The 72089-nt window shown below is 35.5% G+C and overlaps 1 protein-coding gene across 4 annotated transcripts; it reads right to left on the bottom strand.

The window, feature by feature from the left end:
* Positions 1-31925: 31925 nt before the first annotated feature.
* LOC131150668 (homeobox protein knotted-1-like 3) lies at positions 31926-61167 on the bottom strand. 4 transcript variants are annotated; one of them, XM_058101525.1, is made up of 6 exons: positions 59930-61096; positions 55582-55702; positions 39455-39648; positions 39250-39381; positions 38400-38536; positions 31926-32457 (listed from the first exon to the last, which is right to left on the bottom strand). In XM_058101525.1, exons 1-6 carry the CDS (start codon positions 60752-60754, stop codon positions 32370-32372), a joined length of 1497 nt encoding a protein of 498 aa, XP_057957508.1. In that variant the 5' UTR covers positions 60755-61096; the 3' UTR covers positions 31926-32369. The 4 variants fall into 4 exon arrangements, with proteins under 4 accessions (XP_057957508.1, XP_057957510.1, XP_057957509.1 ...); XM_058101527.1 differs by lacking the exon at positions 31926-32457 and adding an exon at positions 37938-38093 and having other exon boundaries at positions 59930-61167; XM_058101526.1 differs by lacking the exon at positions 31926-32457 and adding an exon at positions 37938-38096 and having other exon boundaries at positions 59930-61093.
* Positions 61168-72089: the final 10922 nt, after the last annotated feature.

Here is a 72089-nt window from a genome sequence, read left to right as displayed (position 1 = left end):
TTTGGCTTGGGTCATCATACCCGCTGTGGTTTGAATTATCACATCTGCAACAAGCCATCCTAAAGAAGTTTTTGCTTGGGTCAGTGAACCAGTTGTTGCACAGATCATCATATTCGTTGTGGCTTAGATTATCACATTCGTAGCACGACATCAAAGGAAAGTTTGGCTTGGGTCATTGAACCTGCTGTGGCTCAGATTATCACATTCGCAGTATGTACAGACCCAGAAAAATTTAATTAACGAAAGTAATAAAAGCAAAGAAATGAAAGAGAAGGAAAAAGGAAAAATGGGGAATCAGTAGGCGTTCATCGACGAACCCAGGGTCTTCATCGATGAATGTCCCTATAGGTCTCGTCAATGAGAAAATACTGAGAGTTAAGAAAATTAAGAAAATTTTAGGTTCGTCGACGAACCAGCCTCCTCGTCGACGAAGTGCCTTCATGGGCTGGTTGACGAATCACTTGAACTTGTCGACGAACGCTAACTTATAAATAGGCAAACCCTTATTTTTCTGTGTGAATTTCTCTCTCCTCTCGCTCTCTCTCTCCCTAACCTACAGTTTTCCCTCTCTCTTCAATTTCAGCTTCGTTATAGCCTAGAACAATGATTGGGAACAGCCACATGATTTGTGGGGAGGTTCTCTACAACTTAGCCGAAGCTAATTTTCAATTTGGAGTTTTGGGGCACTATCCCAAAATCAGGTTAAGTAAGTTAATTTAGAGTTTTATGGGCTATTTAAAGTATTTGAAACCTAGGAAGTGTTAAATAGGAATTATTCTGGGAGATGAGTTGATTAATCTGGGAAAAATGTGATTTTTAGGGTTTTGAGTTTTGGATGCCGCGGGCATCAGATTTTGGGTGTTTACGAGCTGCTTAGTAAGCCAGGTAAGGGGAATAAATTATAGTAGTATTTTAGAAATTATGGGTTGAATAAATATGTGAAAATGGTGATATGATATTTTAACTATATATATTATGATATGAATAATAGAAGAAATTGTGTGGCATATGAGTTATACTGAGAAATGTTAAAATGCGTGAAATGAGAACCTATTGTGAATATTGAATTGTGATGTTTTGGAATATGAAATATGATTATAGAAATGTTTTCTATGATAAATGGGGAAATGTGAGAATATGATATGTTTTATCGAGAAATATTGAAATTTGTGAAATGAGATATGTATATAGTATTATAAGAATGAAATGTGTATTGAAAAATGGGAAAGAAACAAAAAATGAGGAGAATATTGAAATGTGATATATACCAATATTAAATGAGATATGAACACTGAAAATATGAATATGGCAATATGAACGTTGAATTGTGAATACTGAAAAGTGAATATGAAAATGTGAATATTGCAATGTTAATATTGCAATGTGAATGCGAAATGTGAATAATGAAATGTGAAAATGAGAACCCTAATGGATGGTTATTGATATAGAGCACGGTACCGTTACTAGTGAGGTGTTAGTGCAACCACACGGTCTCATGGTGAGTGTGGTGTTGACAGTCAATTGAACAAGTGAGAAGGGTAGTGTTGCCCCTTGGGTATGAACCAGGGTTACAGTAGTCCAATCCTACTATAGACACATGAATGGATTTCCTATTTTGATCTAACCGGGTAGGCTAGCTGCGGATTAGATCCAGCCTTCGTGCCGCACAACCTCAACCATGAGGGGAAGCATGGTGTGGAGAGAATATCCTTAGGGCAACCATGAGTTATAAATGTGGATGTATTGGTAATCGAGGACACTCATGTGCTAGATGATGAAATGGAAATGAAAGAGAAAAGAAAGAGTGTGAGTATGATAATATAAATAAATAAGGTGAAGTAAAACTCTCCACCTCAGGGCTTACTGAGTAAGGTGAGTGCCCTAATAAGTATCAGTTGTAGCCGTCCCCGAGTGATTCAGGCAAGGTTACAAACGATATTAGAGTAGAGGGGAGCCACATGTATGGGCGTGTAACCTCCCCTATCCTTGGGAGCTTCCACTGATAAACATGGGTTGCATGTAAATGAGTTTGAAAAATGGAAATAAAGCTTTTAAAAGCTTGTGTTTTATATCTATATGATTATGAATACAAATTTGTATATTTTCTCAAATGGCATTTTCACTGAAATGAGTATATTATGATATAACAAAACTCATAAAGCCAAACATTGTAAATAATTTATTCTATCTTACTGAGATGTGTCTCACCCAAATATCTAATATTTCAGGAAACCGTGAGGGACCAGGCGATAGAGCTCTGTGATAGAAGGGAGCTAGTACCCTAATAGATAGGGTGAGTGTTTTGAGCTAGGGATGTATGTTTCCCTTAGAGTTTTGGTTGATTTTTTGGGATGTGTTAGATATGTATATAAACGTTTATGGTTGTTTAGTACTCTGGGTATTTGTATTTTGAATGGTTATAAATATTGACTTCCGCTATTAGGATTATTGTATGACTATTTACCCAATATCCCACTTTGGGTCGAATTATATTTAAATGGTATCAGAGTTTTGACGTGGCCAATGTTTGAGTATGTTTGATTATAAAAAAAAATATGGTGTGAAAATCGAGGTGTCATAGTTTGGTATCAGAGCCTAGGTTGCTAGGTTTTGCAGACTTTAGTGAACAGCTGAATACAATACCAGAGTATAGGAATGGATTGTAAGGAGAATAGGAGATTGGTAGATTGAGATATGAATTAGTTGTTGTTAGAGGATGAGATTGAGAATTTAGGGTTCTATTTTGCGACTTGGAGGCAAGAGTTCCGTGATTGTTTCTGTGATTTTCCTGGGGTGACGATTTCAAGAAAACTATTGATACTATTTTCAGTTCTTTTTTCTGAGTGGTAGGACTGAATCTTGAATTGGGATTGAGGATATTGGAGATGGATGATTATAGAGGAATATTTTATGAGTTTATTTTGTTGAGTATATTAGTGATGTTGAGATGATAGAGTTCTAAGAATGTTTTAATATCATTTTCAAGATGGAGCTAGGGAGTAGTAGTGCACATGCTGGAGGTGATGATGTAGGGCCTTCTAGTATGGGTGGCAAAGAATCTGATGCAGTATTACGTAGTGTCACCTAGTAGGTGATGGCGGAAATGGCTAGAGGTTCAGGGGAGCAGAGTTACACGATTGAGTAGTTCACGTGTATGAGACCCCGTCTTTCTCTGGAGGAGCTAACCCCCTCATACCTGAGAATTGAGTCCAAGATATTGAGGATATGTTGGCAGTTTTTTCATGTACAGATGAGCAAAAGGTGTTGTTTGCAAAATTTAAGTTGACGGGGAAGCTAAATGCTGGTGGAGATTAGCACAACTGTTAGAGGAGCATTGACCTGACCCTGTAGCAATGACGTGGAGCCGCTTCAGGGAGATCTTTTTTGAGAGATACTTCCCTGCTACTATTAGAAGTACGAAGGCAGCAGATTTCTTACACTTGACACAAGGGCAAATGACGATACAACAGTATGCAGCTAGATTTGTCGAACTGTTCCAATTTGCTCTGTGCTTGGTACTTGATGACAAAAAGAAGGTGAAAAAGTTCAAGGAGAGCCTGAGACAGACTTTGTTTAAGCAGGTTAAAGGCTTCTAAACCTAGAATTTTTCTGAGATAGTGGATAGAGCTGCAGTGATTAAAAGTGGCCTACAGAGGGGCACTGCGGCACAGAGTCAAGGAAAGAGATCCACACCTCCTGATTTTTAGGCAGGGTCCAATAGCAGAGGAGGTCAAAGACACAGAGAGTGAGAGATCAAGCAATAAAGTGTAGACAGATGCCCCCTCTTTGTTCCATATGCTATAGGAAAAACCTAGGAGAGTGTCGGGTCAGGAAGACTATTTGTTATCGATGCCATCAGTCTGGGCATATAGCGAGAGATTGCCTAGCACAACCAGCTATTGCACCTTCTCCTAGACCATACAGAGGAGGTCATCAGACATCTCAAGGCGGACAACAGAGGAATACGGGGCGACATGAGTATATGTGCCGACACCAAGGGATGTAGAGGCGGTAGGAGATGTCGTGATAGGTACTATTTTAATACTATCATATAAAGTTACTCCTTTGTTTGATTCAGGGGTGAATCATTCTTTTATCGTCCAAGAATTTGTTAAGTTGTGAAGATTAGAAACTCAGCAGTTGGATGTTAGTTTGTCAGTGGCTACAATGACAGGGGCTATAGGGATATGTAAGAAGGTACTTAGGAACTGTCCAGTCTGTATTCAGGGGAGGTCCTTGTCAGCTAACCTGGTGGTATTGATATGCATGGGTTTGAGGTGATTTTAGGGATGGATTGGCCAGCAACCCTCTATGCCAGTATTGGCTATTATCGGAGAGAGGTAGTGTTCAGACCTCCACGAAAACAGAAGTACAGATTCGTGGGGTCATGTGTGCGCACCCCACCATAGTTGTTATCCATCGTTCAGATGAGGAGATTGTTGCTAGAAGGCTGTCAAGGATATTTGGCTTGTGTGAAGGAGATATCAGAAAAAGAGTTGAGGGTAAAGGATATCCCGGTAGTGAGGTATTTTCCTAATGTTTTTATCGAGGATTTGCCGAGACTACCTCTTGATCGAGAGGTAAAGTTTGTTATTGATCTAGTTTTGGGGACATCGCTGATTTTGAAAGCGCAATCCAAAATGGCACTGGTGGAATTGGAAGAATCGAAGGAACAATTGTAGGAACTGTTAGATAAGGGGTTTATTCAGCCCAACGTGTCACCCTGGGGAGTTCCAATTTTGTTTGTGAGGAAGAAGGATAGGAAGATGAGAATGTGCATTGACTACAGGGAAATAAATAAAGTGACTATTAAGAATAAGTATCCGCTTCCCCGCATCGATGATTTATTCAATCAGTTACAAGGGACAGATTTTCTCGAAGATAGATCTATGATCTGGGTACCATCAGGTGAAGGTCAGGGCAAAGGATGTTCTAAAGACAACATTCAGAACTCAGTATGGCCATTATGAATTCTTGGTTATGCCATTTGGACTGACAAATGCTTCTACAGTATTCATGGATTTGATGAACTAGGTCTTCCACCAGTATTTAGAACAGTTCATGGTAGTATTCATTGATGACATACTAGTGCATTCAAAGAGCCCAGAGGAGCATAAGGAACACCTGAGGATAGTGCTTCAGGTGCTGAGAGAAAGAAAGTTGTATGCAAAATTCAAGAAGTGCAAATTCTGGCTAGAGCAAGTTACCTTCCTTGGACAAGTGGTATCCAGGGGTAGTAGTTCAGTAGATCCGAGTAAGATTGAGTTGGTAGTTGATTGGGTAAAACTGAAGAATATTCAAAAGATCATAAGTTTCCTGGGATTGGCTAGGTACTACCGTAGATTTGTTGAGGGCTTTTCTAAATTGTCGGGTCCATTAACTAAATTGACCAGGAAAGGGGTGAAGTTTGAGTGAACCAACGAATGTGAACGGAGTTTTTAGGAGTTGAAGCAGCAGCTCATCACTACACCGATTTTGACAATTCCTTTAGGAGAAGAGGGTTTCATGATTTATAGTGATGCATCACACAAAAGGTTCGGATGTGTTCTGATGCAGTAGGGGAGAGTGGTAGTATATGCCTCTCGACAATTGAAAGAATATGAGAAGAATTACCCTACCCATGATTTGGAGTTAGCAGCAGTGGTTTACGTGCTAAAGATTTGGAGACACTATATTTATGGGGGTAGGTGTGAGATTTTCACTGATCATAAGAGCTTGAAGTACTTCTTCACACAGAAAGAACTAAACATGAGGCAGAGGAGATGGTTGGAGCTGATAAAAGATTATAACTACATTATCAATAACCACTCGGGAAAGGCTAAGTGCTAGCTAATGCTTTGAGCCGAAAATCTGTAGGTTCATCAGTATCTGTAGTGGTGATGCAACATCCGATATAGATGGATTTAGAAAGGCTCGGTGTGGAACTCGTAGAGAGCGATTATTAGGCATTTATTGCCAATCTTGTGCTATAGCTGACCCTACAGGAAAGAATTAAAGTGGCTCATAGGGTTGATCCAAAGTTAGTAGAGCTTATGGGAAAAGTACAGGATGGTCTGGAGGTAGATTTTAGTATCTCATATGATGGAGCCTTGAGCTTTCGTACCAGGTTTTGTGTACCTGCTAACCCTAAAATTAAGAAAGTTATTCTGGAGGAAGCACACCAATCCCTGTATACGGTACACCCTGGTAGCACCAAAATGTATAGGGATCATTGGGAGTCTTTTTGGTGGAGCAATATGAAAAGAGAGATCATCCAGTTTGTAACGTAGTGTTTGAAATACCAGTAGGTAAAAGCTGAGCATCAAAAACTGACGAGATCATTGCAACCACTCTATATCCCTGAGTGGAAATGGGAATATATAACGATGGATTTTGTCACAGGATTACCGCTGACATTACATTTATAGGTCACCATTTGTGTAGTTGTAGATCAACTTATGAAGACTGCCCATTTTTTGCCTATCAGAATTAACTACTCTATAACCAAATTGGCAGAGTTGTATATACAGGTGATAGTTAGATTGCATGGCGTGCTAGTGTTCATTGTATTGGACCGAGACCCACAGTTTACGTCTCAGCTCTGGAGGAGTTTGTAGAAAGCCATAGGTTCTCAGTTGATGTTCAACACAACATTTTATCCTCAAACAGATGGACAGAAGGAAAGGACAATAAAGATACTAGAGGATATGCTACAAGCTTGTGTGGTGGACTTCAGAGGCAGTTAGATACAGTTTATGCCACTGGTCGAGTTTTCTTACGATAATAGCTATCAGGACAGCATTGGGATGGCACCATGTGAGGCATTATATGGCAGGAGGTGCTGATCCCCATTATATTGGGATGATACTGGTGAAAGACAGATTTTGGGGCTAAAGCTGATACAACAGACTCATGATAAAGTCAGAGACATCAAAGACAAGATCTGAGCAGCACAGAGTCGGCAGAAAAGCTATGTAGATACTCACCGATGAGAGTTAGAGTTTGGCACAGGGAATCATGTGTTTCTGAAGGTGGCACCACTAAAAGTAGTTATGAGATTTGGGAGGAAGGGTAAACTGAGCCCTAGGTATATTGGACCATTCGATATTTTTGAAAGAGTGAGTCTAGATGCCTATAGGTTGGCGTTACCACTAGCCATATCAAGAATCCATGACGTATTTCACATTTCTATGTTGAGGAAATATGTCCCAGATCCCTCCCATGTGACTTGTTGACTCTATGAGTCCAATCCTGTTTTGATAATGACAAATCACTTGGTATTTGATCTGTGCATTGAGATTGTGAATAGGAACAATATTTAGCATGCACGGAAAGATAACAAGTCATGGAAGCCATGAAGATTAAAGCATACACAACTTGGCACAATCCATGGAATTAAAAGAGTTGAAGAATGAAGATGCAAGCGGCAAGTTCAAGATCGTCATAGGAATGGGTATTTAGAACTAATTTATTCACATATTTCATATGATTTAATTTGAGGCTCAAAACACACCTTAGACTGACCTTAGGACTCATGCATCCCATAAACATCATTAGGGAATATTCATGGACTTAGAGATATTTTTAAAATCCCGAAAAAGGTTTTATAAAAGAGTTAAGAAAGAGAGCAAAACAGATTTTTTGAAACTAAAAAGGAAAATCCGGAAATTGGTCAGTTCAGAAGACCAAACTCAACGTTCAGTCATCTGAAGATGTAACCTCAAAAAACTAAAGTTAAGTTCAATCATCTAAAGAATTTCTTCAGAAGTCCAAAGATTAAGTTCATTTGCCTAAAGAATTAATGGTGAAACACAGAACCTAGCAGAAGCACATCAGAAGACTAAACTCAGACTTCAGTTGTCTGAACCTGACACTTTAGAAGACTGAACCCTAACTTCAGTCGTCTGACCCTGTGTCTAGGCTAATTTTTCAAAGCTCTAAGGAACTTCAGTCATCTAGGCTCTAACCCTCAGTCATCTAAACCTGCAGGAAAGATTAAAAATTTAATTTTTTATGAGAGAACACCTGAGTTAATTTTTGATCCAACGGTTAAGATTCATTCTAAGGGCAAGGCACCTATATAATGAACATCTAAACCCTAGTGCCAAAAAAACAAAGATAAAAGAGAACAAGAAGAACAATAAGAAACAACCACAAGAAGAAGATGTTAGAATTGGTGTATTCCTAAGAGGGGGGGTGAATTGGAATTTAAAACTTTTTCACCTAGGTTAATTTATCCAACAACAGTAAATACACAACCTAGGGTCAGTTTAAACAATTTCCAAATGTGTAGATAAGTATAATGTGAAAATTAAGTCATACACATCATTCACCCATAACATATATGTGCGGTAAGTATAAACTTCAGAAATATAAACAAACACACGATATGTTATCGGGGTTCGGCTAACTATGCCTATGTTCCCGCCTCTAACTCGCAAGACAGAGGATTTCACTAATAGCTCACTTAAGGGTGGAGCGGCACCATTTACAACCAGGTCAAATTAACACAGGGCTGACCTCAACCTTAACCAGGTCAATTAGCGGGGCTGACCTCAACCTACACGCCTTAACAGGTTGACGCACCTAGCTTTCCTAATCGGGTCTAAGCCAATCCGAGACTATTCCAGGGCTAGTCTCCCTCTTCAGGTCCGTGCCTGGATATACAAAAAATGTGTATATAATTAGATGGTACAGTGATTGTACTTTCGTGTAAAGCAAATATGTACCCAAATGCTCGCAATAACATACACCACAATATGATTCAATATGTAAGCTCAATGTGGTCTAAATGGTTCAACTCTCAAAGGTATTTTCTATCAGTGTAATGCATACGTGAGAGTTTCAAACAAGCAATCTTTGTATCACAAGATATTAAACAAATAAGTTCACACAAAGATGTCAAGTCTTAAGTATTACAATCAGTAGGATCTCTCAAGCATGTAAGTATTAAATGATGTATATGTTTGGTTTGCAAAAGATGTGTAATCTTTGTATTCAGCAAATAATGTATGAGTGAAAGAATATTGCAACAAAAATCACTATCACACAAACAAATATCTATTCAAATATTTTACGGGATAAAAGCATAATAGATATTTGGAAGTGTTTGAAAAGTTTTGGTAACCAAAAACAAATACAATCTTCTCAAGATCTTGCAATAAAAGTGCAAGCTTAGAAGATCAAATAAAGTCTTCTTAGGATAGGCTTATTAGCAAAACCCCCCTAAGAATCCTTAGGTTTGGCTCTCAAGAAAATCGTATCAAACAACTAGCACAAGGAGAGCAAACCTATTTAAGAAAAACACTCAATCAACTTACAAATGATGTAGGCAACAATAGAAGGCAAGTATGAGTGATTTGAGTAAGAAAATGAGTAGTAGAGGGTTTTTATTTTTCAGAGAATTCTCCCCTAATCAAGGTGGCTAATCACACCTAATTTTCTCAAATGAACTTATATATGTAGACATGAGAGAAAATATGACCATTGGGGACCTATTGGGTATTATTAGGAAAGTTTAATGATGTTTAGAGCATTTTAACCCTGTTTAAAAATTATTAACTGCAGTAAAAAAATCAGGGCAACCCAAGAGGTCCGGTCGACCATAATAGTTTCGGTCGACCAAGTCTCATATGGTTCGGTCGACCAAAGGACTTTTGAACTAAGGTCTCGGTCGACCAGGAGAGGGCGATTTCTCAATTTTCTAAGGTTCGGTCGACCAGACCATTTTGAACTGCCTAGTTTGGTCGACCAGACCGCTGGGAATTCTCCCGAGGACCCTCCGGTAGACCAAGTCGTTGGAGAACAAAAGCTCTCGGTCGACCAGGTGGTCAAATGTTGACCAAGGAGGGTTTCGGTCGACCAGGTATCTTTGAACTACCTGGTTCGGTCGACCAAATGGTCAAACTTTGACCCAGGGAGGTTTCGGTCGACTAGGGCTCTTTGAACAAACTAGTTCGGTCGACCAGATGGTCAAACTTTTGACCCAGGGAGGTTTCGATCGTCCAGGGCCTTTTAAACTAACTTGACTGGTTGACCGAAAGTGCACCATGTGTGCATTTCGGTCCCATTTCGAAACATATAAGCCATATTGAAGTGCCTAACAAATATATGTGAAAGTGTGTGTGTCCTAGGGGCACTTGAGGTCCAATTTGAAGACACCCAAAAAGTTCGGTGTCGGTCGACTAAAGGGAAAAACCTAAGGTCACACTAAGGTCATTTTGCATTCATGGTTTGTTTGAGCTTACGTATTATCATGCATGTGATGTGTGTGAATTTATTACAAACCAGATAGCCTTAATTAATATTACAGACCAATTGCACAAATGAATTACATATTTCAACGCAACGTAATTGGGTCTTCATTCTTTGCTTGCTTTGTGCACATCTTGATCTTAACAGTCTTGGTTCCTACACAAAACCTCAAACACGCATTAGATACAATGAGTATCTGTCATAATCAAAACCGGGCATGACCAATAAGGTCAACAGAAGAAAATCAAACCTTTGGCATACAATTAAGCATATTAGCACAACTTGGGAGATCACACTACTGAGGTTGTGATTGGGATTCCAAATCTTATACTACACATCTAAGCTAAAGCTGCTTTAATCCTCAAAAGGTTTTCTTGTGATTATTGTATAAGCATTTTGATATCGAGGTTTGGTAAATCACACTACTTGTTAATATTTAGTCTCATAGAGTTCTTCATATAAACTGATCTACTTGTTGATATTTAGTTTTCAAAGCACTTTTCATCTCAAAATCTATTATTGAATATAAGCTGAATGATTGATCTTGACTGTACTTACTTATAGATTATTTTGATAAGATCAATACTTAAGAAAAGCTTTTGTCATTGGTTAAACGGTTTTGATTCAAGTGTGTATTCAGTTAAAGGCTCTATATCTTTGATATCTTAAAACCACTTGATTAAATATCCTTAGTGTTCATCATTATATATTTTATTGAAGGATATTTTATGGAAAACATTATATTAGGTTTTGATCTTTGGAAATCATATCATATATATCCGCGTACTACAAAGATCATATTGCGGTTGAATATTTGGAAGAAAGATTTTTTATTTAGATCGATATAATATTCAAGACAAAGCTTTTGATAAGTTCACATTTGATATTCGTGCATTTTTCACAAAGCGAACTAGAACCCTAATTTTCTCTAAAGCTTTTACTTATATCATTATTTTGGGAGATTTGATAAAAAGGGAAATTGTGTGTTGAAGCATATCATTCATCTAATGATTATATCATTACATACATACTAAGCTTCAAGTTTTATCATATGGATATGTGTTAGGATTTCAATTGTACTCACTAGCTTTGTTAGAAGCAAATCTTGAGTTGTTTTGCAGATTGGAAATTATATTATAATCACGGTTCGGGTTGTGAACCGAGTGAAGAGGAAGCTGTGCCTCTTGTAAGTAGCGAATGTAAGGGAAGCTCCATCTGGTTAAAGGAGCAGGGATATAATGGAATCCTTGAGTGGGTTGCTCAAGGCAAGGACATAGGCTGGGTTGGTTGAACCTCGTAAAATTGTGTTTGTCTTCTCTCTTCTCTTTTCTTTTTATTTTCTGCAACGAATTTCAATATCTATCTTACATGTGTATGTTGAATAACCCCGTACACACTTAACAATTAATTGGGTGAAAAGGATTTATTGATATAACAATTTAAATCAGTTTTAAATCCCTACAATTGATTTGTTAAATATAGAAATAGGGATTAAGTGGTAAATAATCTAAAAGATTTTTAAAATACCCAATTCACCCCCTCTCTTGGGATTACACCTAAATTAACATGATTAGTTATAAGACACTAGAGCTTGATGATGCTTTACCTTATGAAAAGATTCTAGTGCAGATTTTAGACTGGAAGGAACAAGAACTAGGTACAAAAAGAATTCCACTAGTAAAAGTGCTATGGCGCAATCATGCAGTTGAGGAAGTTTCATGGGAATTAAAGGAACAGATGTACCAGAAATATCCACATCTCTTCAGTGGAGTTTAGAGCTGAGCTAGTCAGAGTAAAAGTAAAGGTATGCATGTGGGTTTGAATAGTGTAATGTAGGATAGATAGTATTTTTGGTTTTAGGATAAGAATGGTTTTAGGAGAGTTTATTTAGGTTATTTTAATCTCCCAGGACCATAAATGTAACCACGGTATTCCTTCGCCATAAGTGAGGGTAATTAATAAAATTGGGATGTTTTTTGTAACGATGAAAATGTGATGAATAGCAATTTTGAGGACGAAATTTTATAAGGAGGGGAGAATGTAGAGACCTGGAAAAATTTAATTAATGAAAGTAATAAAAAAAAAGAAATTAAAGAGAAGGAAAAATGAAAAATGAGCAATCAGCAAGGGTTCATCGATGAACCCAAGGTCTTCGTCAACGAATGTCCCTATAGGTCTTGTCGATGAAGTACACGTGTCTCTTCGACGAGAAGATACGAAGAGTCGAGAAAATTAAGAGAATTTTAGGTTTATCCATGAACTAGCCTCCTCGTCAATGAAGTGCCTTCATGGGCTCGTTGACGAATCACTTGAACTCGTCGACGAATGCCGGCCTATAAATAGGCAAACCCTCATTTTTTATTCGAGTTGAATCCGGGCCGAAATATTAGAGAGAAGGCAAAGAAAGCTTTTTACAGAGAGAAAATGAAGAAAAATATGATTTCTTCACAGAGAAGTTTCCTCAATTTTTTTTTATACACACTATTGCCACGTGGATTCGTCAACGAGAAGACAAGATTCATCAACGAACCACCAAAGGGAATTCATCAATGAGAGGATAAATTCGTTGACGAAGCTTAAAATATGAAATTCACTCACTCGGGATCTCTTCATCGACGAGGGACTGAACTTCATCGATGATCCTATGAAGAACACTCGTCGACAAAGACAAGGGATTCGTCAATGAGGTCTGCTGTTCTTTCTTTCAAAATTTTTCCTCTTCCCCTTATTATTTATTTATCTACTCTATTTATTATCTTTCCTAACTATTTTAATGGTTATAATTTTTAGGGTCTCTACATTCTCCCCCCCCCCCCCCTTAGGAAAATTTCATCTGCGAAATTTTGCTAATCATTCATTTTCACATTTCTACAATTCACTAACTCACTATATCTCATACAATTCAATATATACCATCTTATGAAATTCTACATTAATTACAATCAAATGAAATCTTCACTATTTTAAACATAAACTCATACCCGCCCCCTTGGTTTTATCTACCTCGTTTAGGACCATCGTATACACTTGTGTTGGATTGCCTCTACCTTAGGGTACTTGCTGATTTCCCTGGATCTAGTTTGGTGCAGGTACAACAAGCAGTAGTTTTTGACAATACCTCCTAATATGCCCTGGTTTACAACACCTATAACAGTTAGGACCCCCACTTCGGCATTCACCCCTATGCCTCTTATTACATTTTTGACATAAAGGGTAAGATTGATTATCCTGATAGCCAGAATAACCTCGATCTGTCGTCTCCTGCCTCAGACCCACTGTATCCTTATCTCTTTTCCAATAGCCCTGAATACCCTCAACCTAAAAACTAGAAAGTGCAAGCCTCCTCTTTTGCTCTGTCGGCTCTGCATCTCCCTGGATGCTCTTCTCCAGCACCGAAGCCTTGTCCACCAAGTCTGAAAAATTCTAGACCTGAAACCCAACTACAAGCTTGTAAAGCCTTCCTCTCAGGCATTTTTCAAACTTTTTGGCCTTCCTTACCTTATTTGAGATCAGGAATGGAGCAAAACGCAACAGTTCAACAAACTTAATTGTATATTCCCCCACAGTCATACTCCACTGTGTCAGGTTAGTAAATTCTTCAATCTTTTCCTCTCTGATAGATAAGAGGAAATACCTATCAAAGAATAGCTCCTTGAATCGATCCCACTTCAAAGCTATCTTTACTAACCTCTGTTCCCCTATTAGCTTTACAGAAAGCCACTAGCGTTTCGCTTCCAGTATCTCCTCTATTTGCTGAACCCAATTTTTAGCAACCAATGGATTAGGTCCTCCCTAAAAAGTATAAGGATTCAACCTCATAAAATCCTTGATGCTATAGCCCAGATCTACCACTGGATAGTTCTACCCTCTAGTATCCTTCCTCATTTTTGCCTTGACCTGTCAGGCTATACTCCTTAGCATCGTGGAGGTATCAAATTCCTCTTCACTGGAAGTCTTCGAATCATCCATTCCTTCAGCCTCTACATCCTTATCCCTAGGATCTATCTTGAAAATAGAATAGAAAAGGGATAAGAATTCCATTATCATAACCTACTCAACACTATCATTACATTAAAATCCAATATAAAACCAACTTTTCATTTTAGGACCAATCTCAAAGATCAAAAACAAAATCATCTAAGGTTTACAGTGGCTTTTTTGAGGTCATCGACTACTTCAAAAAAATCACAGGAAATCATCGACGTATTTCCGCCTCCAAACTACAAGATAAAATCCTATACTTCTCAACACCTAACCTACCCATTTCCTATCCTCATTATGGCCTATTTTTATACTCTGGTATTAATCATCATTGAGTCTACAAAATCCCAAAACCTAATGTTCTAATACCAAAATGTAACGCCTTGAACCTGAAACTAAGGTCTGGAGTCTTATTTGAAATATATATCTTTGCTACCATCTCATGACACCCCGAACCTACCAAGTGGGGCTCGGGTGCCACATGTTCCATTGCCCTTTGTGAAAATTTATTAAAATGTATTTGGTTTATTCTACTTTAATTCCTATAAACATCTATAACAAATTGACCATTACTCATACTTGGGAGAACCAAGTGTTGAAATGCCGACAGTTCCTGAAGAGTTCTTGTGATAGTGTATGTTCGTCAATATTAGAGGTGATTGTATGTGAGCAACCAAGAATTTTATAAAAATGAGAAAATTTTTCTTGGGTCTTTTTCACCTATATCTTTTTCAACCTTGTTTTTACTAGCATTCAAGGTAGGGAGGTACAGAACCCTTATGGATGCCCCCTTTGTTAGCATGTCTAAGTGATCGTTCCCTATTATATCTATGCCAAGTCATGCCTTTTTGCACGTAATAGCTCCTAGTTTAAATCTTTACCCTCCAAATTGTGCCTTTTGCACATAATGGCTCCTGGTTTCAAATCTTTCCATTCCAGGTCGTGGCTTTTTGCATATAATGACTCCTGATTTCAAATCTTTCTACTCCAAGTCATGCCTTTTCACATAATGGCTCCTAGTTTCAAATCTTTCCACTCCAAGTTGTGCCCTTTTGCATGTACTGGCTCCTAATTTCAAGTCTTTCCACTCCAAGTTGTGCCTTTTGCACATAATGGCTCCTGATTTCAAATCTTTCCACTCCAGGTTGTGACATTTTACATGTAATGACTTCTAGTTTCAAATCTTTCCACTCCAGGTCGTGCTTTTTTGCACATAATAGCTCCTAATTTCAAATATTTCTACTCTACTTCATGCCTTTTTGCACATAATGACTCCTAGTTTCAAATTTTTCCACTTTAGGTTGTGCCTTTTAGCACATAATTACTCCAACATTTCCACACCTGATCGTGCCTTTTGGCACATAATGGCTCCTAGTTTTTTATCTTTCAAACACCAATTCGTGCCTTTTTGCATTTAATGGCTCTTGGTTTTCAGGCTTTCAATAATCAATTGTGGCTTCACATATAATAAATCCTGTTTGCATATCAAAAACCTGCTCACATTCATTAAATTCCAATTTTTGAATACATTCAAGGTAGGGTAAGCACAAAATCCTTACGAATGTTCTAGTTTCTATTCGAGGTATAATAAGTGCAAAATCCCCACAGATGTTTTAGTTTCTTTTTGGTTTACTTTTTTAATCTTTGTATGGGTTTCATTTGGGGTAGGGTACTAATCCCTACAAATGACCCAACTTTTCTTGACTGTAACTCATATGATTTTAGTGCTTAGTCGAAATGGATATCTCTTTCTTTACCTAACATCTTCATGTGAATACATTAGCCAAAGAGGGGCAAATATCGATGCCCATTTTGACTGGGTCTTTTTTACCTTACTAAGTATGCATAAGATAGGTTTTAAACTTTTCTTTTCTTTTGTAGCTCTAATTATATTTTAGGAGCCCTTTTAGGGCATCAATTATGGATTTAAGCCCTTATCCGAGTTAGGCTAGCTTTTCTTGATATAACTTTGTCTTTTTGGTGTCATCAAGCACCTTAAGGGGCTAGGAAGCAATTTTCCTTACTCCTAAGGGCACTCTTTGAATTAATTTTCTTTGTAAACCTAGTCCTTTATCTATAAATAGGAGGCTAGGGATGAGAGTAGGAAATGAAAAAGGGAGGAGGAGGTAGTGACTCCATACATTAAAGAGAGAGGATAAGAGAGGGTTTTTTAGGTTCTAGATTGGGAGCAAGAGGAAGATGATGGGGGTATGCATTCTAAAGCATGCATGCGAGAGTAATCGAAGAGAGAGCATAGAGCTAAAACATATATCCTTTTTGCACATTGGAAGGGTGTTCTTTAGCAAAGGGATCATGATATGCTAGTAATCATAGAGAAGTTTCATCCCCATGGTGAGAGATGTTTCTAGATTAATCCTCCCAAGGTAAGTCTAGTCCCTGTTAAAATCAATTTGTAAGCTTTGGATTTATATTTATTAGTTTTGTTAGAATCATCTTAAACTTCAAATATGTGTAAACTCGTTTGTGTTAGTCTTTCTCCTAATCGATTTGAATCTCCATTGATTTTTTATTCAAGAATGCATGAAAAAAGACTACTAGATCTTTAGGTAAAGGTCTAGAGTGTGTAAGGACTGATTTAGGTAGACCCCGAGTTGCCAATTGTTTCTGGTTGTTGTTGTTGTAGATGGTAGAGTGACAGTTGGGGTTCACAAGGAGTTCGAGGCCTTCACAGTGAAGTCACCAAAGTCGAGGGGACTTCATGTGGAAAAGTAAGCTGAGATCAATTACATAGAAGGAGGGTAAGAAAGATGGAGAAAAAAAGAGAGAAATTCTCTACATTCTTGATTTAATACAATACAAATTGTACAACTGATTTCTATGTTTTATATACAAGAACTAAAATAAAATGACTTCCTAACTAACTTGCTAACTTCATAACTAACTAACTAATCTTGCTAAATTCACATATCAACACTCCCCCTCAAGATGGAGTGTATATATTTATCACTCCCATCTTGGAAAGGAGATGTAAATTGTGCTGATGCCAAGGCCTTTGTAAAGAATTCTACTAATTGATTCTTTGAATTCACATGAAGAGTATGTAATATTCCAACTTGGATTTTCTCCCTTACCAAATGGCAATCAATCTCAATGTTTTTCGTTCTTTCATGAAACACTAGGTTGGCTGCTATATGTAGAGTAGCTTTACTATCATGGAAAAGCAAAGTTAGTGAGGTGTGATAGATACCAAAGTCTTTAAGCAAGGCAATTAACCAAGTTAATTCACATGTTGTAGAACCAAGAGCCATGTATCCAACTTCAGCTGATGATCTTGATACAATGTTTTGTTTCTTGAAATTCCAAGAAATAAGATAATCACCCAAGAAAACACAAAACCTCATAATTGATTTTCTTGTTTTGGGACATGTTGCCCAATATGAATTTGTGAAAGCCTTCAATTGTAAAGATGAAGATGCAGATAAAAATATGCCCTGCCCAGAAGTCCCTTTTAAGTACCTTAACACCTGATTTGCAGCATCCAAATGAAGTTGTACTAGCTTATCCATAAATTGAGCCAGAATATGAACATAATATGCCAAGTATGGCTTGGTAATAGTAAGGTAAAGCAACCTCCCTATTAACCTTTGATAGATAGTGTGATCTTCTAATAAACCAAAATCTGTATTAGTATGGCACAAGTTAGGATTCATAAGTAGTTTAGCTAGTTTACAACCAATGAAACCTGAATTAGTTAACACTTCAAGTGCATAGTGCCTTTGACAAATAGAAATGCCTTTAGATGTTTGAGCCACTTCCAATCTGAGGAAGTATTTTAATTCTCAAAGATATCTAATCTTAAACTTGGCATAAAGTACATTCTTGATGTCTTGCATAGCTTGAACATCTTTACTTGCTATTATCACATCATCCACATAAACAAGGAAAATAATAAATGAACTTGTAGTGACTTTAGTAAATAAAGAATAGTCACACTTGGATTGTGAAAAACCACGAGTCAAAAGGCAATATGACAACTTGTGAAACCATTGGCGAGAAGCTTGCTCGAGTCCATATAAGGACTTAGTCAATTTACATTCTCGTGTCTCTCCCTCACTTCCATAACCTAGAGGAAGTGACATGTATACCTCTTAATCTAAATCTTCATGAAGAAAAGCATTATTGACATCTAATTGATGTAAATACCAACCTTTCACAATAGCTATAGCAAGCAAACAATGAAAACTAGTGAGTTTAGCAATAGGAGAAAAATTATCAAGAAAATCCAAACCTTCTTGTTGAGTGTACCCCTTAGCCACAAGTCGAGCTTTGTATCTTTAAATGGTACCATCTGACTTATATTTAATTTTGTACACCCATTTGCACCTAATGGGATGCTTATCAGGAGCTAAACTAGTGAGAACCCAAGTATGATTTTCTTCAAGAGCAGCTAATTCAACTAACATAGCATTACGCCAATGAGGATATTACATAGCTTGAGAAAAAGTCTTAGGTTCAAATTTGAAGACAAGGAAGCAGTATATGCTTGGTATGCAAAGGACAAGTTGGAGTAAGAAAGATAAGTAGACAAAGGATAAGAAGTACATACCTTGGAAGATGCTGCAGCAAGGGGACTAAGGTTTGAAGTAGAACTACTGAGATGACAATGATATTGCTACAAGTAATTTGGACGATGTCTCTGTCTAGCTAGTGGACCTTTGAAGAGAAGGAATATCATCAATGGAAAAATTAGCATCTGGAGGAGAAAGAGGTGGTTGTGTATTGCTAGAATCTAAGATAGAATCGAGAATTGGAGCTGGGAAAACAAAAGAATCCAAAGGCACAGTAGGTGATGATGAAGAAGTGGCAAAATTACACTTGTAGGGAAATTTGTTTTCATGAAAAACAACATCCCGAGAAAAAAAAAGTTGTATGAGATTGTAAATCATAGAGTTTATATCCTTTTACACCTAAAGGATAACCAAGAAATAAACACTTGCGTGCTCTAGAACCAAATTTGTTTTCGTGGGCAGATAGAGTACTAGAAAAACGAAAGCACCCAAATACCTTCAAATGAGAATAAGAAGGTTTGTTAGAGAAGAGCAATTCATAAAGGGACTTATTTGAAAGAAGTGGAGTGGGTAATGTTCTAATAATATAAGCAGTTGTTAACACACAATCACCCCAAAAACATAAAGGCAGATGAGCTTGAAATTTGAGAGCTTAAGCAACTTCCAACAAATGTCTATGTTTTCTTTCCACAATCCCATTTTGTTGAGGAGTTGCATTACAATTCTTTTGATGAATGATACCCTTAGAAGCATAATAATTGGTCATATTGAACTCTTGACCATTATCACTTCTAATGGTTTTAACTTTATGATTGAATTGTGTTTTAACAAGAGTAAAGAAAGAAACTTTGGTTGAGTTTTAGATTTATGTTTCAGCAAATAGGCCCAAGTTACTTGTGAAAAATCATCCACGATTGTAATAAAATATTGAAAGCCTTCCAACGTGGAAGTAGAAAAAAGACCCCATATGTTAGTATGAATGATTTCAAATGGTATTGTAGTAACAGAAATGCTTAGAGGAAAAGATAAACGAGCTTCTTTTGCATAATGGCATATATCACAGATATTTGCACAAGGAGAATTGATAACAGAATCTTGTTTATTCAACAAACATTGTCCATCATTTGATGGATGACCTAGACGATAATGCCATATTTCTAAGATTTTAGGATTGGAAACAATTGTATCAGGAAAATTAAAAGCAGAAAATACACTAGAAACATAAACATTAACTACAACAGATGTTGATGGCTTAGATGGCAGCAAGTAATAAATTCCATCTCGTTGTTCACCCAGACCAATCATCCTCCATGCACACAGGTCCTGAATGAAGCATGATTTATTTAAGAAAATAGCTGCACTGTTAGTAGAATGAACAAACTTACTAATTGATAAAATGTTGAATGAAAAATATGGAACACATAAAACATAGTCAAGGTTAAAGTTTCAAAAATTTTGACTATGTCTATGTGTGTAACACTGACTTTGTGACCATTTGAAAGGGTCACAAAAGTAGATTGAACAGGTGAATACGAATGTAAGAAAGAAATAGAGCTGACCATATGGTCAGTTACACCAGTATCAATGATCCAAGGTGCATTACAAGAGTTATTTTCAACTTTGTTGATGAATGAAGAAAAACGTTGAAAATTAATAGCAGTGAAGATATTATGTTGAGGAGAAGATAATATACCTGTCTAGTTAAGAAATGTTTGAGAATTTTGTTGAGTACCTACTTGATGAGCCATAGCAGGTTTAACTAAAGAATTATGTGAATCAAGCATAGAAAGAAGTTTTTGACACTACTCTTGAGTAAAAAGGTAATGAAGATCCTTCAGAAATTTGTGCCCCCTAAGAAATGGAATCAGAAAAATTACCATTACCAGAATTAATTCAAGACTTTGTAAACTTGTAACCGGGAGGGAACCCATGAAGTTTATAGCATTTCTCCTTGGTATGCCCCATTATGCCACAGCAGCTACACACTGGTTTAGGTTTTGAAAAAGCCTTATATCTTGAATTAATTTTCTAAAAATTCTGTTGTTGGGTAGTGGAAACTAGAGCAACAGAATCAAGGTTGGAAAATTTGCCATTAGGCTGAATACCACGCTGCCTTTCTTCTTGTAAGATTAAAGAAAATACTTTGTTCATATCAGGCAATGGATATATCAACAAAATTTGAAATCAAACACTTGCATAAGTGTCATTAAATCCCATCATGAAACGCATCACATATTCTCGTTGCCGATATTCAAGAACATCCTTTAAAACTTCACAATTACAATTTTTTGAACAACCACAAGGAGGCAAGGGCATATAATTCATCAATTCATCCTAAAGAGTCTTCAAACGAATCAAGTATGCACTTACAGAGAGATCTCTTGCACCAGATTTCCAATTTCCTTTTGAATCTAAAAAATTTGTGGTGCATTAGTTTGCAAGTAACGTTACTGCAAATCACATCAGAGTTCTCTTGCGATGTTAATGTAGATGCAATTTGCTGCTGTCTCTTTCGATACAGAATTGAGTAACCACGAGAAGACCATATCATTACAATGTAACCAAACATTATATGCTGGATTTGAAACATCAGATGGCAAGGTAAGACTTCCATCGATGAAGCCAAGCTTGTGCATTGATCGACACCAAGCATATGGTAATTATCTCCAGTTAAAAGTTGTGTAACCAGCGCAATGCTAGGATTATTAGCATTATTGAGATGATAAGGACCTGATGAATCATCTGCTAGATTGATAGAGGAGACAAAGGAAGAAGATGCCATTAATGATAATCAGATTATCTTCCTTCTAGTTTTAAGAAACTCCTGAGACCTTCAATTGAGGAGGTTGGCTTCAATCGCCAAAATGAGAATTCACTACTCCCTCTTGATTCACCAGCTCACATAAAATGAATTGAAAGAATGACAATTGATCTCAGAATTGCTCTGATACCATATGGAAAAGTAAGCTGAGATCAATTACATAGAATGAGAGGAAGAAAGATGGAGAAGAAAAGAGAGAAATTCTCTGCATTCTTGATTCAATACAACACAAAGTGTACAACCAATTTCTATGCTTTATATACAAGAATTAAAATAAAATAACTTCCTAACTAACCTGTTAACTTCATAACTAACTAATCTTGCTAACTTCATATATCAACACTTGGAGGTAGCTAAGGACTCGGGTTCACAAGGATTGGTAGTGTTGGGTGCTGGGGAGAAGAAGCGTGGCTGAAAGCTCATGTCCTCGGGGTTCCATTTCTGAGATTTGAGGTCTACAAAAAGAGTAGGGGGTGAATGTAATGGCTGCTACTCCATGAACTGTAGGTTGGGATGATACAGGGTCTCTAACCAGTTTCATGGGTTGCAAGCGATCTGCCGGAGGGTCATCGGAGCAAGGCGACAGTGACCATGAACTGAAGATTAGTGGCGACTTGTAGAGGTTGTATGCAACAGCAGGGAGCAGCCCTGCGATGGGTTACGACCAGGGTTTCCTACGAAACCCTCAACCATGCAAAGGAAGACGGCACCCCCTCACGTGACTGCTAAATTGGGTTTGAACCGGTTAATTGGTTTGCCATGGGTTACGACTAGGGTTTCCTACGAAACCCTCAACCATGCAAAGGAAGACGCCCACCTTCACGTGACTGCTAAATTGGCTTTGAACCGGTTAATTGGTTTGCCAAACTGGCCAACCGGTCTGCTGTTTTTCTTTTCATTAATGTCCTTTTATTCTGTGGTTATTTTGTGTAAAAGGAAAAAAAATTAATAACAACAATATAAAAAAGGGGGAGGTGAAAATAATATTTCATGTTAAAAAAGGAAAAAATAGAAATTTGAGAACAAGTGTTCATTTTATAGTTGAATTCCATAGTCTTTTTTTTTTTTTTTATGCTCCATTACTAGCCTTGTTTAATATATATTAAAGGCCCCTTTATGATTATGGGAAGAGAAAGGTAACACATGCTTGTCCCATATCCTTATGCTGCTCGAAAGAATTTTTCAATTCAAATATCATTAAATTTTCTATTTAGGATTTAAATCTCCATTTTCATAAAAACCTTGATTGCAATCACGAAAATTGTCAAGTCCATTATCATTAATTTCTTGATTTCAATATAAGATTCAAATCTCGTCCTTCATTAAATTCCTATTCTAATCAGGAGGTTTTTCAACTCATCTTCATTAAACTCCCAATTCCAACTTAGGATGTAAATCTCCACCTTCATTAAATTCTTCATTCTAGTCACGAGAATTTTTCAACTCAATCAACATTAAATTCTCAATTTTGACCTTGGATGTAATTCTTGATCTCCATTAAATTTTCTATCGCAACTAGGAGATTTTCAACTTCAACACCATTAAATTTTAGATTTTAATCTTGGATTTAAATCTCCACCTCCATAAATTCCTAATTTCAATCGAGAGAATTTTTTCCCCTAATCATCATTAAATTCTTGATTTCAATCATGGAATCCCAATGTAAAGTTCCATTAATTCAAAACTCAATCATTGATTTCATGCAATCTATTCAATCTTTGATTTAAATTGAGAGATTTTAATGTTGACTTCTATGGATCCCTAATTTAAAAATCACTCAATCAACAAATTTCTCCATCTTTTATCCTTCAAAAATTTATATGTATATATATATATATATATATATATATATATATATATATATATATATATATATATACAAAAATGGGATCATCTTTGAATTCATTCATTGCAACCAATCAAAGCTTTTTTCATCCTTTCCTTTTCTTTTCTTTTTTTTTTTCAAAAATTTAGGATTATCTAAGATTTTTTTTTTTTTTTTCAAAACAATGGCATATTGGGGTTCTTAACATTATTGTTCTAATTCTTGGATAATGATATTTCATCGAATGACCAAAAAGGAAATTTTTCTTTCTTTTCTTTCTTTCTTTAATTAAAACATACGCGCGCGCACACACACAGTAGTCCCCATTCTTAGAACAGTCGTTGATAGGCGTGTTGGTAGAAAGATCTCTCGTTCAATGGTTAGTCAATCACCTTCCCAATGCAAGTGTACTCCCCAACCCTCTTCTCTATTTCATGGATCGCTTAGGTTTTTCCCTTTGTTTTCCCTAAAATAAAAAATAAAATGGTCGGGACTCCTCTTTTTCAATCTTTCTTATCTTCTTTGAGATTTTGTCCTTCCTTTATGCTTTCTTATTTGGGGATCGTCATGCAATCCCTATTTGCTGGCACCCTCAGACCAGAATCCGATGTCAACAATTTTACAGCTCTGTTTTTGTAGAGTTCATTGAAAAATTAAAGTTATAAAAAAAATGGAGATTTTTCAATAAAAGGTTTTAAGTGATTAATTTCAAGGATTTCAAAGATTATCAAAAAAAATTTAAGATTTAGATTTGAAAATATTTTGATAAACTACAAATGTTTTGATTCCTCTTTGAAGGATATGCAGACAATCTACAACTGTAACTTCATTTATGCTAAAAAAAAAAAAAAACCAAAAAAAAAAAAAAAAAACCTTTTCTTTCGTTTTCCCTTTACTTTTCAAGTTTTTGCATGAATGTATAATCGTTTTGGAGAGACACAAAGTAGTGGGATTTCTATGGGATTAAGTCCAAGTATGGAAGTTTTCTGTAAAAGAACAAAAAAAAAAAAAAAATGTTGCCATAGGCAATCGATCAGTTCCTACACAGTCAACCAGTCATTGCTGCAATTCTTTTCTTTGATTTTTAAATGATTTTTTAATATAAAATTATTTTTTTTGAAGGAGACACAAACATAAGGTAAGTATGGATACATTCATAAAATAAGTGTTATAGATGCTAGTTCCTTGAAATACACCAAAAAAATTGAATTTAAAGGACTACCTTCCTTATTAATAATTTTACTTCCGAACCTAAATCTCTTTTTCAAAAAAGTTTTACTTGATTTTGTGTTTTCAAAATTAAAATTAAGTAACAACTCTGATATCCAAAATAAAATGGGTAAGTTAAATAATCAACGATATAATTGTCTACACTTGATTTTCAAGCGGTCACCAAATCGGCCACCAAGTCTAGTGTCTACCCATGTGTGTGCACATGCCTCCGTGAGGGTGTGAGAAGGGGGTGAATCATACTTTGCTAACGCTTAGACATGACTTTGGTGGCTCCACCTTTTTTTTTTTTTTTGGTCAAGCATACAAAATTACTAAAACAATTCTAGAATATATTTGGTATCATAGTTTTCTATTTTTTTATTTTTTTATTTTTCCACAATGAAAAATTGATTATAAAAGCATGTTTGTTTATGTTATTAGTTTTTTCTTTATTTCTATTGTAGTTAGTTTTTAACTATTTTCGGAAAAACGAAAACTTGATTTTATGGTTTTCAATGATTTTGACAACCTATTGTTAGAAATTTTTATATCTAAAAATAGTTTTTTTTAGACTATATCATTTATTTTATATACACTTTTAAATAAAAATAAAAATAAAATAAAGTGATTGTATGAATTTAAATATAATCAAAATAAAAGTATATGTAAATTTCAAAAAATAATAAAAATAATAAAAGCTGAAAAGTAAGGTGAACTCCCAATAGGAGTGGTGAATTGAGTTTCTTAAAATTTCTTTGTTTACTTTGTATTTTAAAAATTCGTTTGTTTAATTTTAATCTCAGCAATATATACTTTAAGCAATTTACCAATAACCACAATACTATTTAATTTAACCAATATTCAATCACAAGTTTAAACCTTTGATGTTGATACTCAATTGATTAAATTCCAAAAATCATATTAGAATAGTTTAGAAATAAAACTCAGATTTTAATTCAAAACTCTGAATTTTTCTTTTACTTCAATCAATATGATTTTTGAAAACTTTTAGTATAAGATACCTTGCAGCTGTTTTCATATTCAAAAATCAGAACTTTGATAACTTTATCAAACCAAACAATCAGCTAAAGTAAGTTGTATTTAATATGCTTCAGAATCAAAATTCTAGCACTTCCAAATGTTCAGCAAGACATAAAGATCATACACATATTTAATCCTTGGAAAATATAAAGAGAGTAGGGAAGAAGAGTTTGAAACCAGATTTTTACAAGATTCAACTTGCAGCCTACGTCCTTACCCCAAGCAACTGCTGCAAGGATTCCAACTTTTTTTATTAGACCAAAGTTATAACCTCTCTCCTTCTCAGGTGGAGTTCCCTCTCTAACGAGAATCCCCTCTCGTTAGGCAATGATTCAATCCCTTGAACCGTCAAAAACAATAAGAGAAAACAAGAAATAATTTTGTGTACAATAAGACTCTCAACAAGAGCAGATTAGTATAATTTAAAACAAATATACTTTAATCAAAATCAATATAGAAAGATGAAACTCAAAGTAAATATCACCGGGATTCTTCCTTATATTAAACAACTCAGTGAAAAATCAAGGAACCGTAAGCTTTTATCAGCAAAAACTTAGTAGGCACTTTAGTAAGAATATTAGCAAGATAGCTTTGTAGAGTAGAACGAATTTTGCTTGATTGCTAATTGTTGGTATTTGTTGGTGTATGTAATTGTTGGTCTAACAAGGTTTTTCAATTGGTTTTGGTGATAACAAACAAAGGATTATTTAACTTGGAAATGTTGAGTTTTATGTTTCAGGATATATGGTTCAAAGTAAAGCTCAAGCATGGTTCAAGTAAAGCTTAAGCATTGCTCAAGTAAAGCTCAAGTATGGTTCAAGAAAAGATCATGTATGAATCAAATGTGGGTCAAATAATCAATGATACAAGGAGAAATTAAGACATTTGCAGCTCAAGCAAAGAATTTCAAAAGACAGATTGAAAAGGATATCAAGCATGGCATACAAAGTTTTAGGAAATATATTGTAAGTATTTCAAAAGCTAAAATATCAATTAAAATAGGTTTTGAAGCACTTTCAAGAGATTATAAGAACTTAAAAGACCTATTGAATATTTTTGAAATAAGCTTTGTAAAAGTTATAAGAAAGCAAATTAGTTTTCAAAGAAAAATATTTTTTTAAAACAGGTTTTTGGGAGTTCAGATGACTGAACTTCATGTTCAGACATCTAAAGAATTACTTCAGACGTCTGAAGATTTTATGAACCAAGACAGAACCAGGCAGTAGCAGTTTAGACGTTTGAACTCGTGACTTCAAACATCTGAACCTGGCACCTCAGATCTCTGAACCCTATCTTTAGATGTCTGACCTTGTGTCCAGTTGAATTTTTAAAGGGTTTCAGGAACTTCATATGTCTGACCTTGAAACCTCAGACGTCTGAACACTGTTCAACGGGAAAATTTTCAAAAATCTTATTTTTTAAATTATAGCCATTTGAACTCCGATTTTTCAAAAGAATTAGGAAACTCTTTAAGGAAACACTTGCAATAAGGAAACATGTTTTTAAAAGCCTATAAATATATGGTTCTTGTAGATCAAAATAACACCAAGCATTGAAATTCTCTCAAGCTCTTTTGCTCTCAAAATCTCTCTTGATCAAACTCTTGCAAGCTGAAAGTATTATGGTTCTGATTTTCTTACTCATCAATTCTTGAAGAAAGATTACTGATTTCTCATCTGGAGAAAAGGAATTTGGTGAAATCTCTGTTAAAGCTTCAAAAGTTTATTTAACTCTTGATATTTACCTTTTGAAGTACATAGTTTCTATTTGTACTAATATGCTATTTGTGTGAGCATCTCTTGTACACCAGCTTTTTGATATCTCTCTTGTAGATTTTGGACGATTCCAGGTTGTTGGATCGTTGACCAAACAAAGGTAAATTGTTTGGAGAAGGCGGGCTCTAGCCTTGACCAAAGGAGTGATTGTAAACAAGGCGTTGTTCCACTCGGTAACGAAACTGTTATAGTGGAAACCTTTGGTATTCTGCCAAGGGCAAGGACGTAGGCTGTGTTGAAGCTGAATCTCGTAAAAATCTTGTGTCTTTCTCTCTTCTTTACTTTCTATTCTTTGTACTTGTTGTTATTATATGATTTAAAAGTGTAGGTTGCAAGTTTTAAAGTATAGAAGAAACAAAGACTCTTGATATTTAGAAAGTACATTTTGATTAACCGTTTGCGGAAACCCAAAAGGGAGTACGTTGGTTAATTTGTGGAAATCTTGATCAAGAGAAGTGCATACTAAGAGCTTACTTAAAGAAGGTGGTAAACATTTACAGGGAAATTAACAAAAGCACTAATCTTCTTGGTTGAGTGGTTAAATTGCTTTGATTTCATTGATTGACTTGTTAGTTTAAATTTCAGTATTTTCAAGTTTGATTATCAGTTATCAATTGTGTTTTTCCCAATATTATAAGCAAAAGCTTATAAATTTATTAAAATAAAAAAGAATCCAATTCACCCCCCCTCTTGGGAAGCTATTCCTAATTTCAATTGGTATTAGAGCCTAGTTATAGAAATTCCTAACAAGAAACTATAAAAAGATCTAATGACAAATATTGGAGTAGCACCCTTCGGTGAAGGCCAATCCTCAACCCGTCCACCAATCTTTTGTGGACACAATTATACCTCCTGGAAAAAGAGAATGGAAATATATTTCCAACACATGGATTGCAAAGCATGGGAAGTTGTTATGGATGGAAACCTTATCCCCACTAAGATAGTTGATGGAAAACAAATTCCAAAAGAAAAGAAGGATATGACCGACTTAGATTATAAAATGCTTCAAATAAATGCAAGTGCTATAAATGCATTATATTGTGCATTGGATGCTAATGAATTTAACCGAGTTATGACATGCAAAACTACTAAGGAGATTTGGGATAAATTAGAAGTAACTTATGAAGGAACCGTTGATGTTAGAGATAATAGGATTGATATGTTAACAAGCGAATACGAAGCATTCAAAATGAATCCTGATGAAACAATATCAAACATGTACACCAGATTTACCCACATAATAAAATCCTTAAGCGCCTTAGGAAAAACCTATACTACCTATGAAATGATCAGGAAAATTCTAAGAGGCCTTCCCTCTATTTGGGAACCAAAGGCTACAGCTATCACAGAAGGTAGAAACCTTAAGACTACTTCTTTGGATGAACTCATAGGCTCACTTCTCACCTATGAGATGGCCTTGAAAGAAAGAAATCCTGAACCAAAGCATAAAAGATCTATAGCACTAAAAGCATCTAGTCACAGTACTAGTGAAGAAGAAAGTGAAACAAGTGACTTAGATCAAAATGAATTGGCATTCATTAGTAAGAGACTAGGAAAATTCTACAGAAGAAATAAAAGGTTTCCTAGAAAGTTTAATAAAAAGAAAACCGAAAAAGGAGAGACAAGTAGGAAAGAAAATAAAGGAAAGAATGAACCACCAATTTGTTATCATTGCAAAAAACCAGGGCATATCAAATCGGACTGCCCGCTGTTCAAGAAAGATAAGAATGATGAAAAAGAAGTTATTTCACAAAAAGAAAAAGATCTTGAAATAAAAGAAGAAAAGAATAATGATGCTTTAAATGAAAATCCTATAGAAGATCTGAAACTTCCTATAGAATGGAAATGTGATAAAAATCACCCAAAAGAACAAATTCTTGGTGAAACATCAAAAGGGATAACCACTAGAGCCTCACTAAAAAATATTTGCAATCATTATGCCTTTTTATCCCAAGATGAACCTAAAAACATTGAAGATGCTTTAAATGATGATTTTTGGATTATAGCTATGCAAGAGGAACTAAATCAATTTGAAAGAAGTCAAGTATGAGAACTTATACCTAAACCCAAAGATAAATCAATCATAGGAACTAAATGAGTGTTTAGAAATAAGAAGGATGAAAATGGAGTTGTTGTAAGAAATAAAGCAAGACTTGTAGCACAAGGGTATAATCAAGAAGAAGGAATTGATTATGATGAAACCTTTGCCCCGGTAGCAAGGATGGAAGCAATTAGAATGCTTTTAACTTATGCAGCCCATAAGAATTTTAAGCTATATCAAATGGATGTAAAGAGTGCATTCTTAAATGGATATATAAATGAAGAAGTGTATGTCAAACAACCTCCAGGTTTTAAGAATTCTAAAAATCCAAACCATGTATTCAAATTGACAAAAGCCCTTTATGGTTTGAAACAAGCTCCAAGAGCTTGGTATGAGAGGTTAAGTAAATTTTTACTCAAAAATGAATTTACAAGAGGAAAGGTTGATAGTACTTTATTCATTAAATCCAAAAACAAAGATATGCTAATAGTTCAAATATATGTGGATGATATTATATTTGGAGCTACAAATGAAGATCTATGCAAGGAATTTGCCACATGTATGCAAAAAGAATTTGAGATGAGCATGATGGGGGAGCTAAATTATTTTCTGGGATTACAAATAAAACAAGCTGAAAATGGTACTTTCATAAATCAAACTAAGTACATCAAGGATATGCTTAAAAAGTTTGATATGGAACAAAGTAAACCTATAGGAACTCCTATGAGTACAACTACAAGTCTTGATAAAGATGAAAAAGGAAAACAAGTAGACATCACACACTATAGAGGAATTATTGGTAGCTTACTATATTTTAACTGCTAGTAGGCCGGATATTATGTTTAGTGTGTGTATGTGTGCTAGATTTCAATCAGCCTCCAAGGAATCTCATTTAACAGTCGTCAAGAGAATTCTTAGGTTCTTGGTAGGATCACTTGATTTAGGTTTATGGTATCTAAAGGACACTGATTTTAATATGATAAGTTACTCCGATGTTGATTATGCCAGATGTAAGATTGATAGAAAGAGTACAAGTGTCACATGTCACTTTCTAGGACAATCCTTAGTATCATGGTTCTCAAAGAAACAAAATTCTATAACTTTATCAACCGCTGAAGCTGAATATGTGGCAGCGGGAAGTTGTTGTGCACAAGTCTTATATATGAAACAACAATTAAAAGATTTCAATCTAGAATATAAAACAATACCAATAAAGTGTGATAACACAAGTGCCATAAACATATTTAAAAACCCTATTTCACATTCAAGAACCAAACATATAGACATAAGACATCATTTTTTAAGAGACCATTTTCCAAAAAGAGGATATAATTCTTGAATTTATAAATACAAGTAATCAATGGGCTAACATATTTACAAAACCCCTAAGTGAAGAAAGATTTATACATATAAGGAGAGAACTTGGGCTAATCCATAGCACAGAAGTGTATTAGAAGTGAATTTTTAAAAAGTTTATGCACGTCAAATGTCTAAACTTCACACCTCAGACGTCTAAGCACTGTAGCAGATAGGTTCAGATGACTGAACTTGGGACTTCAGATGTCTAAACTCCTCCTGACTTTTAAAATTCCAGGGTTTTAAATCTTCAGACATCTGAAGTCGCGGGGCTTATATACCTTTAGCGCACTAAACCCTAACTTCAGACTTCTGAAGTTGCTTGTTTCATTCATCTGAACATCTCACTCCTTATTTTCTCTCATTCTCACTTCACTCTGAAGCCTCTACCTTACAAGGATTCATCTCACGAACCCTAGGGTAATCAAAACCTAGTGTCTTCATGCCTCGGATCAAGCAGACTGCAAACAAGGGTTCTTCATCAGGGAAGGATACTAAAAATATTGACAAATGGTTGGTTGCTCCTCGAGCTCGAATCCAGTATCGAAACTTACTGAGTTCTGTAAAACCAATCTTAGGTAAAATCTTGGATGTATCCTTCTTCACTACTAAATTTCCAGATATTCTTACATTATTTCGTGATATTGGTTGGCTTGATTTCATCACTCAACAACCCAAAGGTTGTTTTCCTCATTTGGTCAAAATTTTCTATGCAAACATGACATATGAAAATGGGATTTTTTCTTCAGAGGTTAAAGGAAAGAAAATATTGTTGAATTCTGAAATATTATCTCCCATTTTCAAAATTACTCCAGGATATTTTAATAGTCCTATGTTTGCTCAATCTTGGATCCTAGAACAAGGATTCACTCTCGAAGCTTTTCTTCCCATGATTATGGAAAATGAGCATGTCTATTTTGCACATCCTCCTCTATACAAGCAACTGAATTTAAAAGGCCAGATTCTCCATAAACTTGTTTCAAATAATATCATACCAAAACAAGGCTCTTTTAATCATCTTTCTTATATCGAATGCTTTGTTCTTTGGTGTCTGCTCAAAGGAAAGAAACTAGATTTGGTTAGTTTAATCATTAGGTGGATGTGGACCAAATTGGAATCCAATCGAGTCATTCTTCCTTACAGAGGAATTCTTACTCTTCTTTTTACTCATCTTAATATTACCAATATCTATGAGTTTTTCATAAAAAGGACTCGATATGATCTTTTTAATGAAACTTCCCTTAAGCAAATGGGGTATGACAAGGGAAGATCAGGATGGTATTTGAAAACAGGAAGGACTACACATGCACCACCTGCCTCTGCAACAGCCTCAGCTTCAGCATCAACCTCAGCCTCTGCACCAGTATCAACAGCAACACACTCCTCTTCTACACAGGACCTTGGCTCATCTCTAGAAACACCTTCATGGTTCTTATCCTTTCAAAAGGATTTCTCCAACTTTTCATCAGAAGTACGCACTGGACTTTAGAATATTAAAGAAAAGGTCACATCACTTGAAAAAAGGGTCACTCATATAGAACAATATCATGCAAAATCATCTAAAGGAAATGATCTCATGGACATTAGCTCTGCTCCTCCAAGTGGAGATGATGATGATGATGATGATGATGATGATAACGACTCTGCAGAAGAAGAAGAAGAAGAAGAAGGAGATTAGGATACTTAGCTTAGGTTACTATAAATTTTTGTTTGTCATAAAGTATCAAATCTTATGTATCTCAAATGTTTGTAATCATGTTACAATGAAGCTTTTTGAATTTCTGTTTTTGTTTGGAATCATGTGAAAATTCTATGTACTGCCTCTTTGTACTGATTACCTTCTGTTAGAAGAATGATTTTTTGATGGTTCTTCATAATCTTGTCACTCTTTTTGACTAATGACAAAGGGGGAGAGACTCCTTAGTAAAGATAAAATATATATGGATCTGCTTAGTATGGATCACATATGAACAAATGAAAGAACTTGATGTGAAAGAACTTGATGGAAATGGATGGATATATGACACATGAGAACTTAACATATATGAATATATATGGAACTTAAATTAACATGGATATATGATGAACCTTCTATTTCTATGATTTGCAACATATATTGAATACATGATAAATTTTCTATGGCTTATAGCAAGGGGGAGTATTTCATTGTTATATGACTTGCTTGTTAATAGTAAGGGGGAGTACTTCATTTTTTCTTTATCTTTACTCCTTGTTTGTCATCATCAAAAAGGGGGAGATTGTTGGCCTAATAAGGTTTTTCAATTGGTTTTGGTGATAACAAACAAATGATTATTTAACTTGGAAAGGTTGAGTTTTTATGTTTCAGGATATATGGTTCAAAGTAAAGCTCAAGCATGGTTCAGTAAAGCTCAAGCATTGCTTAAGTAAAGCTCAAGTATGGTTCAAGAAAAGATCATGTATGAATCAAATGTGGGTCAAATAATCAATGATACAAGGAGAAATTAAGACATTTATAGCTCAAGCAAAGAATTTCAAAAGACGGATTGAAGAGGATATCAAGGTTGGCATACAAAGTTTTAGGAAATATATTGTAAGTATTTCAAAAGCTAAAATATCATTTGAAATAGGTTTTGAAGCTCTTTCAAGAGATTATAAGAACTTAAAAGACCTGTTGAATATTTTTGAAATAAGCTTTGTAAAAGTTATAAGAGAGCAAATTAGTTTTCAAAAAAAAATATTTTTTTAAAACAAGTTTTTGAGAGTTCAGATGATTGAAGTGACAACTTCAGATGACTGAAATATTTTTTTAAAACAAGTTTTTGAGAGTTCAGATGATTGAAGTGACAACTTCAGATGACTGAACTTCATGTTCAGACATCTGAAGAATTACTTCAGACGTCTGAAGATTTTATGAACCAAGACAGAACTAGGCAGTAGCAGTTCAAACGTCTGAACTCATGACTTCAGACATCTGAACCTGGCACCTCAGACGTCTGAACCCTATCTTCAGATGTTTGACCCTGTGTCCAGATGAATTTTTAAAGGGTTTCAGGAACTTCAGATGTCTGACCTCGAAACCTCAAACGTCTGAACACTGTTCAACGGGTAAATTTTCAAAAATCTTATTTTTTAAATTATAGCCGTTTAAACCCCAATTTTTCAAAAAAAATTGGGAAACTCTTTAAGGAAACACTTGCAACAAGGAAACATGTTTTTAAAAGCCTATAAATACATGGTTCTTGTAGATCAAAATTACACCAAGCATTGAAATTCTCTCAAGCTCTCTTGCTCTCAAAATCTCTCTTGATCAAACTCTTGCAAGATGAAAGTATTGTGGTTCTGATTTTCTTACTCATCAATTCCTGAAGAAAGATTACCGATTTCTCATATGGAGAAAAGGAATTTGGTGAAATCTCTATTAAAGCTTCAAAAGTTTATTTAACTCTTGATATTTACCTTTTGAAGTACATAGTTTCTATTTGTACTAATATGCTCTTTGTGTGAGCATCTTTTGTACACCAGCTTTTTGATATCTCTCTTGTAGATTTTGGATGATTCCAAGTTGTTGGATCGTTGACCAAATAAGGGTAAATTGTTTGGAGAAGGCGGGCTCTAACCTTGACCAAAGGAGTAATTGTAAACAAGGCGCTGTTCCACCCGGTAACGGAACTGTTATAGTGGAAACCTTTGGTATTCTGCCAAAGGCGAGGACGTAGGCTGTGTTGAAGTCAAATCTCGTAAAAATCTTGTGTCTTTCTCTATTCTTTACTATCTATTCTCTGTACTTGTTGTTATTGTATGATTTAAAAGTGCAGGTTGCAAGTTTTAAAGTACAGATGAAACAAAGACTCTTGATATTTAGAAAGTACGTTTTGATTAACCGTTTGCGGAAACCCAAAAGTGAGTACATTGGTTAATCTGCGAAAATCTTGATCAAGAGAAGTGCATACTATGAGCTTACTCAAAGAAGGTGGTAAACATTTACAGGGAAATTAACAAAAGCACTAATCTTCTTGGTTGAGTGGTTAAATTGCTTTGATTTTATTGATTGACTTGTTAGTTTAAATTTCAGTATTTTCAAGTTTGATTTTCAGTTATCGATTGTGTTTTTCTCAGTATTATAAGCAAAAGCACATAAATTTATTAAAATAAAAAAGAATCCAATTCACCCCCCTCTTGGGAAGCTATTCCTAATTTCAATAATCCTTAGGTTTAATATGTATTTATAGATAGAAAAAGTTAATTTTCATATTCCCCAAGTTTGCTTGCACTATTCCCCAAGTTTTTACAAAATTTGGGATCCAAGCAATCAGATTTGGAAACTTTTTCTGGCTGTTTTATATTTAAAAAATCGAAGGTCAGTCAACTGAAGTATCGGGGTCAGTCGTCAGTGCCTTTTAAGTACAGTGTATTTTGAAACACAGAATGAGATCAGTCGCCTGATCCTGAGAGGTTAGTCACTTGATGCTATTCGGTCAGTTTAATTTTCATCAATATAAAATGTCTGTCAGCTTATCAAATATGGTTAGTCGTCTAAAGTTACAACCTTCCAAAAACTTTTGAATTTCAATATGTTAAAGATGTCAGTCAACTGATCAAACAAAGTCAATTGCCAGAACTTACAATTTTTTAAAAAATTTTGTTTTTCAACACTTTAAACCTTAGATTTTGTAAAACATAAATGAGACTTATTTATTTTTTGGGATTTTCAAAAATTGATCTTTAAGTCAATAATTGTTCCTAAGAGCTTCATTCAACCATATTGAAATATTTTGAAATACTTACATAAGACTATCTTAAACACTAAGTCTTCATGTTTTAGCTTTCATTCATCATAATCAGCTTGACTTCAACTTTCAACAATCTTTAGCTTCATAAAATCTTTGTAGCATTGAGTTTGAACTTTCATCAGACTTGTCAAGCACTTTGACATTGATTACGTGAGTTACTTGGATTTTAATCTAAAAACACTTTAGTCCTGAAACATCATCAATTTGCCAAATATGTTAAAGTTCTTTTGATTTGTTAGCATCAAAATAAGATTCTTAAATTTTGTTAAACTAACAAAAGACAATCATAAACTATGTTTACTTTTTTTAACTGTCATGTACAAAAGATAATAATTAACTATAATAATTAAAATAATTTTATTTTTATTATAGTTTTTTTATTTGTATTATTTTGAAATTTTATTATTTTACATATTTTTATAATATTATTATATTTAAATATAAAAATAAGTATTTTTTTTAATCAAGTTTTTAGTTTTTTCTCTTTTAAGATTTACAAACTTCTTAATTGTTAAATTAAAGGGCCAACTCACTCCGTAGTTGCTGATTAAACCTTGATCCCTTGGACAAAGTTCTATCTCTATATTGCGATTACTAGAAATCTTTTTTATTTTTTTTATTTTTTTATAAACACTCTAAATTTGACTAGGTTAACTAAAGTTCATTTAATATTAAATAATACTGAATTTCAACCACAAACTAGATAGAGAGGAACTTCAAAACAAGGATTGAGATTATTCTGTGACCTAATTAACTCGATAATTAGTGGAATCAGATTAATGCCACCTAAATTTTTGGTAGCTCCACAAACTCTTATTCTAACTAATATGATTAATACAAAAAATGATTAATGGAAAGATTGTGTCATGGATGACTTTAACCAAAGGACGTTGGGTCCAAATTTAATGCATGAAATAAAATGCTGCGTGTAAAACAGTGGTAATGTACTTTCTTTTCTTTTTTTTAATAAATTCTTATATACACTCGTTTAAATGTACTCTTAATGCACACTTGAGATGAAGTAAGAAGAAAGTCTACACTTAAAATTTGTTTTAAGTGTATATATCACAAAATTATCATAAGATTTGGTACACAAAAATAAAAAAAGAAGATGATTTTTACTTTTAAAAGTTCATAAATCTTATGAATTCTTTTTACATTTGAAAACATAGATTTATGCGAATTTGAACAAATTATAACATAAAATTAAATTAATTTTTTTTTTTAATTTGCACAAATTCAAATTCAAGACTAAAAATAATTACCTACACCCTCTTATGGTGATTAAAGCAAATGCAACATACAAATACAATTTATGGGTACATATATTAATTAACTGGCGACCAATATTTAATAATTTTGGCGGGCAGGGATTCGAGATGAGGCCAAAACTCGTCTCCTACCTGCCACCTGTTCCTTATTGTATTCCCAATGGGCTACTTCAACAATTCAAGTTCACTATATATAAGAGGAAGGAATAACAGAGAAGCAGTACCTAAGCTTCTAAGTATTCCCCATTCGGTCTAGGCCAAATAGGCTTTCCAATCAACCAACAATAAAATAAAATAAAATTTAGAATAATAATAATAATAATAATAATAATAGTAATAAAGAATGAGGAGCTCATATACTTCCTCATTCATAATAGTGTTGGAATAGCCAACAATGCGTATACATATGTTTTAATTAAATTAAATAATTATACTTATTTTTTGTGCACATAATTAAATCACGTTGATTCCAGTATACAGTGTACGTTCTAACAGCGCAAAAAAAAAAAAAAAAAAAAAAAAAACAAAAAAAAAGGCAAGGAGACTCGAAGCAATCTAATATGTGTCTATATATATTTCCAATGTCGGAAGCAAATCTAACTTCTACGGAGCACCCAAAAAAACAAGCTATGAAATCTAGTACAAGGTTAACCAGGCAAGAGATTATTATTACCCTGTACATCCCACAACCCCCTACCATTTTATTCACAAAATATAGAAAAAAAAAAAAAAAAAGTAAACAAAAATTATATAGATAAATCCACCATGCATGGTGAACTATCCAATTTAGATTTATATTATATTATATATATAAAATAAAAATGTGAACCTCCTAAAAATATAGCATATCACATCACACGCACCCTACCACTACCGCTGCCACTACCATCCCATATGCCTCCCAAGAATACCCACCCTGTTTGATGAGCGATGGCATAGAGAGACAGATCAGCTTCACCAACACCCCCCACAACTCTTCTGATGACGGTCTCCTCTCCCTCAATAACCCCCCAAATATATATATATATGTTGATTCCATGCAGCCACAGCAGCTCTATATTATGTCACATGCAGTTCCTATTGTTTTAATATTTGTTTGCAATCATCATGTTTGTTACACACCACTGGAAGTCAAAGCAGCTCGGATACAAGATCATTTGGGTATTATCTTGGTTTTTCTGGGGTTTCTCCTTCATTCACATGAATCGATCACCACCACTGTTTTCACCTGCATTACTTCTTTTCGAATCAAGGTTGGTTGAAAGTCCTTAAAAATATTTTTGTTTGGTTGGATGGAAACTATTTTTTCACAGAAATTAGGGGGAAAAGAAAATGAAAAAAAAATGAAGTTCCTTTAATTATTCTTTGCTTGTTTGGTCCTTTTGTTTCAGGAAAGTTGTTCTTCACCCTCACATGAAACTTATGTTCCCTAAAACATAGTTTCCCCATCTATACATAAGAAAACTATTTCTAGAAAAAATATTTTCCCCCAACCAAATGCAGCCTTCAGCTAAACAGAAACATATGCTCTAATCAGAATACCTTTTGCGTTTGCTCTTGAGGACTGTAGAGGTCGAAGGATTACTATGCCAATTCCTCTTTCTCTGATTTATGAACCAATTATTAATTTGCTTCAATTGCAAGCCTGTTTCCTGTACCAATCTTGCTTTGTCTTCCTCCTGAAAGAAATTTAAACAACTATTGTAAAGTAATTTAAAATTTAACCACCAGAAGGTGGTTTATATCAATTTGTCTTAGCATATGCCAAGCAGCAAGCCTATTGCCTACTGCTGTGTAAAGCATTGAGAGCTTCAACGTTCATTTTGTTTTTGGGAAAAAGATAGTCATCTCCCCTAAGGTTTGACAAAAAGACAAAGACCTCACCTGAGGTTTCAAAAATACCAGACTTCCCCTAAGATATCAAAATTGCCACATACCTCTGTTGAGGTTTGCCAAAAAGACACAAACCTCCCCTCAAAAAACTTTTCTTACAAAATACAAGAGGAGATATGTATCTTTTTCGCAAACCTCAAGTGAGATCTCTAAAATTCTTGAAATATCAAGTGAGATTCCTGCAATTTTTGAAACCTCCCAAACCTCTATCGAGGTCACTGTCTTTTTGTCAAACTTCCGAGGAAGTCAATGTCTTTTGCCCTTTTGTTTTTGATTGAGACAACATGGGGCTTTTAGACATTTTGAAGAAGTGAAGATTACAAGAAGCTATACTTTAACTTCTTTATAGAAAAAAAAAGTTTTGAGATGAGAAGAAAGAGATATAAAGCTAAAGTTTGAGTACAAATTAAAACCCACAAGACTAATGGTGTGTCTAATGACCTTGTGAGTTGTGCTTAGCACTTAAATGCTAAATGCAAAGTGATAAGCCAGCACGTACCGTTGGGTATGGCCACTTGGCATGTGACTGCCACCAAGCCTTTAAGACGGAGGTAGTGTCACCAGGGAGTTTTCCTGCTCTCCTCTTTCGCAAAATTTCCTCCCTAATGTCCACTATTTTCTCCTTGTAACCCTAGAAAGCAGAGTATTGTTGGTCAAGGTTGAAATGTGCAGAAAATTTACAATTAAATGTTTCATTCCTTCACCTGTTTCAGTTCATGTTTCAGCTCTTGTCTTACACGCTCCATTAAAGACCTCTCACTTTCCGTTGGGATGAGAGGACCAAATCCCATGCTGTCAGGACCATCTAGGCTTCCATCAAACAAGTTCGTTTCGCTATCTACCTGGTCGTCATCATCATCAGACATTGTTGCACCTGTGCCTTCGCCTGGAGAAACTCCTGTTCATGTGGCATGTAGAAGCAACAATAGCTTTAGTAATTCACAATCGCCCAGAGCAGGCAGACCTTGCCAGCTAAAATATGAGCTAACATTTCAGCAATAGCCCCAATATGAAATCAAAAGAAGCTTGGGAAGGTTCAAACTAAAATGAAACTCATGTTGTTCTTCTAATTTTTACTACCCATTAAGTTTGCCAGAGACCATATTCTTATCCCACGAAGAATAGTTCAAACATTTGCTTATGGAACTAAGAATCCAATAAACTCTAATTTGAAAAAACAAATTTGCAGCAAATGTAAGAAATAATGACTTGTCACAGTCAAAACTACTGTGAAGATTAAATTTGCTTATATTACAAAAATTAACAAAACAGTAAAGACATATACTTCAAAATAGTAACAATAATAATAATAATAATAATAATAATACAATTTCTAAGTTTGTATCAACTAGAGTGGTGGGAGGTCATGGCTTAGGCGTCACGAACTGAGCTTGTTCAAGGCATCATGCTTGCCTGTGACTGCTTGTCTCGTGCGTTTGGGATGGGTTTCCACCATGTAAATACTAGTGTAAGTTTATTTTCTAGTAGTAGTTTCTCCATATGAGTTTATTTTCTAGTAGTAGTTTCTCCATATGCTAAAAAAGGCAGTACAACTCCTTGGTCACTTTGATGTTTCCTCATGCCAGAGTAAGAATAGCACAGAAAGCTCTTTAGGGGAGGGTAAGAGTTCATCAACTTGTAAAACTAACTAGCTATTATCAACATGTTTAGCCTACTTGCCTCCCTCACTAGACATAATGTTAATAGAGGTGTTATTAATGAATTACGTTGCTTCAATATTTACTGCTTAAAAGTGCAACTGCTTTCATAACTTGCTTATTGCTTTCGCTTATGTTTGATTGAGTGACAATGAAAGTGTTTTGTGGATGAATTGTGGCAAACGATAGGCTAACTAGTTAAACAAACAAGAGGACTTTAGCTAGTGCTGCATGGTCCTTTCACAAAGGTGTGAAATATTCGGCCCGTGACACTTAGGGTATGTGTGCTTATTGTGTTTGGGAGGTATTTTGTAATGGGGAAATATTTCAATAGAACATGCATCAGGTCTAGGACAATAGTTTTCCCTCGTTGACTGCATTCTCTATGGACTCCTTTTGTATAATGATGGCCCTAGAAGGTCATTTTGATATAGAGATTCATCATATGGATGCTCAAACTGTTTTACTAAATGTTGACTCATTAAGGATGCATACATGGCACACCTAGATGGGCTTGAGACAGATGCTAATGGGAATCTTGCATTTAAATTTAGAAACTCCATTTATGGATTAATATAGGCTTCTAGAGAATGGTATTTTAATTTTGATGAGATATCTACTTCATTGGGGTTTAAGACAAATGTTGCTAACCTTGCATTCATTCGAAGACGAGTGAGAGCAGATTCATATTTCTTGTGCTTTAGGTTGATAGACTACTTGTAGGTAATGATCTGTACTCTTTTGACAAAACAACTGTTCTAACAGTCATTTTCTATGAAATATTTTGGTGTTGCCTTCCTTCGTTTTGGGCATAAAGATCCATTATGATAGATCTTGAGGCATTTATGCCTCGTCTCAGAGGAATTTTTTAATAGGTCCAACATGCAAACTCATCCCATGTGTTGCATTGGTCTTGAAAAGTAAGAAACACTAAAGCCTAATGTCCTTGGAATGAGAATGATAGAGAAATTACATGAATGAGGTTCTATAAGCGTCAAATGCCAGTAGCTTAATGTATGCATGAGCATGTGTGCATCTTGACGTTGCTTATACAATTAGTGTGCTTGGGAGTTACTTCAGTGATCGTGGTGTGAGCCATTGGAAAGTTACAAAAAAGGTAATGTGATAGTTGCAGGATAGTAAAGATTTCATCCTCCCTTATAAGCAATTTGATCACCTTCAAGGTGTTTGGGTGCTTTAATATTAATGATATCCACTTCTGGGTGTGTTTTACAAGAGGAGTTGTTTTATGAAAAAAATGTGTCGGACAAATGGTTATAGCTAACTCAATCATGAAGGAAGAATAAGTAGTTTGTTATGAAAATATATGCTATGCTTTATGGGTTCACAACTTCACCTTAGAATTTTATACACTTAATTCCATCTTGAGACCACTAATGATATATTGTTATAAGTCTTACCACAACGACATAAAAGTATCCATTTGTTAGAGATAAAATCCGGGTCACCCTTTGATGGAGCATGCAACCTTATCTATTATAATTGGCCACACTTCCATTGACATCCTCTCATTTTATAGTGGCAACACATACTTCAACTTCTATAATTACTCATCTCAACCTCTCATTTGGGGTCTTTTGCAATTGACATGCTTTCTATCCATCAAATCCCCAAACCTATGGAAGCCTCCTTGCTTCACGATCTACCCTGGCTGTCAAAACTCCCTCAGCTGCCACCCTCTACACTTGAGCTTCCTTCCTAAGGATTACCTGTTTCTCCTCTCTAGGATCGAGCTCTCTCTTTTGCATCCAATTCATGTGGATTATGCAATCTCCCCTCTCTCAAGAAACAACCCCTTACACCCATCAGGCTACAACCTTGAAACAAGAAAAAGGCATTTACTCACCTCACACATTCTCAACCCCTGAGCCAAGAGAACATACCAATAGATTACTCGGCATGCAGTACGTGTGTTTTGAATTAATTTTCAATTTTCATGTGCATATGATAGGTTTGAAATTTGAGGATTTATACTACATTATACTGAGGAATTATATTATCATTAAAGTGTTGCTTTCCATGCATGCAACATCTCTTAGTTGTGCTTGCTATACTATATTGCTTTGCACTATAATTGATTTGTTCACTATTGCTTTTATCCAGTTTGTTGTTCCAACTGGTTAGAATTTATGCCACTTCCAAGCAATCAGTAAGTGAAGGACGCTATCATTGGGGCAAAATAGCTTCGTCTAGAGCAAAGACCAAGTTCTTAATGGAGGACTAGTAGATTCTAGTTGTTTCTCTTTAGCATCCTCTTTGTGTGTCTGTCATTTCAAGTGCTCTCCTTATGGCTTCTATAGAGATAATCTTAGCTGATAATGTTATTTTATAGATGATAGCTAATGTTTGTTGATATGTCAATGCATAGATTATAGCCACAAAGTTTGTTGGCTCTTCCAATGATTTGTTATGGTCTAACAGTGAATGTCTACAACAATGCCAAATGAAAGAAAAATTTTGAATCACTCTCCACCATCTACAAGAGACTAGAAACAATGGATAAAAGAAATGAAACGTTACTTGTGTGGGTGTAGAATAGCATCAACATGAGAGTGACCACCAATGTGAGGTTTAACCGACTCCCATAGCTGTTTGGAATAATCTTTGTAAATGTTTCTCATGAGATAATAATAGATTCATATCTTTGACTCCATGAAAAATTTTACAAGTTTTGACTAAGAAAATAAATCTATTAGTGAGTACTACAAAAGACTAAAGGGTGTGGGGAAGGATTCAAATCTCTAGTGACAAATAAGTACTAACACTGATACGGTTAGGAATAAAATGCAAAGGGCAGGTACTTCGACTTCCAAGTTTGTGTCTCAACCAAGTCTTCAGATGATCTGCACAGATTCTTGCTCAGGATCCATGCCCTGTATGCATGAAACATATGCCATATCCCACAAAGCACCAAAGATGGGACTAGTTCTTGCTCTCACGCTTCTTTCGAGGTGAGATTGGCCATGACTAGTGATACATTTGGGTGTGAAAAAGGTGGTATTGGTGGGAGGGGCCAAGGTTCAGGGAGTGGTCATGGAAGAGGTGATGATTGTGGTAGTACACATGTCTGCATTCATTGAGTTAAGGAAAACCATTGTTGATTGTTAGGATCTACATGAACCAGCTTAAGGCAACAAGTCCTCCGCTAAAATGGTGATTCTGAAGTCCTTTCAACATGCTTCACCAATTTACTGAGGGATAAGAACATCATCCACTATGTAGCAAGATGAATAAAAGGACCAGGTATGTTTGGTCCAGCAATTCCAAGCAGAGTCTTCTAATATGTCTACTGCTACTTAGCAGTCCACATAGGTACAGCACGGCCTCTAGCTTTTTCATCCTCTAATCCTTGGATTATTGATTCTAGTGCCTCATCCCATGTCATTGGTAGACCTAATTTGTTTCCGTCCTCAAAACCTAATACTCAATAGTCAAAGTTTCACTCGATGATGGTCAGATTACTCCTATATCTGGTTGTGGAGACCTCTCTTTCCATCCATTCCTCTTTCATCTGTGCTGTATGTGACAAAGACTCCCTTGAATTTGTTATATGTAAGTCAATTAACACGTTCTCCTGAATATTCAGTAACCTTTTATCCTTGTCAATGTGTTATCCAGGTTATTTTGGTGAAGAAGAGAATTGGTGGAGAACTTGAGAGAGATGGACTATATTACCTAAATGGTGGTGGAAGTAGTTTCAATTCTTTTTATAAGGTATCTTTATTCTCTCCCATGGTTTTTCTTAGGATTAATTGCATGCTTTATTGGAACATCCTATAATAGGTCTTTCCAATTTTAAGTTGGTTTCTCGTCTTGAGCATCATGCACATCAGGTCCTCCTCTCTTCACATTTAGTCTCATAGAAGTCCTAGTCTTCTCTTGTTCATTTAGATATTTGGGGTCATGCAGGGACACAAAGCCATCAAGTCATCAATATTTGTGTCTGTTTGGATTTTTTTTTTCTTGTATAACATGGTTTTATTTATTAAAAGATAAGCCAGAGTTTAGTAAATCATAATCCAATTCTAAAATGCAAAAGCTATTTACCAAATGCATTATACCCAGCTTTTACTTTTTAAAAAGAAGTGGAGGCAACAAGGAGGGGGAGTGGGGAGTAGAATCACCCTGAACTAGCTGCGATTATTTGCTTACTCTAAGTAAATAATACATATATACAGAAAGTGATTCACTTGGGCACAAATAAAATGTTAGTTGAATCATATGATAATAATACTAATAAATAACAATGATGACGACGAAGAACAATACTATTACTATTAAGTTTCAATAATATTTTAAAAAATAAAAAGAACAAAATTTATGTAAGATTGTTGGTAGTAATAATATTTTTTATACAACTAGCCTAAGATTGTTGCTAGTATTAATTTTTTTTATATGACTAGCATATTTGTAATAGTATTCTCTAATGGGTGTTATATATATATATATATATGTGTGTGTGTGTGCGTGTATAAAGAGAAAGAGAGGGTTGGGGTTGGTGCCCCATCTATAAGATAGCATGTCAGTTTGGCTGGAGAGACCTTTTGAGAAGGAAGAGACTAAATGAGCTTTATTTAGTATGGAAAGGGAAAAAGCTCCAAGTCCAGATGGGTTTAATTTAGCCTTCTTTCGAAATTGCTGGGATGTGGTTGGGAGGATCTGCTCAAGGTGTTTTGGGAGTTTCATGCTGGGGTAATAATCCCCAAGCTCAAGAAAGTCGTTCTATTAGAGTTAGTGATTTTAGGCCTATTCACTTGACTACGAGTTTTTATAACATCATTGCTAAGGTTATTGCTGCTAGCATTAACAAGGTGATAGGGAATACCAATTGTAGTTCTCAAGTGGCTTCTGCAGGAGATAGGTATGTATTGGATGTCGTCCTTGTAGCAAATAAGGTTGTCAAGGATGTTAGGAGTAAGAAGCAGGCATAAATTTTTAAGCTGGATTATGAGAAGGCATATGACAGGTTTTGCAGCCAGTTTTCGGATAGGGTCCTGGGAACGAAGGGTTTTGGTGCTAGATGTAGAGGATGTTGCACTCTTATTCTTCCTTTATGTGATTAAAAATGGTCAACCTAAGTCTTGGTTTTCAGCATCTAGGTGAGTGAGCCAGTGAGTCAAGGGGATTCTTTATCTTTTTGTTTATCTTAGTTGCTGATGTGTTGACTTTGTTGACTAGGGTGATGCTAATGACACAAGTCCTCTTCTTGTAGGATGATAGGAGCTCTTTTTGTCATATTCTCACTCTTCTTCAGGTGATTGATTTAGTTTTAGGGCTTAAGATTAATTTAACTTAGTGTGGTCTTGTTGCGATTAAGCAAGCGTGGCTGAGATGACTTCTAGTTTGGCTGCTCTTGTGGGGTGTGCGATTTTGTAGTTGCCTTTTCCCTATATAGAAGTACCTTTATTCCTTTAGGAGGGGTTCCTTGGTCTCTAGGTTCTTTGGGATCCAGTGATCACTAAGGTATCTATACATTTAGATAGGTGGAAAGTTGCATTCTTCTCTTTAAGGGGTTGCATGACATTAATTCATGTGTGCCCCTCATCAATTCCATAGTAATATTTTTTTTCTTTTGTTAAAGATCCCAGTGGTAGAGGCCTGTAAGCTTGAGAGGATTATGCAAGATTTTATTTGGTTAGGGATCATCTTGTGAGCTGGGAGTTATTGGTAGGTATAGGGAGGAAAGTGGCTTGGGCATTGCCAATTTGGTGTCTAAAAACATCTCTTTGGTGGGTAAATGGTTATGATGATTCCCCTTGGAAACTAATTGTCTTAGGCGTTATTAAAAGTAAAATTGGTTTGCAAGAGAATGAGTGGGATGGCAATATTTTAGCTAGAGTTTTCGAGGGCGGAACCTCCTATATTTATTAGAAAACCCATCACTTATGGTGGAGGAATACCGTTGTTCCAACCTTGAGACTTGGGGAAAATCAAACCCCAATAATCTAAAAATGACTTAACTAACTTACTCAAAATCAATAAACCAATAACCAACAACCAAACAAATAAATAAGAACTAAACAACTATAAATGGAAAACAAACAAAACTCTAGAAGATCTCGAGGAATAAACCAACCACTACAACCTTCACAAACACCAGCACAAAGCATCACGAGTGCAAGGAAGGAAATCCCAACAATTGAATCATTTGCCTGACTTGCTATGGAAGCTCATCTTGGCAACTATGTGATCGATATATACTAGATTTACCCTGCTTGGCAAAGAAATCCGCACTTTGATTCGCCTCCCCGTAAACATGTTCCACTCTGTAATGTATGTCTCTCAATGCTAACACAAGCTCTTCCCACAATTTCCATAAGTTCTAAGCCGAACACTTCTCAGAATTAATCCACTGAACTAACAAAGCAGAGTCACAGGCAATCTCCACTTGATCAAATCCGAGATCTTTGCACAGATTAATCCTTATAATAATCGCTTTCAATTCAGCCATATTATTGGTTCCATAACCCAGTAATGAGGAAAAAGCTGCTTTAAATAATCCTCTTTCATCTCTTATCACGCCCCCACCACCACAATTACCTGAGTTACCTCTACAGTTTTCATCCACATTCAACTTACCCCAACCTATCCCAAGTTTACACCATCTGACTACACGAGGAAGACGAATCCTCACATTTTTCACTTGAATATCCAAAGCACGAAGGACTGCAATATCCGTGCAAGAAGCAAGTGCACATTTAGTTAACTTGTCCGAAATGGATCTCAGCCAATATTTAATATCAAGCCACACAATTCTCACCGAATCATGAATTGACTCTATCCTGGCTCTACACGAGGAGTCCAAAGTCTCCAAATGATGAAACTAGGTATGAGACCTACCAAAATGCCTAACTGAGAGGCCCGTCTTGCACAACTAAACTAGAAATTAACTCTGGATTTTCATGTATTCGTTGCCATACAACTAACACCCAACGCCACTGCTGCTTGTTTCCATACCTCTTGAGCAAAAGATCCCGTGCAAAACACATGGTTTAGAGATTCAATCTTGGCATTTGAACAACAATCACACTGATAGGTCATCTGAACACCTACTTCTTGAATACGAGTATCAATTGTAAGACAAGCGAACCAAGACTTCTACATACAAATCGACACCCGTTTTGGCAACATATGATGCCAGATCCATTTTGAAACTAAGAATTCCTCTTTACACTCCCTTATAATTTCTCAAGCACTTGCTGTGGTAAATTTCCCATCTGTTGAAGGTTCCCAAATTACTGTATATGGACTCTCCTTGCAAGAAATAGCAGAGTCCATTACTTCCTCAACCTGTTATTCACCCAACAGATCCACTAATAAATCAACATTCCACCCATCTCTATCCCAACAATCTTATGTTCGTAGCTTACGGTTTCTGATTTCTTGAACCGTAGCACAAAGGGGACCGAAGGCTAACCATCGATCAAACCAGAAAGAGGCCGACCCTTCTTTAATTTGACCACGAACATGCTTTAATACTTCAGGTATCACACGAGCAATCGATCTCCAAAATTTGGTTCCTTTATATGGCTTTATTTCTCTCAAGTGGTGTCTATTATTCAAATACTTGGCTTTAAAGAATTGAGTCCACAGATTATCCATAGTTAACAATCTCCACACAAACTTCATATGCAATGATTTTTTTACTTCCTCAAAATCCCTAATACCCAAACCACCCTCACAAGCAGGCTTACATATATTAGGCCAGGAACACCATTTCCTTTTTCATTTATCATTTACTTCACTCCAATAAAAATTCGATAACATAGAATTTAACTTTGTGAAGACAATATTAGGAATGTCAATTACCGCAAATTGATGAACGGCCATTGATGATAATACATGCTTAATTAAAATTAAGCGGCCCCCTTAAGATAAAAGCTTAAATTTCCAACCCGCTATCTTTTTCCTCAATTTAGCAACTAAAGGCTCTAAAATACAGGTCGTAAGACAACCCGATACCAAAGGAACACCCAAGTATGTAGTAGGGAACCCTCCTTCCGCAAAGCTAGTCATCCTTAACAAGGATTACTTCCGAGCATAAGCAATTCTCTTTGACAAAAAAATACTTGTCTTTATTTATCATTTGGTCAAACCAATCCTTATATTTCTTAAGAGTCTTGATAAGCATTCGAATGGAACTTTTCTTACCATTGGCAAAAATAAGAATGTCATCCACATAGAGTAGGTGAGATACCAAAGCGCCCCACGAGGATGATAGCAAGCCCCTATCTTATTCTCCATAAAATTTTCCTTTAGAGGGTCTCCTTGGTAAAGCCCTCGAGAAGGTTTAAAGAAGCCTTTATAAGTGTCATTCATCATAATGGAGAACCAAGGAGAGGAAACACATTCCGCCACTAAACCACAGAATCTCTGGGAGAATCCAAAGCTTTTCAGAACTAAGTTTAAAAAATCCCAATCGACCCTATCATAAGCCTTAACCATGTCTACTTTGATCATTACATTTCCACCATTAGACTTCTTATGCATAGAATGAACCATTTCTTGTGCCAATGTAATATTTTCAAATATACTTCTACCAGGAATGAAAGCTCCTTGCTCCAGAGAAATCAATGCAGACAATAAACCTGTCATCCTTGCAACAATAATTTTGGAAAAAAAATTGTAGATAACACTATAAAGACTAATAGGCCTGAACTTGTCAAAACTTTGGGAATTCTAAACTTTTGGGATTAGAACAATGTAAGATGCATAATTAAATCTAGGAAGAGGAGACCCAACAAAAAAATCTCTAACCGCATCAATCACCTCTTCTTTTACAATATCCCAAGAATCATGGAAAAAAGCTGAACCAAAACCATCCAGACCTGGGCTACTATTTCTCGGGATAAAAAGAATAGCATCCCTTACCTCCACCTCGGATGGAGCACAACAAAGAGCAATATTCTCCTCTTCAGAGACCATAGGAGATATAATATCATCAAGGTAAGTTGTTCGACGGGGTCTTGCACCTGTTAAGATCGTTTGAATACACCTTACTGCACCCTCATGAACAGCCTCCATAGAATCCAACACTTCTCCATTCGGAAGCTTCAAAGAATGAATCATAGCTTTCTTCCTCTTTTGGGTCACAAATGCATGAAAGAACTTCGTATTATTATCCCTCGCCTCCAATCACTTCTTTTTGGCTAGTTGAGAAATACGAATCTCCTCCCTCTTTTCCCAAGCTTCCAACTCAAGTTAAAGGAAGAAATCTTCCTTAATTTCTGGCGAATACCCTTCCTGAAGTTGAACCTCTAGAACCTCCATACTTTCCTCTAGTTTTTTAATGTTCTGATGCACATGTCCAAATACCTACTTGTTCCAGTTTCAAATTGCAACTTTCGTATGCTTCAATTTAGCAGCAAGTCTAACTAAACCCGTGCCATGGGATTCCTCCCTCCAGGCTTCCTCCACATAAAACTTGAAAGACTGATGAGTGCTTCACATATTCTAATACTTGAAGGGAGAAGGACCATACCGATGCAAATTTCTATGAAATCAAATAATCGATGAGTTATGATCTCAAGTCCTCTATTTCCATACTCAAAATAAATATTTGGCAAAGATTGAAGAAGAGTTGAATTATAGAGGACCCTATCCAATTTTGCCCAACTCTGAGAATTTCCACAGTGACCATTACACTAAGACATGTTGCTGCCAATAACAACCAAATCCATAAGACCACAGTTGTCCAAGCAAGTATTGAATTCCTCCATAGCCAATAACGGCCTCGTATGACCACCAATACATTCCGAATCTAAACGGATGATATTAAAATCTCCCACCACTAACCAAGGGAAATCATCCTTCTTTACAAACTCTAAATCATTCCAATGTTCCTGGCGATCTATTTAACGACATTTAGCATAAACAAATGAAGTCAAGAAATTCTGTTCCACGGAACTAAAAATACCCGAAATAACTTGATCAGACATATGTTGTAACTCAAAGTGCACTTCCTCTTCCCAAAACATCCACTTCAGGCTTCGGTTCTTCAAGAACAAACTCCCCCTCTCCCATCTCACTTTGCGTAACTATCTCAACCACTGGCAAAATTTGTGATGTCATTGCACCCTCTTGAACATGATCCACTTCTAAAGATTCTTCAACAATGCATAGATCTATCAATTCTCTCTGAACTTCTTTCCCTTTATCCAAATGCTTCACACACCAAACTTCTTGTCTAGCATTTTTCGTATCCTTACGTCTATCCCCAATTTTTTGTTTCCTTTCACCCACTCAACATACCACCTTTGAATGCCCTTGTCTATGACATTTCCCAAAATCAAATCCTTGCTTTTCGTACTTCACTTCCTACCAAATTTTCTGATTTTTAGAAACAACAATCGAGAAAGCATCCACCTGATCTGCCAATAAATCCACCTCCACGCACATTCTCGCACCCGTAGCCCTAGTTCGGTTAAGCATTGTCAGTTCCCAGATTTTTTTCACATGTATGCCCTTAGAGGTAACTTCTTTGTTCTTCTCTAGTATCAAATATAATGTTGGGAACGGGTGTAGTGTTCAGTTTTGGAAGGATACTTGGGTTGGGGATGTTTGCTTGTCCATTGCCTTCCCCTCCTTTTTCCCTCTCTCTTTGCTTCTTGATGCCAATATCTCATCCTCCCTGTTTGGATGGCTCTAAGATTTCTTGGGATTTTCACTTTCATTGTAATCTCAATGATAGGGAGATTAGGATCTTTCTTCTCTCTTGCAGTTTTTAGATTCTTTTCATCATTTTTATCGTTGGGTGTTACGTGTTCGGGCATGATGTTTGGATAATTTGGGTGTTTTCTCTTGTAAATCATTCTATGCTCATTTAAACAAGTTTTTTCATTCTTTTTGTCTTGCCAATGGATTGTGGACAATGGAGAACCAAAGTCCCTTCAAAGGTAAAGGATTTTGTGCAGATCACCATTCTCAGTAGCGTTAACACAAATGAAATGCTGCAAGTTTGAAGACAATACATGTCCCCGTATATTTGTGTAATGTGCTATAGTTGTAATGAGGATTTATTCTTGCACTGCCTGTAGTTTGGAGGCTTTAGAACAATCTTTTTGGTTTGATGAGAGTGTGTTTGGTTGTGCAGTGTGAGCCCTTATTCTTTTGAGGCTTTCTTGATGGCTGATTTTAGAGGTTTTGGCCGGCATAAAGATGTTAGAACCTTGTGGCAGTATGCTATTTTTGCTATTATTTTGGTTATTTGGCTGGACAGAAATGCCCAGATTTTTCTCGTGATTGTCACTCTTCTGTGGATTTGATTTGGGACCAGATCATCTTTTTTAGCATCCAGTTAGGTAGTACTGCCAGGTGTTTTGGCAGTACAGTTTTTCTGATAGTTGTTACCATTGGCTGGCTCTTTTAAGCTAATCTTGGTTTTCTTTTTGCTTTAGCTTTTTTCTGTTTTTTTCCCGCTTTCTTTGTCTTCTTGAGGATCTCCCATCCTCTTTGTACATTCGTATTTCTTATATGTTTCTTTTTCTACCCATATGCGCATTCGTGCGCGCGCGCACACACACACACATGTATGTAATGTCGTGCTTATATTGACAGTTTGCCCACTGGGTTGACCCACTATGACCGGTCCAATGGCTTCACAAGTCACTGGCCCAGGTTCCAAATAATGGTGTTACATGCCGACCTTCCAAAAAAAGAGACAAAGCACTGTTGTAGTTTGGTTATTACACGTAGATCCCACCACATGAACATGGAAACCGTCTAAATCCAATGACCCACAAATTGTACTACTCTCAAGCAAAACAACTAACAGCTCAAGCTCATTTCATTATTAAGAATTTGTGCATAAAATCAAAAATATTATGTGAAGTGCAACTTTTGCTCGGAGCAGGCTAATGGAACAATTCAGAGACCAAAGTCCAGGTTGCACTTCGAGAGAAATAAAAAGAATTAGAGTAAAAGAGGAAAAAAAATTGTAGCGAGGATATGAGATATTGAATGAGATGAAGAGAATTGTATAAAGTGTGTGAGAGAGAGAGGGTAGATCGAAAGTAGAATATGGGAAGAAGAAGAAGAAGAAGCAATTGGATGCTATTAAATGCAAGAAAGTTTTGTTTAATAGTTTTTGTGTACCCTGCAATCTTACAACTGCCCAAGCTCTTATGAAAACAAAGTCAAATAAGTAATGCAATTACTGCCGCAACCATATCTAGAAAATTACCTTGTTCTTTCAAAATATCTCCATGATTGAGGATAAATGACAATGCTAATTGTTCAAGTATGACATTTATAATATAGTATTTATTAAGGGATCATTTGGAACCATTAGTAGAAAAGTTCTTTTTCTGAAAAAGTACTTGTCTAAAAGCAATCTGAGATTACTTATTATATGTACTTTTCAGATAAGTACTTTTAAAAAAAATACTTTTTTCAGAAAATACTTATTTCTCTGGGAAAAAAAAGTTTGGAAAAGTACTTTTTGAAATAAGTTTTTATTTAAATGTAAACCAAACACTACTTATTGACACAAGTACTTAATTTAAGCACTTTAAGATGTTCCAAACGGGGGCAAAAATGTTTATATTTGATAATATAAGGGGAAAAAATAACTTAGTATCTCAAAGAAGAAATGTTTCTAGTGACAGAAAAGATAATAAATAAATATCAAAGTGACACATCACACATAAGTATGAATAGTTCATATATTCTGGTAAAAAATATGTAGTACATTTTCATGCAATGCACATTTTACATGTGAACTTCATATAGAAGCCATCACATATTTCTGTTATATACTTTTGTTATTGTCATTGATATAATTGAATAAGGGTAAAAATTAAGTGCCGATATACTAATTTAATTAATTCATAGATATGGAAGTATTAATTACAAAACTAATATATACATGTTAATATATATTATTCATTATGTGAATATGTATTTTGCCAAAGACTGCGATACAATAGCAGCAACAACCAAGCCTTAACTCCTCCTACTTGGGTTGGCCATATGAATCCTCTTCTACCATTTCACACAATCTAGGGCAATATCCTCTAAAAGATGTAATCTTGTCAAATCTTTCCTTACTACCTCAGCCCAAGTTATTCTAAGTCTATTCCTATACCTCTCACAACATCTAATATCGACTATATCACTTTTCTTACTGAATCATGACTTGCTCTATTTTGTAATTGCAAGTGCTTAAACCATTTCATCTGCTTCTCCCTCATCTTTTTTATCTACAAGCACTATGCGTAGCATTCTACAGACGTGTTTCCTACTTTATCCTTCAAAATTACATGACTTATCAATTAAAATTGTGCCATACATAGACCTTAACACACTCAATTTAGACATAGTTAATTCTTGGATTTGTTGTTTCTTAGTGACCCAACATTCTAACATGTAGCATATACTATAATACCGTAGCTGGTCTTATAGACATCTTCTAAAATTTTCCTTTTAATTTTAGGGTATGGTACAATCACATAACATGCCATATGCACTCCTCCATTTGAATTAAAATTGTTGTGCATATGAGAATAGAAAAATGCATTGTAAGGAAGTGTTACGCCCATGAGACAAAGTGTAAATTAAACATAAATTTAAGTCATGATTGTCAGCGAAGCCTTAAATTGGCTTGATTATTAAGCCTATAGCTAGCATGTGATCAAGTATAAAGTTACATATAAAAGTACACAACAATGAAGGACCTAATTCTGAAAAATAGAAGGTTAAGAGATCAATTCTTAAGTGCATTATTTTTTATATTTTAATACCTGCTTTTGGTCAATTGGGAGGCCCATCAACCAAAGCTAAACAAATTAGGTGGATGTGTCCTCTGCTGGGAAGATCTTCCTCAAAGATTATGAAGTTCAATTCACAGATTTAGGTTGTAACTACAGTCACATGATGTGACCAATCATGCACAGCTTATGTTATGGAAAGTTTAATCTTCAAAGGTTTCAGGGATATGATTTTAAATCAATTTTTAAAGCACTTTATTACAAATAGTTTGACACTTAAATTCTGGAGTGTTGTCAGAACAAAATATGTCAATTATATGCTTCCTATCACCAATGAATTGATTACGCAACAGCTAGTTTTCCTAAAATTATACCAAAATGGTTTGTTATAGCCTATGAAAATCTCTTATGGAAGGGTGCATAGGCAGACCAAGAAAGATGTTACTTTTTTCCCTCAACTCTTTGGAGAAACTGGAGAAGAGTAGAAAAATTGAGATAATTCTTCAATCAGGAGGAGGGTATAAAAGGAAATTATCTGTAACAGTGATTAAGAATTTCCTGAAACGATTCATAGTTCACACAACTACAAATTCCTGATTGAGAACTAAGGATCAGTCAAATAATATGCATGGGAAGAATGTAGTTTTAACTTAAGCCTACTGTAAGATAATTCAAAACTGCTAAGATGCTGGCATTGGCTGAAAAGGGTGTTCAATGCTTCTATAGCTCTATCAAACTAAAACAGATTGAGAAAATATCATATACAAGCAAATAGCAAGACAACAAATTAACAGATTCAATGACATTCAAAGGTTGTGTGACTATAATTTCATGTTTCAAAATCGCTGCAACTTGGTTTCGCAGTTCACAGAAGTTGACCATCATCTAGGAGACCACAACAATGTGTCCAGAAGAAAAGCCACACAAGATTATTTCAGCTGATTCTCTCCTAAGTAGAGTCATCGCTCTAGTTTTGAAATTGTATACCTTTTCTGTGCAGTAAAATATCATAAAATAGGCCTACAATTCCCTGTGGATGTAGCAACACCTCCCAATAAAAATGCATGTGACATTTATATGGAGTAACTCAGATTTTCCTGTTACAGTAGCATTTCTACTTTTTTTTCTTTCAAGCGTTCATCGGTCTGAGGATTCCTCAAGTTCTATCACATAGTTAGATTCTTTAGAAACCAAACATAAATTGCTGGCTTCTCCATCACAAAATATCACAAGCAGAAAAACATCAAGACTCGTATCACTACAATAAAACCACTAAACATATAATATGGCAATATGCCAAAAAATAAAATGGGTGGGTGCAGTAATCAATTGTAAATTTATAGGTAGAGAACTTATTTTCCAAACTTTGGATTTTACTCATATACTAGTATGCAACATTATTTGGGGAAATGAGTTAACCCAAAAATGATAAAATGAGAAAAGAACCTGTTAAGCTTTGTAATGATTGTTCAATTTCCCAACAAGCCATTACTGCTTCCATTGCATGAACACGGACATGCTGTTGCAGTTGCTCTTTAAAGGAACAAAGCAACAAAACATAATGTGTCTGCCACCAGAAAAGGAAAAAATCAAAATTGATAATATCATCACAATTAATTTCCTATTAAATATAAGTTTTTCTTGGTTCAACTCCAAGTGGCATTAAACACGGCCTCATGACATGTAGCCATGTACAGATCACAGGGCATAAGTCAAAGGGAGATTCTTAATAGGAAGCCTTATATGCATAACAGACATTTTTTCCTTACTGAAATTTACTGAACATGTATGAACTAAGGGCCATAATGCATCATCTAATTGTTTCGAGAAGACAACTAATATTTCAAAGCAATGTCCTACTTTTCCAGTTAATTCAACTAAACAAATTTTTATGTATCATTTGAATTAAACGCAGGCATGCAGTTCTGTGCACAATCACACTACCAATCCATGTATTGTTTAAATTTAATCATTCATGTTTTACTATGCGTTTATGCTTGCATGCAGCTGATTTCAATACTCATCCCAAAAGAAAAATTCATGTTTTAAAGGTGAAACTTCTTCCTTTGTCATCAACATTTATTCATTAACCCCCACCACCCCCCAACCCTGCCCCGAAAAACTCCAAAAAGAAGTCATCAATTTTATTATGCATGAAGAGAACCAATGGTTTGAAAAATGTCATTATCCTTCTTCTTGAGTGACACCCTCTTCCTCACTCCCAACTCCAACCTACATCAGTATTATATAGATATAGTGTGTGTTTAAAGATAGTTCTATAAAAGTAGCGCCAATAAAGTTAACAATTTCAATCATAATAGCAATAGCAGTCACTTGTGCATTGACATAAGAAGTTAATGCACAAGAAACTTCAATCATGCAAGTGGCTCTAACATGAAGACTAGAAGCATGCCTTGAATGGAACCCAATCAACACACCAAATGGCCTGCAGTCGTCAAATTTTTAGCTAAAACAACCTATCCACATGATTACACATGCTATAGGATGCATCCAAGAATCATAAATTTTACAATTTACAAGCTATTTTTGGCTGAAACTACTTCTGCGTAATCTTATTTCAACAATTTTCTTATTACATACTGAATACTAGCTTAGTTTCATCAAGAAATCAGTGGATTGCATGCAATTCGTTGGTATCAAGGACTGCATACTAAGGAGATCCAAGAGAGAATTAAAATCTATGAAGCTAATAAAAGTCCAAATGTTAAACAGGTGTACCAAGTTCCTGTTCTTAAACCTGCTTTATTAATACAAGTGTCCAAGTTCAAGCCAAGAATGCTTATCAATTCTTACTAAATTCCCAAGCATTGCATCACAACAAATAGAAACAACATACAGAAACATGCACAGTCGCACACACATCTGTGTACTGTACAGCTGCAAAGTAATTACGAGCCAAATAATGTGCAAAACATGATTTGATCCACTTGTCTTGATTTAAAGGGAAGCATGGGGATTAGGGAACACAAATGCATGTGATTGAATTGATCAGCCACTAGACACTCTACTCAATAACACTGCCTAACCTATGCTGGTACGATTAGACATAATGTCTTCATGGATCCAGCAATAGAGAACCTTCCTCTCTTACATACTTGACACTTATGAGATCATTAGGACTGTTAAAGCTTGGTATACATTGTTGGCCCACATGGGAAGTGGTAGTCTAGTATGGTATTAGAGCTAGTTACCAAGAGGTCTTGGATTCTAGTCTCATTGCACATGTTTATTGTGTGGTGTTAAAAACAAAATTATTGTATTCCCTACAATGGGTGTTATTTATCATGTGTTTATCAATTCTCGTGCTAGTGGGCTGCACGTGTAGGGGAGTGTTGAAGCTTTTAGTATACATTGTTGGCCCACAACCTAACAGCTTAAGCTTTTATATAAAATGGTAATCTGACCAAGACCATCTTTCTCAATTAACTTTTAATCAAATGAACAAATGAGAGAAGGCACAAATCAAAACATTTCATGTTTTTGCATCCCGTCCTATTTTCCCTACCCACATTTAATTAACCATAATAACTATAACCTAAAATTGTTATGGCTAACTAAGAAGTAAAACTCTATTACAAACACTCACCTAAGCACACATCCTAGCTAAGATGAAATTCTTTTCACATTTTCATTCAAAAAAAAAATTTATTAAAACTATTTTTCTATAAAATTCAATTAGTTTTTTCGAACAAAATTGCTCTATATGAATGTTTTATCATTTTTTATTTTTCCATAAAATTTTTATCATTTTTATTTATTCATAACCCATAAATGGATGCAAAATTAAGAAAAGAAACACTGGCACTGGGCTGGTAATTTTTTCAAATTCATTTTTATTGAAACAGCATTTGCATGATAATGTCACCCAAAAAGCTTTTTAAAAAATTCATTTTTGTCAAGGAAGCCTTCCATTTTACTTGGCCAAGATTATTCCTGTAGTAAACCTTGTTGTAGCACTCACATAGAATACCCCATTCCATATTTCATCCAAAGCTAAAAGTCTAACTCACAATTAGACTCGACTTTGTTAAAGACAGATGGGCTCAAAAAGAATTTATAAAAAAGCAGAACCTGTATGAAAAAAAATTTCTAAAAGAACAGTAAGAAATTCATCACAAAGCTAAATGGTCGCAGCAATTTCCAAGTAACTCGCACGACATGCCAAGGACTTCAAGTAGGAACCACAAAAGCAACCTGAAAGCCAGTAGCCAAAAGGTGCTTTCGTTTATCAAAATAAGCAGATCAAGTTACACTTAGAAGAATTCCTTCAATCGCCTCGCCAAAACAACTGGTACACCTCATATTTCCCATGTAATCTGAGGCAGATTAGCATCCATATGCATGAAAATGACTGGATATAAAAATCGGTTCATCCTACCACATACATCTCAAGTATAATCTTTCTGCCATGACCAATGAAATTTTGGTTTTAATTATCAGTCAACCCAAGAATCCTCTCTACAAATCCTTAACATCACTGGCAATGAATGTTATCAGCTACAGCTACATGAATTATTTTTTGCTAAAAATTGTTCATTTATGATTTATAAACTTTTGAGATTTTTTTAAGAATCACAAGTAAAAAATTTAGGAAGGACAACTAAGTTATGAAACCAACAGAATTCCCCCCTTTGACTAGTCAAGAAAATCCAACCAAGTCTACTGTCACAGCTCCATCACTTCAACTATGTTGATGCATGACACTAGGACCTTAGAGAGAATTTTAACTGTAGACTTTCTTCTTTCTCTGGGGAAAAAAACATTCCAGCTCCTTGTCCATTTAGAAATTTGGCTGCAACTCTTTAAGGAAGAAAAGCTAACTTTTATTATCCTTTGGTTGAGAATAGGGTCGCTCTCCCACATATAGGCTACCCAAGAAATAAAATAAAAATAAAAATCATGTTATTCTACCCTCTGCTATGAGCGGGGCTTGTGTCATCTCTAATCATAGGGATGGCCAAATAAGCTGTGTAAACAATGTCAAACGCCTAGCATTTAGTTTTGCAATTTCATTGGGATACATATTCAACATTTGCATGGATCTAACAACACTGACACCAAGCCAAACTTCAAATAAAAAAACATATTCATTTCTAAAGAGACAAAGAGAAAAGGCCGTTGGACCAAATACTGCCACCAATTTTCTTGGAGTAAACCATGGGGTCATACTGTCACACAAGGAAATTGCCCACAAACAACAAGGAATGAAGCGTTGCCACCAAAACACACCCACACCACTTGTCTTCCAAGTTTTTCTGTAGTTGCAGTCATCACACTGGTCGAGGCTTAGGTTCCAGTTAAACTCACAACCAAAAGTGTAGTCTTTCTCATGGCTTTGGACTACCCAATGATAGATTAATAAGCCGTCATGGCCACTAACTCCCCACCTGAGATTTCCAACTTCATTATCGGTACATAAAAGCTTTCCGCTGATGAATCTTATGAGTATTTAAACCAGTGCATGACTCATCAAAATTTTGCATAAAAAAAGATCCAATAAGAACTATGTTAATTATCTTAATCAATTAATTGAAAAAAAAAAACTTGATTGAAAAGCATTAAAGCACGACAAACAATTTATGAACTACCACAAAACCCTTCAATTGCAATAAATTCCTACCTGTTTTCTTAAATAGCATGCATATGCCACCCAGAATTAATAAAAACGGCCAATGAAAATGAATTATAGCAGCAAAATTAAAACGAGAGATGAGGAATTGAATGCACAATCAATCAATTAAGCAAGCAACAAGAAACAGAGCAAAAAGCTCACCATGAACTGATCGAGCTCTTTATCCTCACCAACCATCGGCTGATTCCCATGTCCGAGTGCCGAATACTTGGCAACAACGTGCTGGGACTGCGCAAGCTGCGCATCGATCCGCGGCAACTGATCCACCGGCGTCGCGATGCGCAAGCACGCCACATGCGCCGATAGCAACTGTTCGTACAATGGATGACTCAAGATTTCCGCCTTGTACCTTGCATTCTGCCAATTCAACACTCCGTCGCCGCCTCCGCCTCCTCCTCCGCCGCTGCCTCCGCCACCGACCTCGCTCTCCGCTCCATTATTTTTCACCTTGCTCGGGTGATTGGCAATCGTCATACTATCATTATTATGGTTGTTATTGCTATTGCTATTGTTGTTGTGGTTGTTCAAATCCGTCGATTCGTGAGATATTGTGGCGGCCGCGGCGATCATCGAGTCCGCCGATCCCGGCACGTCGTCGCCGGCACTGGCGCCGACGTCGCTGGCGTTCCTCTGAAGAATCGACCTCGAGAGCCATTGGTTCGAGGCCTGCGAGGCCGCGGAGTCAGACGTGGTGTGCAAGTTAAGGAAATTCGAGTCGCCGTACTGGCCCTGCTGCCGGAGAATCGCGTTGTTGAGCCAGGTGGGCCCGGCGCCGAGCTGCGGATGAGGCGGCGGCTGGTGGTGGTGGTGGTCCGGCGGCTTCGCTGCGGCGTCCGACGACGAGTGCGGCAGATGATGGTGGTCGGGAAGTATAGTTCGTAGAACCGAAGTGTTCTCTCCTCCCAAGTGGTGGTCGGAGAAATGCTGAAGCGCGAGCTCTTGCGAGAGCTGATTGTGGAACGCCATGGATAACTATAGCCGCCTCACCCCCACGAGAACAGTCTCATCTCCACCTCTAGAGAGAGAAAGTAGAGAGAGAAACAAAACCAGTGAAAGAGAGAGACACGGAGAGGGTTATAAATAGAGAGAGAGAGAGAGAGAGAGTGATATGACTTGCTAGTTACTACAAAACGTGAGAGGAAGGAGCTTCGGAAAAGCAGTTTAGTGAGAGAAAGTAGATAGAAGGTTAGAGAGAGAAAGTAGAGAGAAGTAGCGCGTTAGAGAGAGAGAGCGAGAGAGAGGTGGGTGGGGGAGTGGTTTTCTGGGTGGGGAACCGGCGGAGAAGGTGACGGGTCACCGGCGGAGAAGGTGATGGGCCACCGGCGAGGCGGCTGACGAGTAATGAGAGGTTAATTATAGTTTGAGTTTAATTTAATTTTTTGATTTGAAGAAAGGTTAGCTTAATTGTTTTTTAATTGTGCGCGGACGTGTGCAGTTGGCTGTCAGATGTTAGAGTGGGGTGATCATAATCGGACGGCGGAGAATGGGCAACGTGGCGGAGCTGTTGGAAGCATGTTAATGGGGATTTGGTATTCTGGTTGAAACGTAGAGCGCGTGCTGAGCACGTGAGTTGGGTTGGGAGGGATTAGGGTCACGGAGAGGGAGCCAAGCTGAAAATGGGAGAGGGGAATTAGCGGTTCATAATTAGCAAAGTTTTGGGATTAGGATAAGAGTCATAGCCTTCTTTCTGTGGCTTTTTCTTTTTATAAAAAAATAAAATAATATATTATAATATTTATGACTTAAAAAGCTACAACAGCTTTTATATATTTCTCACATGCCCTAATTTAGCTATTCCTATTCACTTATAACCCTTTTTTCTTTTTTTTTTAGGGTACCAATGTTGAAAAATAATCATTTAAAAATTAATTCTATGAAAGAAATTACAACCTTTTGAAAAGCTTGTGTTCCATGTATAACAATATGTCATGTGATGTCTCCAACCAAGTCCATGAGGGAATTAGTTTTGTTCATCACATTCAATGATAATATATATATATATTAAAATATATAATAATTCATGATGGAAGTCTTTAATTTTTTGAGAAAACTAGTATGATATTTAGGCTTTACATTTTATTTTAAAAATAGTATATGCTCAAATCTTAATAGTTGCATATTCGTAATTTTTTTAATGTATTGATTTTTTCTATTATAATTATTTGAAATTTTTGCATTCTTTCTTAGGTATTAGCTATCAGTATCCATATTTTCAATTAAGGTGAAAAGGTTTTGTTTGGTATGGTCAATTTTAAATTACCCAGACTCAATTTTCACCATTATACTTTGAATATCTCAATTTTTTCCGCATTTAACGCATCTTACATGACTTTCTATTATTATGGTACAAGAAAAAAAAATAGAAGATTTGATTTTAATAGTTGTAAAGAGAATAACTTTTACCTATACAGAAGACGTTATAAGTTTTGATCGAATTGCACTTCAATTCATTCTTCAAAGTCTTTCATAAATTGAAAAGTCTTTCAATTCTCCTATTTTATAATGTAATTAACACGACTACCAAGGCTACATATTAATTTCATTGAAAACTTTGGTACAATATAATTAAAAATTAAGAAAAATTACATTTTAATGAGGTGCAAAATTAATTTTTTGTTTTGTTGATTTATTATATATATTATTTTCCTTCTCATTTTTCTTAAGTACTAACCAATTTTTCTTCTAAAAAAAGTGAATTAATTCATTTTCCTTTCTTGACAATTTTCAAGTTCCAAAAAAGTCATAGATAATCTAACCAATTTCCAAATACAAAACCCTAGAAGCTACAACACAGTTTTTTAGTAGGAAAAAGAAAGCTAGCTATGAATAAAGTAAATTAAATTTTTAATAAAACTTTACAATTAGTTTAACTAATTAACTCCTATTTTTGTGGGCATGATCTTTATAATCTCCTTTCAAAACATGCTGTACAAGTATGTACAGCAGCATGTCAACACAAAAATAATAATTGCCCAAAAGGCCCCATTGAAGCAAAGGAAGAAGTTCACACAAAAATAAATTTGATATTTAAAAAGGAGGGGGGTGTTTATGGGATCAATGTACCTTTAAATGAAGAAGGTTAAAGGCAGATTTAACAGGAGAAGGTTCAAAAAGGAAGAACAGCAGGACGCACTTTCTGCAGCATTACCAATACAAAAGCCCAAGTTGCAGTAAAGTGAGGATCCATGCATGATGGTACAAAAATACGTACCCCCTTCTGTATCCCCTCAGCAGCTTCCGCGTGTCCCCCACGCTCTCTCAAACAGCGTCACGCCAACTGCTCCTCCGAAACTGCAACTAGAGTCCAAATGGCTGTCACCGGCTGTGGCCGGTGGAATGGACGGGCGGTAGCCGGTAAAGATAAGAGAGAGGGGACTTCAAAAAAAGGGGACCACGAATTACGTCGCTTCTCTCTCCGCCACTCGCGGGACAATGACCCCCCGAGGACACCCGTCGCGCCCTCATCGCTTGGACCACAGCTACTGGGGACCAGCGAGAAGCACGCGCGTGGGTTGATGGAATCCAGTCCGTACACGTGGAGGAATTCTAGGATTGGGACCGCCCCAGGAATTTTGACCACCCTCCTCTGACAGCCGCCGGGTTTATCACGACAACTGTAAGCGTCGTGGGTGGGGCCAGCATCACGAGGACCACGTGGCGAACTGCGAGGGCGGGGGCACGAACTGACGGTTCACCTGCGGCACACCCCCCCCCCCCCCCCCCCCCCCCCCCCCAAAACGTACTTTGGTGCACCCTCCCGTCAGGCTAACGGCAGGAACCGGCGTGGCCTAAAGTTGTCTGATTTATGAGGCTTTCTCGTGGGGAGAGAAAAGGATTGGGTGGTCCACGGACCATGGTGGTCCTCACTTGGTTAATGTTGGTGTGGCCCACTTAATTTCGTGCAAATGATGGATTCTACTGCTAAGTGTGTCCTAAGGCTCCACGATGATCCATTATTTGCCGTTCAACGTGCCTGAAGAATGAGATTTGTGGGGGACTTTCTTAGGCATTGTTTGGATGTCTATCCCTCATTTCTACTATTTTTCCATTTATTGAAATTAATTGTTAACTAATATGGATGAATTATCTCACTAAAAATGGATTGAGATAACATCTATTATTAATTAGGTGCTCAAGTTATATTTATTTCAAAAATTATAAAAATTAAGATAAGATTTTTTTTTATCTCGTATATTAGTTGAATCACAAATATATATATATATATATATATATATATATATATATATCGAATTCATTTCATAATTGAAAGCATTTGGCCAACTCAAAAAGGAGAGAAAAAAATAAATTCACTTAATTTCACTTGCCAATTTTTTTTAATCAAAATAAAATTCAAAATGAAAAGAAGTATTATCATCAAAATGAAAAAAATAATGTAAACGTTTTTTATTAAGCCATTAATGGAATAGATAAGAAATTATTATTTCTTAACTTATTTTAGAAACAATCTATTCCTTTTTTATTTTTTATATTTTTGGTTTTTTTTGTAAATTATTTTATATATATATATATTTATATATTTATATAGTTTGTATATATTCTTATCTTATTTTATTTGTTAACCAAAACTTTAATTTTAGCAATTATAATACTAATAGCAGCAGCAACAACAATACTAATGACTATGATTGAAGGGATTTTGAACTTTAAATCTTTATTATGTATGTTTTATTAAATTTAATTATGTCTGAGAACAGTAAAGAAAATATTTATAATAAATATCTTAATTAGTATAACTAAATTTATAAAAAAAAAATAATTTATACTTTTTTATTTGTAAGCATCTTAATTTATTTATTTGTAAACGTGTACTAAGACTATGATAGTTTATTAAAGGTGAAATATGTTTTATGTATATATGAATCCAAAACCATAACACCAAATCTAGTGTTGACATGGGGCATTGGGCATTTTTTATTCCTTTTTTTTTTTTTGTGCATCAAAGTTTTCCTTTTTTATATTTTAAGCTTTTGTCCTCACTTTACTCTCTTTGAGGTAGAGGAGGGGCGGCCCATGTGAGCCTTACTATTTTTTTTTAATTTAATTTTTTGTTCTTTTTCTAATCCACGCGAGCCCCACATTTTTTAAAAATAAGATTCAAACTTATTTCTCTGTCTCTCGAACATAAGCAAGGGGCTAGCCATATAATTTTTAACACAATTTTTAAATTTACTTTTAGCTCCTCTCTTTGACCCCATGATGTCCTATTAAATTTTTAAAATTACCTTTAATTTATATTTTAAACTCCTCTCACTTTTTTTGAGTTTTTTTTATGGAAATATTAAAAGAAACACAAATTTAAGATAGATGTTGGTATTATTTACGGAATTAAACTCAATCAACTTTCTAAGATTCAACTTTGAGTATGAAAAAAAAATACAAAATGTGACAAAATCGACTTTCCAAAAGTCGATTCTTGCCCTGCCAACCTTCCCCTGCCCCTTCCCAAGGCAACTACGCAAGGGAAAAAAATTAGAGTAGGAAGATGTGGTAGGCCAAGTCTAATGAGAGCAATGAAGGGCATCCACTCCCATGCCCAAACCTATAGAAGAAACAAAGGACCTTCAAGTGAGTGTGCCACCCCCCACGACCAACTTGGCACATATCTCTGTATAGCCACGTAAGTGCGGCGCTATATGGACCAACCACCCAGCTATGTTGATTCCCAACATCTTACATATATCTATCGGCTTTGTAGGGCTCTCTATGGACTCAAGAAAGCCCCACGTGTTTGGTTTCATCGGTTCAACTCTTTTCTCTTGGTTATGGACTTCACTCGTAGTCGTGTCAACTCATCTTTATTTGTCCTCTCTAGAGGTTTTGATTTAATTTATGTATTACTCTATGTTGATGATATTGTGTTCACTAGCAACAACTCGTCTCTTTTTTATGGTTTCATTGGCAAATTGACCTATGAATTTGCTACCAAGGATCTAGGGTCCTTGAACTATTTTTTGGGCTTGTAAGCCCATAGGACCTCTGTTGGTCTTTTTCTTAGCAAAGCCAAGTACACCGATGAAATACTCCAGCGTGCCCAGCTCTTCGATTCCAAACTAGTCAGCAATCCAATGGTGATCGCTTATCATCTATTGACTGTTGGTCTCGATTTTGATGATCCTTCTCTCTACTGATCACTTGTTGGAACTCTTCAATATATCACTATTACTCGTCTGGACATCGCTCATGCCATCACTGCCATCAGTATGTACATGCATAAGCCACCCATCTCTCATTTTCAAGCAATTAATCAAACTTTTCGCTATGTTAAAGGAATTTTTTGGTTTGGACTGATTTTTACTCCATCTTCTTCTCGGGAGATCCTTGTTTATTCTGATGCCAGTTGGGTTGGGTGTCCTGACACATGTCAATCAATATTTGGTTATGTAATTTACTTTGGTGATATTCTTATGTGTTGGAGCTCTAAAAGGCAACCAAAGGTGTCTCACTCTAGTTGTGAATTGAAATATCGGCCATTGGTTCTCACAACCACTGAAGCTAAATTTCCCCGTCATCTCCTTCGCGATCTTCATGTGCCTTTGGTCTCCCCTCTGGTAATGCTTTGTGTTTCTTTCTTTTAATCTAGTTTCTTACAAACATTCTAAACACATTGATTTGGATTATCATTTTGTGAGAGAACTAGTGGTTTCCGGAGACTTACAAATTCGTTATGTCCCTACTAATCTCCAAGTTGCAGATGTGTTCCCAAAGATCCTCAGCAAACCTACCTTCATTTTTTTGCGATCCAAGCTATGTGTCCAAGATTCTCAGTCGCTAGGCTTGCCAGGGGGGGTATTATAGTTATGAAAGGATCCAAAAGTTACATCTCCAATAATTCATCCAATCTCATCATACCACATGATTCTAGGCAATCCTTTGATTATAGACAATATCATAGATGGATAGTTTGACTCTATTGTTAATCATCTAGTTGTCATAATCTCTTGATTATAGACAATAGAATAGAAGGATAGATTGACTCTCTTGTAAATCATCTAGTTATCATATCGTACAGAATATTATATAAATGCAATACCCATACCACTAAGATCATTACGGTGGTTTTCTCATTACCTTCTCAGATTATCAACCTCACCAAGATCAAGTTGATATATTCTCTTGTCTAGTTTATTTGTCCTCAACTTGATAGCTTCTTGCTCTCATTAGGGTTGACAATGTTTGCATCTACTTTATTCTCATTAATTGCCCTCCTTCCCTATACAATTTTTCATCCTATTTCGGACGAGGATAGAATTATAGAATTTCTTTTTTGAGCATCCAAGGATTTCGGGTGTTAGAAGGTGATGGGACGCATGTCTCTCTGATAAGATTGATAGGTGCATTTGTTACACATTTCATTAGGTTGTTGCAAACTTTACATCTAACTTGAAAAATAGTTGATGAATCATAATATGTGTGTGCATGTGGGTAAATGCACCTATGGTCCTTGAATTATTGACTAAATTCATTGAGGTCACTACATTTTTTTGTACGTTTAGTATACTCTACAAATAGAGAATGCATAGAGTTGAACGTAGAAAAATAATAAATTGAAAGATTACATTTGGAAATTTCATAAAAATTAATCATAGGTTCTTCTCTCCATTGAAACAATAAGATCGTTATGCTTGTTACTAAATTTTTTGAAGAGATGAAATATAACTAAGACATGTCTTTTTTATCAGAGGTTGAATTGATCATTAGAAGAAGAATTAGGCCAAAATTTAAGATACATTCTAGGAAAATCAAATTTCTATCAAAGAGAAACAAATGAAACACTTTCATAAAAATTCTCGTACAATCGAGAATAAAGTGTTTATTCTATACAAGACAAATCATGAATTAGTGATTGCATCCAATCTCCAAAAAGAAAAATATCTATTGTTTCAAACTTTCTATTATTGGAATGGAATATTTGCAGAGTATCCATGAATAGGATCAAACTTTATTCCATGGTATTTACATGAGATTCCTTTGTACCATCTCTTAAGCAAGTTCGCAAGAGGGATTAGTTGATTTGTAATTTATGATTCAACTTTTTGTTTCCTTTTAATTTTTTTTGAGAAATATATCGATCAATCTTGATTTTTTCTTTATTGACTCTTTTCCGACTGACATAAATGGATCCATGGATCTATGTGTCTATATAGATCTTGTTCAAGGATTAACAAAAAAGTGCAAAAGCTCTCTTTGTCTCTACCATTCTATGAGTCTCTTCCTTTTTACTTATGACATCGCCACTCCCTTTGGCAGCATCCACTAATTAATAACTTAATTTGAAAGACATATTTCTACCTAGATGTTTTTGAGATGCCTTAATAACCAATGAATGGCAACTACTTTTCCTTATGTGGATTTTATTTCAATAGGAACTTGATGGGTTTATCCATCTACATGTCTTGCTTTTACTACTATATCGAGAGTTACTCCATGTATTGCTTGATGTAAAACAGAAAGTAAATTTATTTCTATCTCTTGTTGAATCCTTTTCACGATTAGATAGAGAATTTGGTAAGCCAATGTTTTTTTTTTTGTCTGTGTCTAAATATGGTTAACCAACGTGTTAAATAATTGATTATGATAAATTGGATCAAATTTTGTTTTTTTTTTTTTTGCAGTGCCTCGACGTCACAAGCACGAAAGGGGCATTTTCTTTTTATAACGACTAAAATAACTTATTTTAGCCTTTTGACCCCATTTTGTATGGTGGATCTCAAAAGATATGAAAGATCTCCCTCCAAGCCATACTTACGACTTTTATCGAATACAACTTTCTACAGAATTCTATATGTATCTACGTGTTCGAGTATGAAATCCTATTTACTCGCTTTAAATTGTGCATCTATTTTCCTGCTAGGATTAGAAATCTCGTATTTTATATATCCATACAATTGATTCCTTGAATTATTGAAATAGTATAAAAACAAGCGTCTCAAATCATTGCTATTTGATCAGACCTGCCCTAAAAGGTCAAGGTATTTCGAATTATTTGTTGACATAGACAAAATCAGGGAAAATCTTTGAAATTATTTAAATATTGAACCTTAGACATATAATAGTTAATAGTTTCGAATTTGCAAAGAGGTCATTGAGCTTCACAAAATGTAGCAATGTCTCTTTATTCGCCAAAGAAAAAACACTCCCTATAAGAAACGTTTATGTGGCTTCTATAGGACCCACCCATGCCACTTTTCCCTTTTTGAAAATTTATAATAATAATAATAATAATAATAATAATAATAATAATAAATGTTTTTTTTTTTTTTGAATTTTTTTACCAAGATTCCTCTTCTCCTGAGAATGCGACCACACCACTAGCCACCCCACTGCCCTTACCATTTATTTGAGCCAAATCCCTTCTAAAGTTGATGACTTCCCCATCTAATGAAATTTCGGCCTCCCTATCCAAACTTCCCAATCTTAGCATCCTTAACCTTGAATGAGGTTGGTTGTCCAACCAAGTCCCTAACGAATTTGCAAATATCTGACTGAACATCTCAAACTTTTACCTCTCCCATAATTGGATTTCTAAGTTACTGGGATGATTGAACTTCTTGACAATGGATTTCTATCAAAATGTGCTAGAAAATGGCACATAAATGCTATTTGATGTGAACAACTCTATAGAAATCATGGATTTATTGAGGAACAAGCTTCGGTTATATATCTAGTAAGGGTTATAGCTCCTCACCAAAGCCCATACTATTTGTGGACTATGGATCTAGCAAGAACAACTTAGGAACAAACATTTGATTTTCTCTCATTTTTCAAGCTCAATTATTTGTTTTCACTACTTTATTTTCGTAATTGGAAGTCATGATCACTTCCTCTTTTTTTTTTTTCGTATGCTTACTCTTTTTTGGTGATTGTTATCAGCATGCATAACCTTTCTTGGTTAGCCAAATTTTTGAGAGTTTGCTAGTGGCGAAGGCGAATATGGAGCTTAATTTTTCTAAATGTGAGTTATAGTCAGATATGTGGGAAGATTCTAGTTAGTGGGAAGTTTCAAAGTTTTGATTACTTATCATATTCGACAAAACTTATAGTGTTTTGTGCAATGGTTTGCAAGAGTTTTGGATTTGGGAATTTCTGAAGATGAGAAAGGGATGGCTTGAATGGGAATGGGAATCTTGGCGAAGCAAAATCAATTCAAAGAAAAGATTAAAAAATTGTTATTAGTATTATAAACAAAAATTCAATATATATATATAGAAAAACACGAGATCTATGGGTCCTAGAGATGCACATAGTCAATTTTAATGGAGGGCCATTTTCTCTAAACTAAAAGGGGCTATGTTCAATGACACAATTGCAATAGCTTAAAGTTTAGTAATAGGTTTTAGTCGACAATTCAGTGACCATGAGTGTTTTTACCCTATAATTATAACAAAAAGTATGATTATTTTTTAGGTTTATAGTGCCATTTTTTTTTTCATTATTAGTACAACAATGATAATAATCATATTTTGCTAAGTGATAATATGATTGTTATTATTTTCATGGAAAGAGTGAGAACTATAAGTACCAAAGTTAATTCTATTTTATAACAAAAATAAAAACAGTTCATCATAATCACTTGGGTATTGTTGTATTCAAGGACAACCCAATAATATTCTTTCGTATACAAACCATGAATATTTATTAACATACTACTTGTATTGATTAATACGAAGTTAACTACAAATAGTGTACATTATTATGCGGTCTAATTCATAATTTTTCAGTATTTTTATGACACAAATGTGGAGATTGTGTATTTGTGTGTCTATGTGCATGTATTGTGTATATGTGTGTATTTATTAACTTTCACCATTGAGACTATTCAAAACATTACATAAAACTCGTTCCTTGTTCCCTACTCTCAATGTCCGACTTGAATCATATTAAAAAAGAAAAACCATTGTAAATATTTTGAGGAGCATAAAAACAAGATGGTGGGGGTGTAGTGAGACAATGCCATGGCATGCATGTTGCATGCGAAGACTTCTACATTTTTTTCTTGGAAACAAATTTCAATTCTTAGCTTGACTTATAGAAAAAGAATCATTGTAGATCTTTTGAGGAGCCTAAAACTAACATCAAAGAAGTGTAGTGGAACAATTCCATGACATGCATGTTACATTCAAAGACTTCAATATTTTTTTCTTAAAAAAAAATTGTAAGAATATATTTGTGTATATGTTTGTGTTTGTGTGTGTGTGTGTGCGCGCACGTGCATGCGTGCATGTGTGCGTGTGTGTTTGTGTATGTGTTTGTATTAAATAGTAAATTTGCACACTCAACATTTTTTTCTCTCTACAAGAAATATACTTATGCCACTACAAAAAAGGAGTTTTTAGTGACAAAACTATTAGTAACGGAGCTAAAATTGTCACTAACAAAGAGTCATTAGTGATGAAAATAAAATTCTTCACTAATAGTTAACGTATTAGTGACGACAAAAATATCAACTATCACTAAAAATGCATTTTTAGTGACGAAAATGAAACCGTCACTAATACTTTTGTCACTAGAAGTAGATTTTCCACTCAAACTATTGTGGGAGAACCCCCAAAATCCCTCCTCTCCCAGCTCCCCCGCACGAAACCCTCCTCCTTGTCCTCCTTGCGCCATCATTACCCACTGTTGCCTGCAAGAAGGTATGCCTTCTCCTCCTCCCCTTCCCCTTCGTCCTCTTCCTCTTCCTCTTCCTCTACTATTGAAGATGTTGATGTGGTGTGATTTTTACATTGTTGTATGTAATTAATTTTTCATTTTTACTTTTACTATGTTGAAGCCCTCTCTTTGTGTTTACTGGTTTGGGCTTGGCTTGAATGAACCTATATCTGAAAAATTAGGGTTTAAAATTAGGAGTGACTTAAAATGTCATCCGATTTTGAGTGTGCACTTTTGGGATCTTTCAAGAATATTGGTGCGTAAGCATATTACACAACAATATGTAGTATTATAAATAGTGTTATATTTTCTGTTGAAGTGTAGTATTGTTGGACATAAGGAGAGCTAGGTTAACGGACTAGAGATTTCTGCTTATAATTGTTGTTGAACAGTGGAATCAGTAACTTGATATGATCTGAGAACTTAAGGAATTGTCGAACCTTGCAAATTTGTGTGTTTTGTGAGATTGATTGTTTTTGATTTCTCATTTTTCTTTTTTTCGTTTGCTAACTTTGTTATGGGTTTTCATAATATATGTATATATATAGACACACAGACATATTGTCAGAATTTTGAGTTATAAATTGTAATATAAGTTTGATTCACACCAATGTTTGAATTAGTTAAAATA

The sequence above is a fragment of the Malania oleifera genome, chromosome 3 (assembly GCF_029873635.1).
Source record: "Malania oleifera isolate guangnan ecotype guangnan chromosome 3, ASM2987363v1, whole genome shotgun sequence".
Classification (NCBI taxonomy): domain Eukaryota; kingdom Viridiplantae; phylum Streptophyta; class Magnoliopsida; order Santalales; family Ximeniaceae; genus Malania; species Malania oleifera.
The sequence above is the reverse complement of the archived record's forward strand: the minus strand, read 5'-3'. Positions and strand labels throughout refer to the sequence as shown.

What these genes read in the sequence shown, in the direction of transcription:
- LOC131150668 (XM_058101525.1), bottom strand. Translation starts at nt 60,754, where the DNA reads ATGGCGTTCCACAATCAGCTCTCGCAAGAGCTCGCGCTTCAGCATTTC. An exon ending in ATCATTACAAAGCTTAACAG is followed by an intron (nt 39,649 to 55,581) that starts GTTCTTTTCTCA and finishes CCACATGAACAG; the next exon opens with GAGTTTCTCCAGGCGAAGGC. An exon ending in TGAAACATGAACTGAAACAG is followed by an intron (nt 39,382 to 39,454) that starts GTGAAGGAATGA and finishes TCTGCTTTCTAG; the next exon opens with GGTTACAAGGAGAAAATAGT.